Source organism: Molossus molossus, unplaced genomic scaffold, assembly GCF_014108415.1.
Source record: "Molossus molossus isolate mMolMol1 unplaced genomic scaffold, mMolMol1.p scaffold_m16_p_12, whole genome shotgun sequence".
Classification (NCBI taxonomy): Eukaryota; Metazoa; Chordata; class Mammalia; order Chiroptera; family Molossidae; genus Molossus; species Molossus molossus.
The window spans coordinates 69,827,496-69,890,615 of record NW_023425347.1 but is presented as its reverse complement, the minus strand read 5'-3'; the positions used below and the strand labels follow the sequence as shown (position 1 = coordinate 69,890,615).

The 63,120-nt window shown below is 37.3% G+C and overlaps 1 protein-coding gene across 1 annotated transcript; it reads right to left on the bottom strand.

Annotated features, from left to right (window-relative positions):
• Positions 1-4,969: 4,969 nt before the first annotated feature.
• On the bottom strand, positions 4,970-52,654 carry STIL (STIL centriolar assembly protein). The gene is made up of 16 exons (XM_036256802.1): positions 52,546-52,654; positions 48,222-48,329; positions 46,145-46,257; positions 45,635-45,822; positions 43,411-43,658; positions 40,502-40,585; positions 38,809-38,895; positions 35,425-35,575; positions 32,908-33,017; positions 25,795-25,909; positions 23,025-23,978; positions 21,996-22,161; positions 15,235-15,466; positions 11,182-11,392; positions 8,921-9,171; positions 4,970-5,759 (listed from the first exon to the last, which is right to left on the bottom strand). The coding sequence occupies exons 1-16, from the start codon at positions 52,587-52,589 to the stop codon at positions 4,970-4,972; spliced, it is 3,852 nt and encodes a 1,283-aa protein (XP_036112695.1). The 5' UTR covers positions 52,590-52,654.
• Between the last annotated feature and the right edge of the window lie 10,466 nt (positions 52,655-63,120).

The following is a 63,120-nucleotide window of genomic DNA, read 5'->3' as shown; positions in this document are numbered from 1 at the left end:
ATTTTGGTGGGGGAAAAGGAATTCTCTTTTTCTTTTTAAATTGTGAGATACATTAAGCATTATAAAAAGTAGGAAAATCCCCTTTTGCTCATCTATACCCGTGGAAATCTTTCAAGGCCCGACTCTAATGATATTTCACAGAAGCCTTTCCCTCCTCTGGACTCGTAAACCACTCCTCACACCCTATTTCTGAATCATTGTTTTTATAATCACAGTATGTCAGATCCATGGCTAACCCTTCACCTAAAACACGGGGGAACTAAAGCCTAGTGATATGTGGTGACATGCCCGATGTCACAGAATTCAGGGCAGAACCCAATTGTTGCTGACTTCTAATTCAGTGTTCTTCCCGCTTGTATATTTCCCTCCTTTATCTACCTTTGGCCTCCTGTCCCCAACCCCCTCCTCCAATGCTGTACCTATTCATATCTCCATGCATTCCAACAAGCTGTTCCCTCTATCAGAACTGTCGCCTCTTCCCTTTGTCTTCCCTATTGCTCCCGCAAGATTCTGGAAAAATCTAGAATGTTGTCAGAATAACCCTCCTCCTTCAAGCTTCTCTTAATCTAGTCTCCTATGTTATCTAGTTTTATTATAAGTACTGACCGCTCTGCATTGCTAACGTTTGTATGTCTTACCCCCACTAGAGTTCCTACAGGGCAAATCTGTCTTGTTCATCACCTTATGCTCAGCAGAACCAACATTAGATCCCTGTTGAATGATTGGGAGTAAAAAAGGTGCTGGTGGGGCCCGGCCGGTGTGGCTCACTGGTTGAGCATCGACCCATGAACCAAGAGGTCACTGGTTCGATTCCCAGTTAGGGCACATGCCCAGGTTGTGGGCCCAATCCCCAGTCGGGGGGCATGCAGGAGGCGGCCAATCATTCTCTCTCATTGATGTCTCTCTCTCTCTAAAATCAATAAAGAAAAAAAATTTTTAAAAAAGGTGTTGGTGGGGACCAGAAGCATGGAGGGAGTGGCTGCTGCTGGGCTAGATGCTGTGGAAGGACGCTAGCTTGTGAACGAAATGTGTGACCTTGGCTTAGTTATACCTTATTTGTGTCTCTCTCAGCATCTGCAAAAAGGGGTTAATGTTGCTGCCATATGTCCTTCAGTCAGGTTCTGTATGTAGTAATATGAGGAAATATGTGGGAAAGCACACTTTAAAAAGTGTGAAGCAGTCTGCCAACCTAAGGCACTATCATTACATTTATTTTGCAGGCATACAGGTCTCTCTCATCTAGGAGGCTAGCAAAGGTTCTGCCCTTCTGAGTAATGTCTAGACAACAAGGGCACAGAAAAATCTTTTGTTCCTCCAATTTCCTAGAGCCCTTACAGAAGACTCAGGAGGAGGTTACCATGATGCAAATCATTGACATTAACTTAGATAGCTGGGTCGCCTCCTTCAGGGCTCTTGGGTAAAACAGTCATTTCTGGCCTTGGCTAAATGGCAAGGGGACTCTTTCTTGGGGGGAAATACAGCATGGCAGCTCGGAGGACAGTGATTATTTAAAGACAATATTGACTGTAGTATTCAAAATCATTCATTCAGCTCAAGGTCTGTTTTTTTTGTAGGAAGCTCTTCTTGAATTCCTCAGGCCTGAGTTGTTTTCCCAGTGGCTTAATAAGAGCTGGAGCTCTGGAGTTACCTTTGAGCTTGAAACTCTCTTAGCAACTTCCTTGGGTGTTATTTCCCTAAGGCTGTTCCTCAACTATGAGGATGGTAATCACCAGTTGGGGCCAGGCAGGTTTAAATGAACTAATGCAGCCTAAGTGCTCTGCACAGCCGCGTTAGCACATAGTGAGTCCCAAAGACGGAAGTCCCCTCAAATGGGAGTTACACTGCTGTGGCTCCTCAGTCTGGATCACTCGTTTCTGCTTTTCATTGGATACTGTTATGTGACTGTTTCCAGGGTGTTTCAGTTTTCCCTAGTCTTTTTTTTTCTTTTTTTTTAATCCTCACCCAAGGACATTTTTCCATTTTTTGTTCAGACAGAGTGGGAGGGAGAGAGAGGAAGAGAGAGCAAGAGAAACATCGACGTGAAAGGGACACATAGAGTGGCTGCCACCCGCACGACCAACCAGGGCCGGGGACAAACTGCAACCAAGGTACGTGCCCTTAGCGGGAACTGAACCCGGGTCTCTCTGAACCACAGGCTGACGCTCTAACCGCTGAGCCAAACCGGCCAGGGCAGTTTTCCCTAGTCTTTACAGCTGGCAAAGGGCAAGGCTCATGTCTCACATATCTACACCCACATCTGCAGGGCTCCAGCACAGGCAGGGCAGAGCAGAGGACAAGTGAGCATGGAGTACTTAGCACCAAGGGACTCAGAGGCGACATTAGGTGTATGTGTGTGGCGGGGGGGATGGTGCTAGTTGGCCAGGATGCAGACTAGTGGGTATGCTTCTGGATGACAGAAGTTCCATCGTTTTCTTATCTCATTTGAAGTAGCACACCCATATCTATCAACAGTGTGCCGGGGACTGGATGAAAGACAAAAATTCAGAGAAATGTCACTTGAGAAGCAATCATCTCCAAAGTCTTTTACTCCAATGTTCCCAGTACTAATGCTTTTTCCAAAGATGCCTAAACGTTATCATGGCAATTAGTTTGCCAAGTAACTCCCCATAGTAAAACACTCTTCTTACAGAACTTTCTAGAGTAGCCTTCAGTGATGGTCCCTCTTCTCTGGACATGTATTTAGTAGAGAGATGTTTTGTTGAAGTAATTAATCTGCAGTCTATCTAAATTCATTCTCCACACTGCTTTAAGCAATATATCAGAGGCCTAAATTAGATGTGGTAAGAGAAGTGATGGAATTTGATTTTGCCTAAAAAGCCTAAGGTTCAGTTTTTATTGTTCAGATAGAGAGCTTCTTATTTGGTGTGGGCTCCCAGTGATAATGGCACAGTTAATGAGGCTGTCAGTTAATTCACTAACATTCCCTTTTTTTTTTTTCAATAATGTGCAATATAAATTGTACCTACACTCTCTTGGGTGAAATACTGCGGGCTAAAGTTAAACAGTGGCATTGACAATTCCATTAAAATTTTACTCCAATGAAGTCCGTAAATGGACTTTTACGCTACTTATTAAAATAACTAAAGCCTCAAACAATGCCTGTGGAAACAAAGGGAAACACAGAATCATCACTGCCATTGACTCATCTCAATTTTAACCTGAAAGAGCAATACTGAAGGGAAAGATGCAGCTGGGTCCCTGGCTCCAGTGGGGCGCAGCAGAGAGCCACCATGTGGCTATGCTTGGACTTGCTAACTGTAGATGGATTTATCAGATTATTACTTCAGAAAGCACCAGCTGGGTGGGAAAGTAGAGATCCAGTCTATTTCTTTCCAGTTTATATATCAAGCTTTGATATAAGGCAGTGACATTTTAATTTAACTTCAGTAGAAGAGCTTTCTCTCTCAAATGAATGAGGATTTTTTCATTTATATTCAGAAATAACAATTTAAAACAGTATTTTAAAAGGTGTGGGGGGGGAAGCAACGATTGATACAGTCGACAGCTTGGATAGATCTCAGCGACATTATGCTGAGTGAAAACCAACTTCAAAAAGTTATATACTACAATTCCATTTCCATTAACATTCTCAAAATGACAAAATTCCAGTGATGGAGAACAGACCATTGGTTGTTAGGGGTTAGGATTGGAAGGAGGGTAGAACTAGTTTCTTTGGGGTGAGGAAACAGTTCTTTCTGTATGTTGATTGTAGTGGCCATTATGCAAATCTGTAATAGTGATAACATTTCATAGAGTTATATACCAAAAGGTAAATCCATGAGTGTGTGTAGAAACTTGTAAAACCTGAAAGATCTGTTTTAGTTACCAATGTCAATTTCTTGATTTTAATAATTTACCATGGTTATGTAAGATATTACCATTGGGGGTTGTTGGGTGAAGGGTACCCCCAAACTCTACTATTTTTATAAATTTCTGGGGTCTAGAAGTTTTTGTTTAAAAAAAATTTTTTTTCTTTATTGATCCCAGAGAGAGAGAAAGAGAGATAGAAACATCGATGAGAGAGAACATTGATTGGCCGCCTCCTGCATGCCCCCCAGTGGGGATGAGGCCCACAACCTGGGCATGTGCCCTGACTGGGAATTGAACTGGTGACCTCTTAGTGTATGGGTCAATGCTCAACCACTGAGCCACACTGGCCGGGCAAGTTTTTTTTTTTAAGTGGAGAATGATATGCTATAACAGAGGCCAAATGAAAACAGTCAATCTAGACATTTTTATTAACTTTAATAGATATTTTAGTTCTATTAAAAAATTAAAACATTTGAAAAACTCACAAAGTTTATAAAACATACTCATAACCAATAATTCTCTTATTCTGTGATAGTTAATGCTATATGTTAAACATGTAACATTACGTCAACCCATTATATTGCAAAAGTTTTACTTCCACAGTATTGAACAAATATGCATCTTAAGAGGACATATATGCTCTTGAATAAAAAAGATCTTAAATTGTTTTTTAAAAACAAAACTTTCCCCTTAAATTCAGTAAGGGTTGATTTAGCTAATTTAGTCAGGGTCATGATAACTTTATTTTACATTCTTTAGGTGATACTGGGTGGATGCATAGATGCAACATGCTGGGAAAACAGACTTAATTTTCAAAGAGTACAGTATAAAGAACAGTTCAGATCCAGAGTTGGATAGTGTCTGTTTACCTCAATTTGTTGAAACAACTGATCTCAAGGTTTACTTTTTTAAAAGGTTTCAGTGCCACTGAAAGCTCTCTAACAAGAGAACCTAGCCCCCTACTAGCTAGCCATTCTTACAGCAATCAGGTCACTTGTCAGCTCTCTGCAATCAGCTGTTACTAAAGAAAACCAGGGTCACCCTTAGAATAATTAGGAATCCCCAAACTACCAAAAGGCTCTGGCTTCTCTAAGTATCTTCAGAAGACATCTTGTCCTCATATCAGGAGGGCAGGGAGTTAAAATAATTTTGGCAACTGTCTGAGACGCTTTACATCTAAGAAGGTGCCTACAGAATTCATACTATTCATTTGCTTTAAAGTCTCAGAAGGTTTCAAACTTTCAGGGAAAAATGGAGTGTCCCTTTCATTTTCTTTCTCAGGATGTTGGGTAAACTCTGCTTTTCCAGTTCGGAGGTTCACTGCAGGACTTGATTTAAGGTTCTTTAATAAGAAAGCTGGGTTTTCATTCAACTGCTGTGCTGCTTTTGGCCGAACAACCTCATTTGTAATATTTCTCAATACTGGCATATCTATGTGGGTACCCAAGGATTCACAGTTATTACAATTAATTATTTCACGGGCATTCCTAGAAGGCTCCTTCTGACCATCAAGTTGCTCAGGTATGGATGTGAGGTTTTGATTCAATAAATGTTCACTCTTGGTATCTGCATTCTTCGGAGGCTCCTCTTCATCTTCACTATTGTCACTGCTTTGTATGAGTCCATATCTCTTCATATATTTTTTGGTGGCAAATGACATGTTGTTTGGTGAAATTAAACTAAGCCCGACTGTACTTCTGTCTGTATTAATATGTAGAAGGCTAAAAGATGAGTCACAGTTATTTTGGTTTGATCGAGTGAGAGACAGTTGTGACAACTGATTTTCATTTAAATATTTCAGAGCTATGGCATTTGCCTCCATGCTCAAATCCACACTGTTAGGGCTTACACCACTCATGCCAACATTAGCAAATGACATGTAGTTTAATCCAGAGATCACTGCTTCAGGGCTGATGCATGCCAACACACTGAAAGACACAATGGAGCAGGCCATCATTTATCTTATTCTGAGTACCAAATAGTGCTATTCTAAATATGTTCCATTCTATGAAAGTAACAAAAGGTCTTTGGCTTTAAGCCTCATGGTGCTTTTTATCTGAGTGCTCAGACATCTAAGTCTTGATCCAGATACATTCAAGGGATAAATATGATAACCTAGAAGGTAATCCATGATTCACAGGCTAAAAGTGGAACACAAATTAATTTTCCTAAATTTAAACATCAGTCATGGTTTTAAGACAAAATACAGGCCCCAAAATGTAAAAGTCATTGGTAAAGTATAAAACAAAAACAAAATAGAAAACACATTTAATAATATAACATTACAAACTCTGGTGAGTAGCTCAGAACATTAAATTTTTCATAGTTGAAGAGATTCTATTTGTAATGAATAAAAAACATCAACCAGTCTCTGGATATGAACTATTGTATGTGTGTATACACTGATTTTCTTTTGTTAGATATAACCTTCAACTCACTTTGGCTGGCAGGTGTTATCTCGTTAATGTTAACTAACTGACTTGCCTTTCCCTTTATATCATATATACAATAATAGCTGCTAAGTTTTATGGATGCCTTATCATGTGCCAGGCACTCTGCTGAACATTCATTATCTTATTTAACCCTCAAAGAAACCTTTTATCAGAGAGGTCATCCATATTATCTCAACTTTACTGACCACTCCAATACCTCACATTTCCCTTCCCCTACTTTTCTGTTTTCTCCTTAGCACTTTGGCTATCTATATATACTTAACTCACATTTCTTATTTATTGTCTAACTGCCTCATTAAAGCCCATGAATTTTTGTCTGTTTCTGTCCCCTACTGTAGTATCTCTTGGTGCCTAGTAGCAGGCACTTAATAAATATTTACCAAAAAAATAAAGTAGGTACTATTATTATATTTATTTTACAGTTGAGAAAACTGAGAAATAAAGATTTTTAACTAATTTCCTTAAGTTGAACAGCTAGTAATTGGCAAGCTAAGATCAGGTCTACCTTACTTTCTGGGGCTCTATAACCACTGTTTCATTATACTGTATTCAGCAACTTGTATTTTGCTATCAATTTTTCTGTTCCCTAAAATTAGAGTCCTTTGTATACTCTTTGTTGTGGTCAACAGAATATTCTAGTCAAAGAATAGCTATGACTTTCCATATCAGCTATTTTATATGTGCCAGCTACTGTGCGTCCTTATCCCTACAAAACCCAAATAACTATCAGGTATTTTCATTCTCATCATTAGTATTCCCTGAAGCCAGTGATGTTATCACCAAGCAATGGGAAAGCATGCTTAATAGTTCTGGTCTTTATAAGGAATTCTTCCTTAACTTTCTTGATACTTAATGCTTTGGAGACTGTCTGAATAAGTTGAAAGAGATACTACCGATTTATCTAGACATTATTCTTTTATGATGTATTATAGTGATAATATCTTCTGAATATACAGTCCTTTTCTACTTTCTTTGCTTTTTTCCTAAAATTATAAGCAATTTTCATATTAAATCAGAAAACTTGCACATACTAAAAAATGTCTGTAGATAATGTAAATCATTTGAAAAAGCAAATAAAACCTTCTAATTCAATAAGTCCATTATATACTAAAATGTGTTAATTTCAATGTTTAACACTCGAGACATTAAAATAGGATGGCCACTGTGAAGAAATATGTTACCTAAAAACTACTCCCCAAAGGCAACCATACCAAAATGTAAGGGTTCCACACAGACAGCAGGGTGATCTGTGCATTCCAACAAATGTTATATAGCCTCTACCTCACAAATGCTAGCCTCACTTTCCTACACCATTGGAATATAAATCGTTACAACCATTTGGTGGGCAATGACAACATCTACCAAAACCTCATGTGCACATATCCTTTGGTCCTGCCTACCTGTAGGAAATTTATCCTTTGAAGATACATGTAAAACTACCTGTAGAATAATGTTCACTTAGCATTGTTTGAGATAAGAATAAGAGATTCAGACTAAAAGGCCATTAATAGAGGACTAGGGCTCACTACATTATAGTACATGAGTCCCACAGAATATTATGCAGCTGTTTAAATGCATGAGAAAGAACTGTACGTGCCTATAAAGAAAAGAAAGCTATAAATGTTAAGCAAGAAAACCGAAATCACACCACCTATCACACATGTATATACTTGAAAATTTCTAGAAGAATATAAAACAGGCAAGAGAAGTAATCTTGGAGGAGTCAGACTGAGAAGTTTGGGGAGTGGGGGACTTTTGTATTTTGATATTCTTGTGTATTATTTGATATATTTTTAAAAATCATAAGATTGTTACTTTTGTAACTAAAATAGAGCAACAAAAATAATTAACAGGAAACATGCTAACCTTAACAATATAATTTCCAGCCCTGGCCGGTTTGGTCCAGCGGTTAGAGAGACCCGGGTTCGGTTCCGCTAAGGGCATGTACCTCGGTTGCAGTTTCTCCCCGGCCCTGGTTGGGTCAAGCGGGTGGCAGCCACTTGATGTGTACCTTTCACGTCGATGTTTCTCTCTCTCTCTCTCTCTCTCTCTCTCTCTCTCTCTCTCTCTCTCTTCCTTTCTCTCCCTCCTACTCTATCTGAATGGAAAAATGTCCTCAGGTAAGGATAAAAAACAAACAAAAAAATACAATTTCCAGATTTTATCCTCTTTAAAAACAAATATGTGCTAAGGTCACCTTTGATGAAGAGAAATCTGAACAGAAGAACATAAAAGTTGGAACTGGTGAGCAAAAGGTAAGGCTCATGTGACTACACTCTTTTTGCCTTTTAGGTGGCACAACTGCCTACTATTCAGAAGCTGGCACAGGCGCTATCCCTCCAGAAGAATTTTCAGACACCAGACTGAATAAAAGCTCATTCCTTTCCCCAAGACTCCCAGAGCATTTCATTGGCATCTTTACCTAGGAGACCCCCCACAATATCTCTGTAATTACTTATATAACCCTCTCTCGTACCAAAATGAAGAATATGATTTCTTATTCATCACACATTAGCAGGCCCTGAGTAAATGATAAATCAATCGAACTGAGTGGCAAGCTTATACCTGTCTCACGAGACTGCTGCAATACATCTAAAATGTATTCATCCTTTATTTAAAACAAATTTTAAAATTACCTGGCATGATCCACTTTATGTGCATTTTTCTTCACTTTAGTGGGAGAATCAATTTTCACACCAAGGCTTCTTAGTTGCTTAAGGGTTGCATTAAAAACACAATCTTTGTCCACCAGTCCTGAGTCATGCTTTTTTTCCTTTGCATGGTAAACATTTTGTGTTCTGGTGTGTTCATGGCTAATAATTACTGCTTTGGTAGATGGTTGCTCAGTTTCTTTGGAGGAGTTATGTAACAGGTGGTTCACTTGACCCTGATGAAAAGAAAAAGGACATACTTGAAAAATCACTATTAACAATCTTACGAAACAAAAATGTAAATAATAGCATAAGGCCACGGAAAAGCAAAATAATTATCTTTCCAAATTCTAAAGTATCAAGTACATCTGCATTTCGGTGTTTTTTTTAAACAAAAGCACCCCAGCCCTGGCTGGTTTGGCAAGCGGTTAGAGCATCGGCCCGTGGACCAGAAAGGCCCGGGTTCGGTTTCCGCTAAGGGCATATACCTCGGTTGCAATTTGTCCTCAGCCCCGGTTGAGGTCATGTGGGAGGCAGCCACTTGATGTGTCTGTCTCTCACGTCAATGTTTCTCTCTCTCTCTTCATCCCTCTTTCCCTCCTGCTCTATCTGAAGATAAGTATAAAAAAAGTCCTCTGGTGAGGATTAAAAACAAACAAACAAACAAACAAACAAAAGCAGCCCATCCTAATGAATGATTTCATCAGACTCTAGAGGAAACTTAGAATGTCTATTCCTGGGTGGTGAGCAAACAATACAATATACAGATCACGTATCATAGGAATGTACATTTGAAACCTATATAACCTTACTAACCAATGTTACCCCAATAAATTTAATTAAAAAATAAAATAAAAATAAAATTTATTCAAAGGGAAGGAAATAATAATAAACTTTCATTTCCTTTCACCAGTATATCTCAAAACTAAATTCTCAACATTTGTGAACAGTTTCTGTCCTGATTTAAAAAAACAAAGGACTGTCTGTTCAGAACTTCATTCTAAAACAACAGATTTAAAAATGTTTTCAGGATTTATAGTGAATTCTTTATAAACAGAAGTTTTAAACCATGCTTTCATTTGAAAAAAGGGTAATGTTTCTGTTATACATTTCATAGATCTTTGTTACTTTCAGAATTTGACTCTTTCCTTTTCTTATTTTAAGTGAGAATGAATATCTCTGTCCTCTGACATTAAAGCCTATTTTATTCCCCGAGCACACAGTTGCTCACATCGGTCTAGGACCTAGCAGGCAAATAATAAATGTGTGTTTATTGGGGAAATATTAGGGCCTGTGAAGTAAACTTAATTAAACTTCAATTTTAAATGAAGAAATCAAATGTTCCAAAGTCTACAATCTGGATGGAAGTGATAGCCAGGGATATGTGACCTTCATGTTCCAGTTCACATTCTAACTTTTCCAAGACAACTATTTCCTCCAACTAAAATTACCCCCTTTAGTCTGTGCTGCCTTCGCTCACAGCACTTCTCCACCTGCCCTATTATTGTTGTTACTGGTATCCGTGTGTTAACTTCCCCCAGGCTGTCAAGAGCAAAGACTGTCATATTCATCTTTTATATTACTTTACTTCGTTCACTTGATTAGACTAGGCTAAGTATTCAATAAAATGCTACTTACCCAAAATGAAATCAGTAAATATTATCATAAATATTTTACTTTCCAATGTGCAAACTCTTGCTTTTTTTTTTTTATCCTCATCCGAGGACATTTTTTCCATTTTTTGTTCAGATAGAGTGGGAGGGAGAGAGAGAGAGGGAAACATTGATGTGAAAGGGACACATTGAGTGATTGCCACCCGCACGACCCCAACCAGGGCCGGGGACAAACTGCAACTGAGGTACGTGCCTTTAGTGGGAACCAAACCCGGGTCTCTCTGGACTGCAAGCCGACGCTCTAACCGCTGAGCCAAACAGGCTAGGGCCCTTGCTTGTTTTTTATGGTACTAACTTCAGTTTGAATTTGGCCTAATACTAACATTTATATTTTTAAAATAAGGCTTTATTTCCTAGCTAAGTTCCTGACAACTTGCAAACTTACAGTAAATAACTGAATTCAGATTATCATAATTTATGAAAAGCTAAAAGAAATAACTGATACATTACTAATTTGCAGAAAATCTTTTTATATCAAGGTCCTAATCAGTTTAAAGATAGGAAAGGCTTGACTAGTATATCGTACATTAAATAAGCGTCTCATAAGAGATGAAATGTTTTACATTTTCTTACCAATAAATCCTGGTATATTTTCTGGTTATCTGATGTTTGATGAGGCAAGGGTTGCATCACTTGCTCAATTTTTGGTTCCCCTGAAGTTACAGAGTTGTTACTAGCACCCTCTGTTGGTCCGCTCTGTAAGCACATGCTTACACTCTCTGCCAGCAGGGAATTCGGAAAGAACACAGGCACATCAGGTTCTTTTCTCACAACTGGAGAAGAGCTGCTTGAAAGGATATATATAATGTAAGTGTTAGTTCACAAGGTACCTTTAACCTATATTTGAAGTGCAGTAACTCTGGGAGAAAGGGGTAAGACTCAAGCAGCATTCTGTTTTCCATTTTTAGCTCTTAGTGATAAGAATCATATATAATATATGATGAGGCTACATATGAGCTGGATCATGATACCTTTTTGAGTTGTTATTTATAACATATTCAGACGTTTCTTGGGAAGTTGAAAAATCTGTTCATTTCTCCTGAACCTGATGCAATAAAAATTTTTAGAATTTATTGATTGATTGATTGATTGATTGATTGATTTTAGAGAGAGAGGAAGTGAGAGGGAGAGGGAGAGAGAAACATCGATGAGAAAGAACATAGATTGGCTGCCTCCTGCATGCCCCCTATTGGGGATTGGGCCCACAACCTGGGCATGTGTCCTGATCAGGAATTAAACTGGCAACCTCTTGGTGTAGGGTCAATGCCCAACCACTGAGCCACACGGGCCAGACCATTTACTTCAAGTTTTAAAATAGTTAAGATCCTTGTCAAATGAGAGTTCCTGAGATTACATTTACAAATGAGATTACATTTATAATTACATTACATACTTGATGGTACTGTTCTTTATGCTTTTATGTATTTTTCAAATTTTATACAATGAGTATTTATTACTTTCAAAATTAGAATACATATTTTAAGAATAACCATGGAAAGCATCATTTAAAAACATTTCTTGTAAGAATAATCTGTGGTTATTGTAGAAAATAGAGAATAATAATAATAAATATTAACTAGCAGAAAGAGTCAGGTACTGTTTCAAATGCAACACCTCATATAATCCTTACCACACGGCCTGAGGACCAAAGTGTCTCGGGTTCAATCCCTGGTCAAGGGCACGTACCTGGGTTGCAGGTTTGATCACGGGCCCATGTTGGTGCAATATGTAACCAACTGATGTCTCTCTCTCTCTCTCTCACATCAATGTTTCTTTCTTTCTTCTCCCTCTTTCCCTCCCTCCCTCCCTCCCTCCCACTCTATCTAAAAATCAACTGAAAAATATCCTCAGGTGAGGATTAACAACAACAAAAAATTCTTTCCTAAAAGACCTATAGGATTGATACTATATTTTATCCTTATTTGACAGATGAGAAAACTCAGGCACAGAGGTTAGGTAGGTAACTGCTTAAAATTACACCAAGTATAAAGAAAATAAAAGTCACAGGTAATTTAATACCTAGAGATAACCACTGTTAACATTTCAGAGTATTTCCATCTATGCTTTTGCTATAGATATGTATTTTCTCTGAAAAACTGTACCATATTAAAGCTTTGGAAGCTGCTTTAAAAAATGTAATATTATATCATGAGTATCTTCTCATTTCATTAAATATTCTTTAAAAGTTTTAATCTTTACAAAATATTTTATTTTATAGATATGGTACTTAACCATGCCTCTTCTTTAAAACTCAGCTTATTTTCAATTTTTTCAAAATCCTAACCCGAGAATATTTTTCCATTTATCTTCAGATGAGTGGTAGAAAAGGGGAGAGAGAGAGAGAGAGAGAGAGAGAGAGAGAGAGAGAGAGAGAGAGAAACACATTTGTGTGAGAGAGACATTGACTGGCTGCCTCGCACACCCCCAACCAGAGCCAGGGACCAAACCGCAACCGAGGTACACGCCCCCAAATGGAATCGAACCCGAGACTATCTGGTCTGTGGGCCAACGCTCTAACTGCTGAGCCAAACTGGCCAGGGCCATATTGTCTCATTTTAACTTGATTTGAAGTACCAAGCACTCATTTGGTTCATGATAATCTCAATAAATATTAGCTGAAATGAATCTTTGTGAAATACTAGTCAAGATATAATTCTAAAAAAAAGTCAATAAATTTGACTATTTAAAGTAAAAAATCATTTTATGGCAAAAAACATCAAACAAGGTCAAAAGGCAACTGACAAATGAAGAAAATATTCACAACGTATACCACAATCAGCTAACATTTCTAATATATAAAAAAACACTTAAAAGCCCTGGCCGATTTGGCTCAGCGGTTAGAGCGCCAGCCTGCAGACCAGAGAGACCTGGGTTCAATTCCAGCTAAGGGCATGTACCTCAGTTGCAGTTTGTCCCGGCCCTGGTTGGGGTTGTGTGGGTGGCAGCCGCTCAATGTGTCTCTCTCAGATCGCTGTTTCTCTCTCTCTCTTTCTGCCTTTATCCCTCCCACTCTATCTGAAGATAAATGCAAAAATGTCCTCCGGTGAGGATAAAAAATAAAAAATATATAAATAAATAAAATAAAAACAAAAAACACTTAAAAACTGAGGGGTCACCCTGGCCAGTTTGGCTCAGCAGTTAGAGCGTCGGCCCATGGACCGAAGGGTTACGGGTTCAATTTCCAGCCAAGGGCACATACCTGGGTAGTAGCTTTGATCCATGGTCCTGGTTGGGGTCATGTGGGAGGCAACCAACCAGTATGTCTCTTTCACACTGATGTTTCTTTCTGTTTCTCTCTCTCCCTCCCTCCCTCCTTCCCTTCCACTCTATCTAAAAATCAATGAAAAAATATCCTCAAGTGAGAATTAAAAAAAAAAAAAGACAAGCAGATAATTCACAAATGTATCAAAATGACCCTCAACATGAAAAAATGATCCAACTCATTTATAAGTTTGAAAATGAAAATTAAAACAATATCAAGATATCATTTATCACTTATCAGACCAGTAAAAGAATTTTTTTTTAATACGGTAACATATTTTTTGGCATAACTATAGGAAAAGATAATGTCATACACTGTTAGTGAGAATGCAAACTGATACAACCCTTCTGCAGGGAAATTTGGTAATACTTAACAAAACTACATACACAGTTAACTTTGCAGGAATTCCACTTCTAAAACAATTAAAAAATACACATCAACAAAGTAACTCATTGTAGCTGAAAAATATTGGAAACAGTCTAAATGCTCATAAATAGGCGAGTGTTTTATTAAACTTTGGTACATCCACACAATGGGATATTATATAGCTATTAAAAATGAAGATGATCTCTAGGAACTGATTTGGAGTGATTTCCAGTATACACTACCAAGTGAAAAAAGAAAAATTTAGGATAGTACCTATGACATGCTACTTTTCTATACTTCATGTAAGAAAGAAATAACATAAAATACAGATATATATGCTCATTTGTACAAAAGAAATACAGGAAGGATAAGGCAGTAACTAAAGAGATTGGGTGGAAAAGGAGAATTTGGGAATAAGGTAGCAGGGATGAGAAGAAAACAATTCTTTGAGTGCATATTTTTTTAACATAGTTTGGTCTGTTAGAACCATAGTGATGCTTCACACACTGGGGAAAAAAATCAACCAGAATATGGAGAAACCTCAAAATGGAATACAAACAGCAGCACATAACCATATAAGGGAATGGGGGAAACATAACCTAAATAACTATGAAAACAGTATTGTCATTGGATATTGTAAGACTAAAGATAAAAACTGTAAACGAATCAAGTAAATTTGTTTCATAATTCTTAATAATTCTGAAACTACTTTAAGTGTACACTAGGAACAAACAACTAAGTAAGTATAGTGTACATAACGAGAGTCAGGTTTCTCACTGTTGGGAAAGAAGTCTTAAATAAGAAAAAGGGGTGTTGAATTGGAATCAGAGGATTGATAAGAAGTCAAGAATTTTCAAATACAGATAGATACATAAAGAAATGAATGTAGATGTAGATGTAAGCATGGATTAGCATGCACCTATGAGTTAGATCACCAAAAGAATCTTAGAATTTAATATGAAAGAAGTAGGATGAATATTGAATCAACGAGACCTTACTTGGATACAGAAGGTGGCTGATTAAATTCTTCTTCCACAGCAATGTTGCTCTCTTCAAAACTTGGAATATCAACTGCTTTTATGGAAGATGCACTACCTGGAGGACTTGTAACTTCATTATTAATATCAACAGAAAAATTCATGTCCTCACTAGAAATCTTGGTATCATCTTGCTTCAGTTGAGAGTCAGGTTCTTGATGATCATCTGCTGCATTCCAGAACAAACTAGCACCTAGAGATTAAATGTTTGAACACATATTAAAACAAATATTCCACTATAAAAATAATTCTCTGATAAACCTTTGTTAAGTAAGACTATCTAGATTATTTTAACACAATTATATAGAATTGTTTTCAGGTTACATTTCCTCAGAAATGTTACAAAGAGTTAAGTGGAAAGTGGGGTAACAAAGGGAAAAAGGATATTCTGGGCCCTATTTCTTCAAGAGGTATGGCTCTCAAATGATATGTGTGTGTGTGTGTGTGTGTGTGCGCGCGCGCGTGTTTTTATCCTCACCCGAGGACATTTTTGCATTTATCTTCAGATAGAGCGTGAGGGAGAGGGAGAGAGAGAAACATTGACATGAGAGAGACACATAGACTGGTTGCCACCCACACGACCCCAACCAGGGCCGGGGACAAACTGCAACCGAGGTACGTGCCCTTAGCAGGAATCGAACCCAGGTCTCTCTGGTCCGTGGGCCAATGCTCTAACTGCTGAGCCAAACCAGCCAGGGCTCAAATAATGTGTTTTACATATTAAGGTTTGAATACAATTTGGTGTGTGTGTGTGTTGATAACCGCTGTTCTAAAAAAACAGAAAATATATAAAATACCAATCTCTAGGCTCTAATTTTTATACCTAAGCACAATATTTATAAGGCTATATTAGGGATATATTAGACATATGTAATATCAGGCACGTATTTAAAAATAAAATGTTACTCAAACTTTATGGATCAGTTGTACAAGTATTTGCAGAACAATTTGCATGTATTATTATTTAAATACTTGCTATTTTTCTTTAACTCACTTTATTTTTACCTAGCTTCATTATTTACAAGAAATCATTGATTTGAAGTGTTATAGTTTTTCCAGTACTCCTAAGTATAAATATATCTACAAAGTATAAGATATTCATCTGTATACCACCCTAAGACATCTTTTGAACCTCAGGAGAATTCATTCTACAATTCAGGAAATACTGCTTTATAAAAAGATTTAAAGAAATAGTTAAAAACAAACAGTAAATCCAAGTCAAAATGGATTCTACTTTTAGGGCCCATTTGGATAATGATATAAAAATAAATTAATAAAAGCATGAGTTAATCTTGTATTCAACTAAACATTAAAAAAATTTTTAAGGACAATTTTGAAAAAGTTATGTAAGTACTGCTACTCTTCCTGAATACATATAAGTATATATACTTTTGAGAATTAAGTATTATTATAGAATAAATGTGCTTCTAAGAACCACTTAATTCAAATGATTAATAATTCATTTTTCTGCATATAAGTAATATCTCTGAATATGAATCCATAAGGTTTTAAAATATTTACATTCTATATATCATGCTTGAAAACATTTCAAATAATTTTAGAATATCAGTTCAAACATCAATAACTTCATTCGATTATCACTTATTCAGCACACATTCTTTTAGGCATCGTTAGGTAATGAAGATACAACACTGAGTAAGACAGTGTTCCAGATCCCAAAAGCTTACAGTCTAGTGACATATATAGACGATGAGCAACTGTAATACAATTATGTACAGAACTTTACAAGAGGACATAGGAAGAAACTGCACTTTCTGGTATGTTTATTTAGCTCACTATACCCACAGCTTCTATACCACCATCCCTCTGTAGCGCACACGCGCGCGCACACACACACACACACACACTTTCCCTGGGAACTGTCACCTCTGCAATGAACTGAGATGGCACTCCAGAAGGTATGTCTCTATTATGTGATTCTCAACACCCTTACCATTAAACCAGGGAATAAAACCTAAACCAAACTTGGGCATTCAGGTTCTCTGCAATTTGATGCTGGGACTGAAGTATAGTACCCTGGTTTGTGCATGTGGCTAGAACTGTGCAACACTTAAACTTTGGAACTCTGAGTGAGCTATATTTTGAAATGTAAAGTAGTGAAGACTACAGACAGAGTAAAGTGAAACAGCCATGAAGAATAACTGGATAGACCTTAGTACTCCAGCTTCTAGTACTAGTTTTTCCCTAAAGTCTGGCCCCATTCTTGGCCTTGGCTTTCATGAAACATCCCCATATTCTTCCAGTAAATTCCTTCCTTGCTTAATTAGTTCAAAGTGGTTTATGTTGTAGCCAAGAAATCTTCCTATTATTATTTTTTTTAATCCTCACCTGAGGATATTTTTCTATTTATCTTCTGATTGAGTGGCAGAGAAGGAGAGAACATCGACGTGAGAGGGACACATTGACTGATTGCCTCCAGCACAATCCTGACCAGGGCTGGGGACAAACCACCACTGAGATACGTGCCCTTGACCAGAATCGAACCTGTGACTCATTGGTCTGTGGACCGACGCTCTAACCACTGAGCAAAACTGGCCAGGGCTAGCCAAAGATCTTAACTGAGTAATACCTGAATTTGATTTATAAATGTGCATGAAGTTCTTGCTACCCTCACTGTTTGTTCCCCTCTACATGGATAGTTCAGAAAAAGAATACAGAAATCTATTTTTCTTATTATCCCTCTTAAATTTTTATTCTTCAGGCTGAATTCTTCACCTGTTACTTTTGCAAGGCTTATATTATCAACCCACCTACACTTTGACATTTGAGCATCACTGTCTTCATTTCCAAAAGTAGCTCAATCTCAACAGACTAGAGTGAACTCATCCTTTCTTCTTTCCTTCTCTAACTTGCCTACTTCTGTTCAATATTACCACCATTCCTTCTATTATCCAGGCTTAAAATCCTGAAGTAGCTTTTATTTTGATATTGGAATAATTCTAGATTTATAGAGAATATAATATATAGAGTTCCCATATACTTATCATCTAGTTTCTCTTAATGTTAACATCTTACATTACCATGATACATTTGTCAAAATCGAGAAACTAATATTGGTACAGTACTATTAACTAAAACTATAAATTTCATTTGGATTTCAGCAATTTTTTTCACTAATGTTCTTTTTCTGTTCCAGGATCCAATCTAAGATATCACATTGCATTTATTTATTTTATTTTTTAATAATCTTTATTGTTGAATGTATTACAGATGTTCCTCTTTTTTCCCCCATTGACCCCATCCTGCCATTTCCCACACTGTTGTCTGTGTCCATTGGTTATGCATATAAGTTCTTTGGTTTATTTCTTCCCACCTCCTAACCCCTTCCCTTTGAGATTTGTCAGTCTAGTAACCCATTTGTACTTCTAAATCCCTTCACCTTTCACCCATTCCCCCAATCCCCCTCTCCCATCTGGCAACCAACAAAATGTTCTCTGTATCTATGAGAATGTTTCTGTTCTGCCTGTTCATTTTGTTTGTTCATATTTTTTATCTTTTTCTTCAAGAAGAACCTTCAACATTCCATATAATAACGGTTTGGTGGTGATGAACTCCTTTAGCTTTTCCTTGTTTGGGAAACTCTTTATATGGCCATTGATTCTAAATGACGGCTTTTCAGGATAGAGTGATCTTGGTTGTAGGTTCTTGCTTTTCATCACTGAATATTTCTTGCCACTCCCTTCTGGCCTGCAAAGTTTATTTTGAGAAATCAGCTGATAGTCTAATGGGAACTCTCTTAACAGGTAACTGTTTTTCTCTTGCTGCTTTTAACATTCTCTTTTTGTCTTGAACTTTTTGCATTTTGATGATGATGTGTCTTGGTGTGGGCCTCTCAGGGTTCATCTTGTTTGGGACTTCTATGCTTCCTGGATGTATATGTCTGTTTCCTTCACCAAGTTAGGGAAGTTTTCTGCCATTATTGTTTCAAATAGGTTTTCAATTTCTTGTTCTCTCTCTTCCCCTTCTGGCACCCCCAAGATGCGAATGTTGGCACGCTTGAAGTTGTCCCAGAGGCTCCTTACACTATCCTCATTTTCTGGGATTCTTTTTTCTTTTTGCTGTTCAGATTGGGTGTTTTTTTACTTCCTTATATTCCAAATCAATTGTTTGCTTCTTGGCTTTACCTACTCTACTATGGAATCTGTGTAAATTATTCTTTATTTCATTTAGTGCCTCCTTCATTTCTGACTGTGTATTCTTCATTTCTGACTGGTCCTTTTTTATGCTCTTGAGGCCCTCACTAAGTTCATTTAAGTTCTCACTAAGTTCACTGAGCATCCTTATAAGCAGTGTTTTGAACTCTGTATCTGTTAGGTTGCTTATCTCCATTTAGCTTAGTTCTTTTCTTGGAGATTTTTTCTGTTCTTTCATTTGGGGCCTGTTTGTCTCATTTTGGCTGCCTCCCTGTGTTTGTTTCTGTGTATTACTTAACGAGAGGTATGGGGCTAGCTGAGACCAGATGCTGCTTGTTTGAAAGAATTTAGGAAAACCTGAAGCAGGATCTAAGACAGGCCAATCCTAAGCAACTGGCAACAGCTTGGGTGGGCCTGAAAGTTGGGTGGGGCGGGGCCTTGGGGAATCACCAGGGCGGGGCAACCAGTGTGAGCCAGGTTGCTGGAGTCCCAGATATCGTGGCTGTCTGCCGCTCCAGGGAAGGGCTCACCAAAGGAACAAAGGCCTCTGACAGTATGTTTGTCCCGGAGAAAACCCCTCTCCAGCCCTCGCTCCAATGCCAAACAGCTCAGTTCTTCCCTGTATGTCTCTGGTGCCCCTCGAGCTGCCTCCCCTCCGAGCTTAGAGGGAGTAAGTCTGATAAGTCCGTGTGCGGGCCCTTTAAGAGGAGCTGCCTGAGGCTCCAGCCGCCTCAGCCTCCCTGAGCCTCAGTTCCTGCTAGTTTTTCCAGCCAGAAGTTATGGGGACTTCTCTTCCTGGCACTGGAACCCTGAGTGGGCGACTGGTATGGGACGGGGACCCCTCAGTCCTCAGGGAGGACCTTCCCAGCCGAGGTATCTTCCTGATTCTTATCCGCCACACGTGGGTGTGGGACCAGTCCGTCCGCCTCCACCCCTCCTACCAGTCTCAATGCGGCTGTTTCTTTAATTCAGTAGTTGTAGGACTTCCATTCAGCTTGATTTCAGGCAGTTTTGAATGATGGTTGTTCTGTAGTTTAGTTGTAACTTTGATGTGGTTGTGGGAGGACGCGATACCGGGTTTACCTACGCTGCCATCCTGACCGGAAGTCTCTCACATTGCATTTAGCTAGAGTAACTTTTTTTTTTTTTAATCCTCACCCGAGGACATTTTTGCATTTTTTGTTCAGACAGAGCGGGAGGTAGAGAGAGGAAGAGAGAGAGAGAAACATCGATGTGAAGGGACACATCGAGTGGTTGCCACCCGCACGACCAACCAGGGCCGGGGACAAACTGCAACCAAGGTATGTGCCCTTAGCGGGAACCGAACGCGGGTCTCTCTGTACCGCAGGCCGACGCTCTAACCACTGAGCTAAACCGGCCAAGGCTAGCTAGAGTAACTTTTGAATCCTCCCTCTTCCTCAACTGCTATATCAAATTAATTATCAAATTATCAACATTTTATATGACTCTTCCTCTTCATTCTTATCACCACTACTCTATGTACTATACATCTTGCTAGACTCTGAGGACACAATGTTGTTCTCGAAGATTTCAAGGCCTTCAATGTTGCTTACCAAATAAAGTACATAGTCTTTTGTAAAAGATGTAAAAAAGGTTCTCCGTAACATTATAATGTATGGTACTGAACAAACAACTCAGAGCCCTGTATTTCTTCACTGAGCTCACACTATTTTCTCTACCCAAACTGTTCTAGTATCTCTGAATTTCACCTACTAAAATCCTACATATCTTTCAAGGCCCTGATTCAATAACAGTGCATAGATGAAACCTTCCTTGACCCCTCAAATCACAGATGATTTCTCTTATTAGAATTGAGTCCAGCCTGGGAAAGTAGAAAAAACAATGTACTATGTTATGTAGTTTCATTTCTGTTTTCAGGTATAGTTTTATTTCACAAATAGTAAAATTAGCCCAGCCACTGTGGCTCAGTGGTTGAGCGTTGACCCATGCACCTATAGGTCACCAGTTCGGTTCTTGGTCAGGGCACATGCCCAGGTTGTGGGCCAAATCCCCAGTGGGGGGCATGCAGGAGGTGGCCAATCGATGTCCTCTCTCATCGATGTTTCTCTTTCTACCTGTCCCTTCCTCTCTTTCTCTAAAATCAATAAAGAAAAAAGAAATTTTAAAGAGTAAAATTACACCAAGACTTTAAGAAGTGCCCTGGACAGTTTGGCTCAACAGTTAGAGTGCTGGCCTGTGAACCAGAGAGGTGCTGTTTCGGTTCCCGCTAAGGGCACGTACCTCGGTTGCAGTTTGTCCCCGGCCCCGTTTGGGGTCCTGTGGGTGGCAGCCACTCGATTTGTCTCTCTCACATGGATGTTTCACTCTCTCTTCCTCCCTCTCTCCTTCCCGCTCTATCTCAAGATAAATGCAAAAATGTCCTCGAGTGAGGATTAAAAAAAAAAAAAAAGACTTTAAAATGATATACTCTCATTACTTTGGTTTTGATACCATGCACCAATGTCAATGTAAAAACATTTTAAAGTAGACATAAAAAGTACTTTTTAAAATTCCTTATAAAAAAATGAAAAAAGAAAAAGAAATTACCTGTGCTCACAGCAATGCTTACACTTTTCCTCATGTGTAAACCAGGGGACGACTGTGCTTCCATGGAAACCAACTCCACTTGTCTTGCAGCCTGCCCCGCATCTTCAACAGTGGTAGTTTTAGGGGAACAGGACTGAAGAGACTGTGCTTCCAATAAACGCTGAATCTATATTAATTAAAAACATACTTTAAACTGACAGTGAAGTAATCAACAAAACTGGCAGCTGAGTTTAAATATAAATTACATAGTGCCCCAGTTATAAATAACTAAATTTTAACTATATTTTCTCATATTTCAACTAGACGATACCATAAAACTTACTCAATGTAGAAAATCATTATCATTCATTATTAAGAAAACTTTGGGCTAAGTGTAAAAGTGAAAACAGCCCAGCCAGTGTGGCTCAGTGGATTGAACGTAATCCCATGGACTGAGAGGACCTGGTTCGATTCTGGTCAGGACACATGCCTGGGTTGCAGGCTTGATCCCCAGTGGGGGCGTGCAGGAGGCAGCCAATCAATGTTTCTCTCTCACATCTATGTTTCTATATCTCTCTCTCCCTTCCTCTTTCTCTAAAAAAGCAATAAAAACATTTTTAAAAAAATGAAAATGTAAGAGTTTAGATTAGCATTCATAAATTGACACTCATGTAAAAAAACCTAAATGTTAACAACTCAATCCTACATCTTATTCCTATTTCACTTAAAAATCAAAAGTATGGTAGGAGGTATATCCTGACTCTATGTATCAAATATTAGACATTTTTACACAAGATTCTTCTTATAAAGGTTAATCAGAATTGCCTGTGTTTGGCCACGCTGAAACTGGAAATATTAATAATAGCTAACGGTTACTGAGTGCTTCCTGTTTATGACACTATACGAAGAGCTTTATGTATACTTTTATAACCCCACAAAGAACATACTACATAAGATATATTTTACAGATAAGAAAACTTCAGGCATTAAAAATTAAGTTACTATTTTAATACCAGGAATTTAATAGAACTAAGAAAGCTCCCAGCAAACCTGTGCCTGAAGTAGCCTCAGCTGTCTGTCTTGTTCTGTGAGGAACCTATATGCATCCGGAGATAGTCCCATCATTCCATTATCTGACCCAGTCTTGGGTGTGTGCATGCACACTGCACACGGCTGCGGGTTACATGAGTCCACATGTGAAGGGAGTCTTGCCACAGGTGATGGTTCTATATTGCCGTGGGGAGAACAACCACCCATGCTTCCCTGAGGTCTCAAGGCTATAGGACTACTTGAAGAATAGAATGCATTATGGTACAGAGCTGGAAATAATGAATGTTTCTGAAGAGCTTCAGATTGGAGGTCTTGAACAGATCCTACTGTATTCATTCCTTGCCAAGAGTTTATTGGACTATACTGAATATGGCCATGATGCTGACAACAACTGCAAACATTTGTGGAATAGTAAGATGGTGATGGGGGAGTAGGCATTTGAAATTCCATTGGTTTCCCTGAATTATGAGGTGAAAAAATAAAATTGTGCGGGTGGGACTGTGGAGTAAGAGAAGACTGCCTAGAATTAAATGAGGAAGATCTTATAGGATACTCTTCTTTGTGTACATTTCCAGAAGAAACTGTCTGAAGCTTTTCAGATGCATCAGGAGAAGGCCCATTAAGAGAAGATGGCTTAACAATGTTCCGTATATGGGGGTTCTCATTCTTACAGGTAGATAGCTGTCTTACTATGCAGTGTCTCAAAGGAATAGTGTCCTGGTTTAATTGATTTGGAAGCTCTTTGAAGGAAGGCTCTCCAGCTTCAGCTTCTCGGCTATGTTTCTCATCATAATGCTGGGGTTGCAGTGGTTCCAAGAGTTCAGAGTGGTTAATTGACAAAGGAGGATTTTCATTATTCACCATTTCCAAAGAATTAGGCAGAGCATTTGATTCTATGAAATTGCTATCCAACACAAGTGAAAGTTCTGGAACTAATGGTTGAATCTTAGAAACCTAAAATGGGGAAAAAGTGAAAGAGAAAAAGTATTTTTTAGGAGAAAGATATATGCTTCACTTTTCATAGGCCAATACTTCCCAAATTATATCGTTATTCATTAAAAAAGGGTTTATTCTTTATCTACACAGTTGATACATATTTTCTGGGCATCTTCTATGTAGTAGGCACTAGGAATACAATTGTGAGCAAAATAAACAAGGTCCTGCCCTGGCCAGTTTGGCTCAGCGGTTAGAGCGTCGGCCTGCGGTCCGGAGAGACCCGGGTTCGGTTCCCGCTAAGGGCACGTACTTTGGTTGCAGTTTGTCCCCGGCCCTGGTTGGTCGTGTGGGTGGCAGCCACTCGATGTGTCCCTTCACGTCGATGTTTCTCTCTCTCTCTCCCTTCCACTCTATCTGTACAAAAAATGGAAAAATATCCTCGGGTGAGGATTAAAAAAAAATAAAAAATAAAAAAAAAAATAAACAAGGTCCTCACCCTCAAAGAATGAAACTAAGCATCTCATAAACTTATATAATGATGTAACTCCTTTTACTGGACCACTGATCATTGCTTAGATCACAGATCACATTATGAGAAACTGTTTTACAACAGACTTTTTTATACTCTGAAAAAAAATTGTCATAGGCAAAATGCTTCAACAGATTCAGTAGCAAATAATGTTTCTGAATCTGAAATAACAAGGAATCTTCCAATTAATATTTCATAATATTTTTCCACTAAATGAAAGTATTCAGTTATTCTTTATACTGGTACCAACTAAAAGAGTTGCAAGAGCACAAAGAGGAGTAAACAAAATACTTGTTGTGGTAAATTTGGTTATAATTTGATATTAATTTTTTAAAATCTTTCCCATTCCCACCCTGGCTTGTTTGGCACAGCGGTTAGAGCATCAGCTCGTGGACCAGAGAGTCCCGGGTTCAGTTCCCGCTAAGGGCACGTACCTTGGTTGCAGTTTTCCCTGGCCCCAGTTGGGGTCGTGTGGGTGGCAACCAGTCAATGTGTCTCTCTCACATCGATGTTTCTCTCTCTCTCCCTTCCTCTCTCCCTCCAGCTCTGTCTGAAGATAAATGCAAAAATGTCCTTGGGTGAGGATTTAAAAAAAATAATCTTTCCCAATCCCTTTTCTTCTAAGAAACAGTTAATTCAATTAAGGTGCACTAATTCTAAAATGACCCATGGTTGGCTGCAATAAAAAATTATGGCAAGATTTATAAGACCCAATGTCGAGCTTTGGTGATGAGTTTACATGGGTTAAAAACACCAGATTCTGAAACCAAACCTCCTGAATCAGAATTCTAGCTTTACTACTTAGTAGCTGTGTAATCCTGGGAAAGAAACTTAACTGTGTCTCAGTTTTCTCTGGGAATAATAATTATACGTACTTATGACACATGTATATATATTACTACATAAAATAACTATATATACCTGTGAGGAATATATATATGTAGACAGCCATATACATATAGATAGCTAGAATAAAACTTCAGTAAGTTTTAGGTTGCATTATTGAGTGCCACCAAGGTTTCTAGCCACCAAGGTGAGTACTTTTTTTGTTTGTTTGTTTATCCTCACCCGAGGACACTTTTCCATTTTTTGTACAGATAGAGTGGGAGGGAGAGAGAGGAAGGGAGAGAGAGAGAGAAACATCGACGTGAAGGGACACATCGAGTGGCTGCCACCCGCACGACCAACCAGGGCCGGGGACAAACTGCAACCGAAGTACGTGCCCTTAGCGGGAACCGAACCCGGGTCTCTCCGCTGAGCCAAACTGGCCAGGGCAAGGTGAGTACTTTTTAAGATCAGTGATACCTTCTGACTCACTGGATGAGGACTAGGAATTGGTCTTGGAGAAAAATCTTCATCTTCAACACCAGAGTCATGATCATTTATTGGCATTTTCCCTGGAGATAACTTTTGGGAAGACCTAAAGAGCAGAGGGGGAGACAAGAAAAAGTATACAGTAATCCAGTGTTTGTTTGTTCTTTCTTTTTGAAGTTGAAGAAAGTCCTTTAATAAGCCACAGTAGTATTTGGATCACTTAACTTAGTATCTGACAACCACAAATTATTTTCTTTTTCAGGTCAATGTTAGTTGCCCAGTACAACTGGCCCAATCAGACTCACGCTTAATAAAATACCCCTTTGTCTGATCATGACACGTTAACTTAGTTATTCTTAATGTAACAAGAAACCAACAGTCACTGAGCATCTTTTGTTTAAGCACTCTGAGGAATGTAGAAATAAATAAGACATAGCACCTGCCATCAAAAATTTTATAATCTGGTGATAAATATCTATTCACTATCTTAGACACTGTTAAAAAGGAAAATCAGCCTGGCCAGTGTGGCTCAGTGGATTGAGTGTTGTTCCATGGATTGAGAGCTCTCAGTTCGATTCTGGTCAGGGCACATGCCCGGGTTTTGGGCTCAGTCCCCAGTGGGGGGTGTGCAGGAGGCAGCTGGTCAACATTTCTCTCTCACACAGATGTTTCTCTCTCTCTCTCTCCATTCCTCTCTCTTTAAAAAAATTAATAAAATAAAAAAATATTAAACAAACAAAAAAAAGGAAAATCAAAGAGGAATTATTTTTCCCATGCACTTATTTAAATATCTGTGATAAGAAAATACTTTGAGACATTAATTGAGGTAGCACCTCCCATTTAGTCAGTTGCACACATTGTATCGCAGGTAGCATGCCCCAGCAGAGACATAGAGCTAGTACTGAGTTTCAAAAGCTGAAATTAGAGTTTAAGACTAAATTTTGGAAGATTATATGAATCAGGTTTTTTTCCGCATCCTAAACTAGATAAAGTCTCAATAGGATGGGTTAGGGAAGAGGAAACAAAAGCCAGAAGGAAGCTAAGAGAGCTTAGACCTTAATGGATTCCCTAAGAAAGGGTCCTGCATCCTACCTGACCAGCAGGAAGAACAACAGAAACGGAAGATCTGAAACAATGAATGGGCTACCAATGAGATCAGGAAAGAAATCACAAACTTCCTGGTAACTAATGAAAATGAACATGCAACAATCTAAAATCTATGGGACATAGCAAAAGCAGTCCTGAGAAGTTCATAGCAGTACAGGCCTACCTCAAGAAAAAAGAAAATTTTCTAATACACTATCTAACCCAACAACTTAAATATTTAGAAAGAGAACAACAACAAAAAAATCCAGAGTTAGTAGAAGGAAGGAAATAATAAAAATCAGAGCAGAAATAAATGATATAGAGACTAAAAAAACAATACAAATGATCAATGAAACCAAGAGCTGGTTCTTCAAAAAGATAAACAAGATTGATCAATCTTTAGCCAAACTCACCAGCAAACAAAGAGAGAAAACCCAAATTAATAAAATCAGAACTGCAATAGGTGAAGTAAAAATGGACACCACAAAAATACAAAGGATTGTAAGAAAATACTATGAATAATTATATGCCAACAAATTCGACAACCTAGGTGAAATGGACAAATTCTTAGAATCATATACTATTCCAAAATTCAACTGGGAAGAGTCAGAAAACCTAAATAGATCAATAACAATTAAGGAAATAGAAGACGTAATCAATAAAATCCCAGCAAACAAAAGCCCTGGTTCGGACGGCTACACAGGGGAGTTTTACCAAATATTCAAAGAACTATCACCTATTCTCCTCAAACTATTCCAAAAAATTCAAGAGGAAGAAAGATTTCCAAGCTCTTTTTATGAGGCCAGCATAATCCTAATCCCAAAACCAGATAAAGACACTACAAAGAAAATTATAAACCAATATCCCTGATGAACACAGATGCCCAAATCCTAGACAAAATCTTAGCAAATTGAATCCAGCAATATATTTAAAAAATTATACACCGCCCTGGCCAGTCTGGCTCAGCGGTTGGAGCGTCAGCCTGTGGACCAGAGAGTCCCAGGTTTGGTTCCCACTAGGTGCACGTACCACAAAAAAAACAAAAAAAAAACAAAAAATACACCATGACCAAGTGGGATTTATCCCAGGGATGCAAGGCTGGTACAATATTCATAAATTAATAAATGCGATATACCACATAAACAAAATGAAAGATAAAAATCGTGTGATCATAGCAATAGAGGCTGAGAAATCATTTGACAAAATCCAGCGTCTATTTTTGATAAAAACTCTCAGCAAAGGGGGAATAGAAGGATCATATCTCAACATAATAAAGGCCATTTATGACAAACCTACAGCCAACATCATACTAAATGGGCAAAAACTAAAAGCATTTCCCTTAAGGACAGGAACAAGACAGGGATGGTCCACTTTCACCATTCTTATTTAACATAGTACTAGAAGTCTTAGACACAGCAATAAGACAAGAATAAAAAATAAAAGGGATCTAAATTGGAAAGGAAGCGAAAATGTCATTATTCTCAGATGACATGAAAATCCTAAGAACTCCATCAAAAAGACTTAATAAATGAATTTGGCAAAGTAGCAGGATACAAAATCAACATCCAGAAATTATTGGCATTTTCATACACTAATAATGAACACATAGAAAGAGAAACTAAAAAAACAATCCATTTACCATTACAACAAAAAAATTAAGATTCCTAATAATAAACTTAACCAAAGAAGTAAAGGACTGATTGCAGAAAACTACAGGACATTGAAAAAAAGAAATAAAGATATAAAAAAGTGAAAACATATACCTTGTTCATGGATTGGAAGAATTAACATCATTAAAATGTCCATACAACCCAAAGAAATCTATAGATTCAATGCAATCCCCATTAAAATACCAACAACATATTTCACAGACCTAGAACAAACACTCCAAAGGTTTATATTATATGGAACCAAAAAAGACCCCAAATCGCCACAGCAATCTTGAAAAAGAAGAACAAAGTAGGAGGGATCACAATACCGAATACTAGGTTATACTACAAAGTGACTGTAATCAAAACAGCCTGTTGTTGGCACAAGAACAGAGAACCCGGAAATTGAGAACCCGGACATTATGTCAAATTAATATTTGACAAAGGTAGCAAGAGCATACAATGGAGTAAAGACAGCCTCCTTAATAAATGGTGCTGGGAAAATTGGACAGCTACATGCAAAAAAAATTAAGTTAGACCACCAACTTATACCATACACAAGAAATAAACTCAAAATGGATAAGACTTAAGTATGATTTGTGAGTCCATAAAAATCCTAGAAGAAAATGTAGGCAACAAAATTTCAGACATCACATGCAGCAGAATTTTCACTGATACAATACCTCAGGCAAGAGAATCAAAGGAAAAAAATAAATAAATGGGACTACATCAAACTAAAATGCTCTGCACAGCAAAAGAAACAACCAGCAAAATGGAAAGGGAACCCACTATATGGAAGAGCATAATTGCCAACAATATATCAGATAAGAGGTTAATTTCCAAAATATATAGAGTATTCATACAACTCAATAAAAGGAAGAAAAATAATCCAGGTAATAAATGGGCAGAGGACCTAAATAGACACCTCTCCAAACAGGACATACATATGGCCAGAGACATGAAAAATGTTCAACATCACTAATCATCAGAGAGATGCAAATTAAGACAACTATGAAGTATCACCTCACACCTGCCAGAATGGCTGCCATCAACAAATCATCAAACAAGTGCTGGTGAGGGTGTGGAGAAAAGGGGACTCTAGTACACTGCTGGTGGGAATGCAGACTGGTACAGCCATTATGGCAAACAATAATGGTCTTTACTCAATAAATTAAAAATTGAACTGCCATTGGACCCAGTGATCCCACTTCTAGGAATATATCCTAAGAAGCCTGAAACACCAATCAGAAAGAATATATGTACCCCTATGTTCATAGCAGCACTATTTACAATTGCTAAGATCTGGAAACAGCCCAAGTATCCATCAGCAGATGAGTGGATAAAAAAGCTGTGGTACATATGCACAATGGAATACTATGCAGCTATAAGAAAAAGATCTCTTATGCTTTGAGACGAAGGACCTTGAGAGTATTATGCTAAGGGAAATAAGCCAGTCAGAGAAAGACAAGTACCACATGATCTCACTTATTTTGGAATATAATGAACAAAATAGACCCACAGACATGGAAGAAAGGTTCAGAATAACCAACTTTAGAGGAGATGGTGGGGAGGAGGGAAGAGAACTTATGCATATAAGCATAACCAATTGACACAGAAAACAATGCGGGGGGAGGGGGAAGAAAGGGAGGAGGGTGTCAATGGGGGAGAAAAGGAGAAACATCTGTAACAAAAATAAGTTAAATAATAAAAATAATAAAGTAAATATAAAATATAAAAATAAAAGAAATAGCAGATCTGAAAGATCTGACAGCAAGAGAGACCTTTGTCCCAAGCCCTGGTAGTCTAGAGAGGGAAAAATGAAGTTCTTTCTGTGCCAAGGTGCCACAAAGAAACAATGACAATGTCTGATGGAGCATTTAAGCAGAAGAGTCTGTACCAGTGCCATAAAGCTCTCCGCCTGCACCCAGGAATGACATGGAGAATACATAATGCTATCTCATGCACCTCAGTACAGCATGGACATGTCAGAGAGCCAATGACCTGAACAGGGTAAAGAGGGTGCAGCAGGAAACTGAACAAACCTACTGCCAAAGACCAGATGCAAATGGAAACACCTCAGAAGATGGCAACATGGATGAGTGATAATCATGTCACCCACTAGCGCAACATTAGTCCCCTCTAAATTACATATAACCCCAGAGAAAAGAGGATAAACAGAACTTGAATTGACTGAAATTTGGTTTCTATAACCTAGCATACTAAATAAGGGCTCCAAATGGAAATTAAGTTCAATTACTTTTAAACAGAAAGTAAGTCGCTTTTTTTTTCTTTTGTTAGAGAGGAAAGGAGAGAGAGAGAGAGAGAAACATCTATTGGCTTCCTCCTGCATGTCCCCTACTGGGGATCAAGCCCAAAACCCAAGCATGTGCCTTGACCGGGAATTGAACCGGCATCTCTCAGTCCTTGGGACTGGCACTCAGTCCACTGAGCCACACTGGCTGGGCAACTGACATTGTTTTATACACCTGAGTTTGTGGGAAGGATTTAGTATCTGCTGCTACATACTTACGATAAACACACACATATAAACACACACATAATTAATGACACTAAGTAATAAATGCATTCTTGAGCTTTTTTTTTAGCACCCAAGGCAAAAAGAAACTTTAGGTTGTATAGTTGTAACATCAGCTCTTCAGGCAAGACAAACATTTCACTAAAACCTAAAAATGACGGATCTTATTACAGCCTTGGTCAGAGCTGAAAATAAACAAGGTTTTTCAACAACAATGTTAAAGAAATGCAAGCATCTCCTTAATTTGGCATTTTCTTCCATTAATTAGTCAACAGAATTTTGAAGAAAGCCTTAAAAATAGTATAAGTTTTCTTACAAAGCTGTAAGAATAGAGTTTTCTGCTGATCTAACCTGTTTCAAGGATACTTAAAATGCCCCCAAATGGAAAGAGTATACCTCAAACATCTTTCTAATCCTCAGAACCTATGACTATGTTATAGTATATGGTTAAAGGAAGTTTGCAGATGTGATTAAGGATCTAGAGATGTAATTATCCTGCATTATCCAGGTAAGACCAATGTAATCACAAGGGTCCGAAGAAAATCTGAGAATAGAAGACGTCAGAGAGAAAGAGAGAGAGAGAGAGGAAGATACAAACTGCTAACTTTGGAGATGGTGTAGGAAGGGGTCCAGCCAAGAAATGCAGGTGACTTCTAGAAGCTGGAAAAGAGAATAAAATAGATTTTCCAGTAAAGCTTTCAGAAGGAACACAGCCTGCCAATCACCTTCTTTTTTGCCATCACTTTGATGTTAGGCCCAAACTGTTTTAAGTCACCAAGTTTGTGGTAATTTGTTACATCAGTAACAGGAAACTAACAGAGATACAATCACAATTCCCATTTTACAGATGAAATGGAAAGCGAATGTTTAGAATCAGGACTTGAACACAGATATGTCTGATACCATAACTAGAGCTCATAACTATTATGTTATGCTACCTTTATAAACAGTTGGCACAGTTGCATCCACTTAAAGATTGTATCATAGTTAATTTCCACCTATAGAATCAAGTGTTAAGGACAGATAAATGAATGCTATAAAAAAAGGTCAAGCCATTTTCTCAAATGCACTCATCTATAATGAACCATATAAATGCTTGTTTCTCATGTAAGGTACTAAATAGATAGTACTGAAGAGGCCTAAAGAGAGGTTAAGATTAGGGTCAAAAAGTTGAGAAGAGGCCCTGGCCAGTTTGGCTCAGCCGTTAAACACATCGGCCCACGGACCAAAGGGTCATAGGTTTGATTCCTAGTAAAGGACATGTACCTGGTTAGCAGGTTCGATCCCCAGGCCTGTTCGGGATGAGTGCAGGAGGCATTCTCATACTGATGTTTCTCTTTCTCCCCACCTACCCCCCCTTCCACTCTCTCTTAAAAAAAAAAAAAAAAAAAAAATCAATGGAAAAAAGTGAGGATTAACAATAAGTAAATAAATAAATAAAACTATTTCTTTTTTAGGTACAGGAATTATATTTGTGTAGTAGTATGTCTGATAGGCCCAGGTTTAAAACTACAAGGAAGGAAAGAAACAAGCAAAAGCCAAAATAACCAAAAACAGTATACTTCTTCCTAAGCAAGATAATCACTTGACAAATACCTCTTCCCCCTATGTAAAAAATCAACTCAGATAAGAACTCTATTAGAGCTGTCATTTCATTAAAATAACCATCTAACTCCTGAGTATGAAGGAATGCATTTAAAGCAAAGACATCTATAGTACATAAAGATACACAAACAGGTTCATCAGAAATAATTGGGGACTTAATTTAATTACTCATTAAAAACTAAGGAAAATAAGTTAAAAGTACAAAGATAATAAAAATTTATCTTTTACCTTGTAATTGAAAGATTCTTAGAAACTTTGTTGAAAAACTCTGCTTCTGCATTTTGGCTTTCAGCACGCAGTTCAAAATTTATTGGATTCTTGTCAGAAGGTTCAACATTCTGAAACAAAGTAGGTCATATTTTGAAATGTGACTTAAAACACCAAGAGAATTCTATTTAGATGAAAAATAGCTCTGAAATACAGTGATTTCTGTAACTGTAACCTTTAAAAAATTGTTTTATTGAAATATAATTGACATATAACATTAGTTTCAGGTGTACAACATAGTGACTCAATATTTGTATATATTGTGAAATGATCACTACAGTAAGTATAGTTAAAACGTATTACCGCCCTGGCAGGTTTGGCTTAGCGGTTATAGCGTCAGCCCATGGACCAATGAGACCCGGGTTCGATTCCAGCCAAGGGCACATACTGCTGTTGCGGTTCATCCCTGGCCCTGTTCGGGGTCACTCAGGAGACAACCAATTGATGTGTCTCTCTTGCATTGATGTTTCTCTCTCTCTCTCTCTCTCTCTCTCTCTCTCCCTCCCTCCCTCCTTCCTAATCTGTCTAAAAATAAATGAAAAAATATCCTCAGGTGAGGATAAAAAACAAAAATGTATTACCATACAGAGTAACAGTTTTTTATCTTATGAGAACTTTTAAGATCTACTCTCTTAGCAATTTTCAAATACAAATGACTCTCCATCAACATGGGGGTTAGGGGTGCTGTTGAAAATACACATATAACGATAGTTGGCCCTCTGGCATACACAGATTCCCAACCTTAGAGTTGACCCTTGAACAGTGTGGGTTTGAACTGGATGGTCAACTAAAAAAAAAAAAAAAAAATCTGCATATAAGTGGACCTGAGCAGTTTAAACTCACATTGTTCAAGGGGCAGTTGTATACAGTGCAGTAACTATAGTCACCATACTGTACATTACATCTCCAGGACCTATTTATTTTATAGCTGGAAGTTTGTACCTTTATAATACCTTCACCATTTCCCTCACCTCCCAAACCTCACCTCTGACAACTACCAATCTATTCTCTGTATTTATGTTTTGTTTTGTTTTACATATTCCACATATAAATAAGATGATATGCTATTTGTCTGTCTCTTTCTGACTATTTCACTTAGCATATGCCTTCAAGGTCCATCCATGTTGTGGCAAATGGCAAGATTTCCTTATTTTTTATGGCTGAATAATATTCCACTGTGCATATATGTACCACTTTTTCTTTATTCATTCATTTATTGATGGACACTTAGGGTTGCTTCCATGTCTTGGCTACTGTAAATAATGCTGCAATGAACATGAGGGTGAAGATTTCCTTTTGAATTGGTGCTTTCATTTCCTTCAGATGAATATCCAGCAGTGAAACTGCAGGATCACATGGTAGTTCTATTTTACTGTCTATGTCCCTGCTATAATAGTAAAGTATTAATCATGTGTATTATGTAGCTTACTCAATAACCAGTGATTCAGTTAAAATGGTAACTTTGAACTGAAAATACAACCTAAAGAATAAAATGGGGCCCTGGCCAGTTTGGCTCAGCGGTTGGAGTGTTGGCCTATGGACCAGAGAGTCCCGGGTTCGGTTCCCGCTAGGGGCACGTACCTCGGGTGCAGTTTGTTCCTGGCCCTGGTTGGGTTGTGAGGGTGGCGACCACTTGATGTGTCCCTTTCTCTCTCTCTCTCTCTCCCTCCCACTCTATCTGAACAAAAAATGGAAAAATGTCATCGGGTGAGGATTAAAAAAAGAGAAAAGAATAAAATGGGTAAATGACATATGTCTCTAAAATAGAAATAAATTACACTTCATTTAAGATTATTATACTTATAATTAAAGTGCAAAAACTTGATTCGTGAACTGATACAATCTATAAATAAAATCAAAGGCACAAAATAAGATCTGAGTGAAAACACATGGTTATCCAGTTACTCAATATCTTTTCAATAAAATGCAGATTTTTTTAAAATTATTGGTCTGAAACATAGGACAATTAACCATTTTCCTAAAGAGTGGTCTTTAAATGTTTTTATTCAATGGCACTTATGTGTTTTTGTGTTTTATTAGATATAGCAACAATCTATTCTGCTTCCTGGGATTACATATGATTAATATTGGCTTTTAAGTGTGAGAAACCATTTGTTACACCCCTACATTTAAAAAATAACAATTAGAGTAAAGAAAACACTAATATTACAAATTAACTCTCAATATCATAAAATGATACAACATATACATTCTTGATATATTCTTCAAAGGTTTTAGAAAAAACATTAGCAAGCTATTCTGTGGATAACCTCCGATCCTGTATTATAATTTGGTTCTAGAGATATGACCTAAAGTTAATGAAAACAAAATTAACCATAAATAAATAAAGTAATATTCAGTAAGATTGATTATAAATACACAAAGCCTAATAGTTACCGTTTTGAAAGGTAAAGGCCATTAGGCTTAAACTGATAGCATGCAATTCTAAATAGTCATTAATCAAGTCAAATTACTTACTTTGAAAAGATGTAATGTTTCTTTGCTGGTCAGTAGCTGGAATCGAAGGTTAGGCAACCCGCCCTCGCAAGGGAGACATTCATAAAACTCAGGATCCTTGTGTGTCACAGAATATAGAACTATAATAAAATTTCCAGATTCTGAAAAAACCCTGTATAAAAAAATGCCACTTAATTAAAATTTACTGAGGATAACAAGAGTATACTCTACTCAAAGAACTCTATGTGAGTCTCTGAATCTAGTTAATAGACGGACTAAACAATCCATTTTTGGAAGAAAAATGGGGAACAAATTACTTTTTAATGTTATTTTTTATTAATTTTTTTTAAGAGAGAGAGAGAGAGCAAGAGAAACACTAATTTGTTGTTTCACTTATTTATGCATTCACTGGTTGACTCTTTTTTTTTATTGTTCTTTCACAGAGAACAGTGAGGCATACAGTAGTCAAATAACAGGAGGGGGGATGTCGGGGGGGTGGGGGGCGGACAAAGGAGGAGACTGGATTCAGGCAGGGCCCAGAGGGAAGGCTGCTGAGTTGAAAGGGAAGAAGAGGTGATCTCGGAGGGGCAGAGAGGAAAGGAGTCACTGGTTGATTCTTGTATGGGCCCTCACCAGAGATCAAACCCATAACCTTGGCATATTGGGATGATGCTCTAACCAACTGAGCTACAAGGCCAGGGCAATTTTCAATTTTTCAATACATTTTATTATGAAAAAAATATTCCTTGTAAAAACCTCAAACAATACAAGAATGGAAAATGAAACCCACCCCACTCCACTCTCTAGTTTAGTATACATACTTCCAGATTTTCTCCTAGGCACACAAAAACATTTTATATGATTTAACAAAAACAAGGTCTTACTATACATGTGACTTGCAATTGCTATTTCTTATTTAACTATCCTGGATTTCCTTCCATATCACTGTTCTATATTATACCTTAGACATCCTTCTTTTTTATGATTTATATATATGCCATTATTAATTCTCCTAGACTTGTTTTTTTTTAATCCTCACCTGAGGACATTTTTCTATTTTTTGTTCAGATAGAGTAGGAGGGAGGGAGAGAGGAACATCGATGTAAAAGGGACACATCAAGTGGCTGCCACCCACACAACCCAACCAGGGCTGGGGACAAACTGCAACCAAGGTGCATGCCCTTAGTGGGAACCGAACCCGGGTCTCTCGGGACTGCAGGCCAATGTTCTAACTACTGAGCCAAACCGGCCAGGGCTAAGTCTCCTAGACTTTTAAAAATGTATATTAAAATTACAGTGTTTACAATGTTTTACTATTACAAACACTAATACAATGAATATTTATTTTATTATTCACTACATAACAAAAAGTCATCAAGAGTCTTTAATATATATATTAAAACCAACTATTTAAAAATACTTTCAGTAGTTGTCCCTACTTTGTAAAATGTTGATTGAAAAAATAACTTGGGTATATATTACACTACTACCAGAACAAAGTGGTGAAGGCAGGAGAGGCAAGGTGAGCCCTGTGATCAGTTGGTTAGAGAGTCGTCCCATACACCAAAGTGTTGTGAGTTCGATTTCTAGTCAGGGTAGATACCTAGGTTGCAGGTTCGATCCCCAGTTAGGGAGTCAACCAATCAATGTTTCTTTCTCTTGCATTCTCTCTTTCTCCCTTCCTCTCTAACTAAAATCAATACAATCATATTCTTGGGTGAGGATTAAAAAGAAAAAGAAAAAAAAAGATGCAGGGTGATGTTTTGCCTTTGGACTTAATGTATTCCCTGTTTGGGACTGTACCAGACACCCACATGGCCTATTCCCTTACCTCAAGTCTTTGCCTGCCTGATTACCCTATTAAGATTGTTATTCTTTACCTGCCATTACCATCCAGAAACACAACATCCTCTTCCCCTGCTTATTTTCTCCATAACATTCATTACTTATTTTTTTTAATCTAAGCATACTCTTATAATTTAAAATTTTTAAATTTTTTATTGGTTTTTAGAGAGACAGAGAGAAGCATCAATTTGTTGTTCTACTTATTTATGCATTCATTGCTAGCTTCTTGCATGTGCCCTGACCAGAGATCGAACCCACAACCTTGACATATAGGGATGATGCTCTAACCAACTGGGCTACCCAGCGGGGCAACACTCACCTTTTAAATATTGTTTACTTTACTTATTTGTTCTATTTATGCCTATATCTGCAGGGTCTTCATTTTGCTTCCTGCTTATCCCCAATATCATGAATAGTACTTGGTACATAGTAGGTGTTCAATAAATATTTGTTCCACAGTATTAGTGAGGAGATAGAGAAAACATGCACTCTCAAACACTGCTGGAAGGATTATAAATTGACAGTTTTTTTGAGGGCAATTTAGCATTGTCTGACAAAATTTAAAATTATGCTCTGACCAGAAAGACCACTTTTAGGAATTTATTCTATAAATATACTAGGATATACACACAATGATATATACAAAAAAAGGACTAGTTTTTAAAATACAGCATAAATTATTTACTATCCAGTTGTAAAATATGTGTTAAATCTGTATATGCTGAGATGTAATGATATAGAGAAAAAACATACAGAAAAGGAAGAATGGTATGCTCCCATGTGTGACTTAATTTTTACAGGCCAGGGGAGGGCGATATTTATCTATGCATTGCATATTGCAGGAAGAAAGCATAGGACAGTGATTTTCTCTGGGGATAGGGTCTGGGGAAATGGGGTAGGAAAGAGACTTATTCATTGTGTATCTTTATTATGTCTGGTTTATTACTATGTATTTGCACTGTCTTGTCAATAGTTTTTTTCTAAATTGTATTACAGCCACCCAACTAGACAGAAACAGACCTTGGAATTTTCATTTAATAGATGAAGAAGGTGAGGGGCAAATAGTGGTATCATGTACAAAGTAACACAATTAAATGAGTTGAGGTTATAAATAAAGTTTCTAATGCTTGTGCTTTAGTTTCTAAACATCCCCTCTTAAATGTTTCTTACAGTTGCTAGTAGTATCACTATGTAACTTAATAAAAACACTTGTAACAAATTCAAACTCATTTCAGCCATTTCACCGAAAAGAAATCTCTTTAGTTATAAAATAGAATGCTTGAGTAGATGATCTCTAGGGTTTCCGCCACTCCTAAAAAGTATCTTTGTGTTACAGTTCTGTGGTTAGATAAGTAAATTTCTTCATCTTTCCAAAAATCATGCAACCTCACTTTTGTCTGCTGTTATTCCCATTTAACATAAGGTTTGTTTTTCTAATGCGCTTTTTCTCCTGGTTTATAAGTATTATAAAAGATAAAAGCATCACATGAATTTTAAAGATCAAAATATGAGTGCAGGAAAAGATCGAAATAAAATACTACAAGAGAAAATACCACTTGCCTTTCTTGAATAGAAGAACTGAACATGTATCGCAAGCAGCAAGCCCATACCTGAGGACTATAGATATGTATAATGCCAGAGAGCCATCTAAAAAAAAAATTAGAAATAAAAAACTATAGTTATTTACAAATGGATACTTAATATACCCTAGATTACATTCTTCTTAGGGTAATATGGCAGAGATTCTTGGCATTTACTAGCAATGAATTAAAGGCTTTATAAATAAGAAATCTATGAACACTAGACCATGATAATAGTTAAGAGGGAGAGCAGATACAGATATATAGAGAGCCACTTTCTCTCTGTTCTCTCCCACCTGAGATGAAGGTAAAATAGTGGGAGAGAAAATGGGTAACAATAGAGGTGAAAAAGCCTGGACTAGAAAGAATAGACTAAATTCAGGAAGATTAAAGCCAGCGACCCAAAACTATAGTTATTGAGAGGATTAAATACTGTAACATACATAGGTAGCCTGAAACATAGGATCTAAATAGATATTCACTTAGCAAGAAAGACAAGTACCATATGATTTCACTCATGTGTGGAATGTAATGAACAAAATAAACTAACAAAACAAAATAGAAACAGACTCATAGATACAGAGAACAGGCTGATAGCTTTCAGAGGAGAGGGGAGTTGGAGGGCTGGGTGAAAAACATGAATAGATTAAGCAAAAATAAACAAACTTATAGATACAGACAAAAGTATGGTAAGAGGGGAATGGGAAGGGGATATAAGAGGGTAAACGGAAAGAGATTTGACTTGGGGTGGTGAACACAATATAATATACAGATGATGTACTACAGAATTGTATACCTGTAATTTATATAATTTTATTAACTGTCACCCCAATAAATTAAAAAAAATTGACGTAGCCAATACCCCATAGCCAATACCAGAAACATAGCAACAGAATTAAGTAGATTTCATGACCCACAGAACATGCGTTCTCATTTTTTGATTTTGCACATACTACTCCCTCCCCACGAATACTCCTTTCTATGATCTAAACACAAAAGGTCCAGTTCAATAGTGCTTTCTCTAAGAAAATATCCCCACCATCTCTCTTACAAGTACTAATAGTGCTCGTTATCAATATTGCTCATTTCATAGCAAATCACATATTTCCTTATTATTTTTCTATGTGTGAATATTGGAATATTTTATCACCTTACCTTGATTATAAATTTCTTGAGGAGCTTTAAATCCCAACACAGTACCAAACATAATACTATGCATATGGTAAGCACTTGATAAATATGGAATGAATATAAATTTATGACTGAATAATCTGTCTAAATGGCATTAACCACTAACTCAAAAGAGAAAGCCATTAACATTTAGGGGAATTTCTGCAAAATTGCCCGACAGTGAATTTTAAAGTGTTATTCTGTGTTCTTCAAGGTGCCTTAAGGACAAGTAGTGAAGACAGTTAAGAAACAGGGTTCTAACGCTTCTACTTCAACCAATAGAGCTCAACTTTCTCTGTTTTATACATTGAAGTTCTTCCAAAGACTGGGCAAAATCTTGTTTTAGCCGATTCTGCTATTAAAATAAGAAAGATTAAGAATCATTGGCCGTTGTGGCTTTATAAGGTGATCTAAGTTTTAATTACATATTCATAGTATGTTTATCATATATATTTGAATACATTTATGGTTGAAAAGGTTGTAACAAATAATGTGACACTTACATTCCTACTAATGGTAGAGAATAAATCTTGGGATCAGATTCCAACAAAAGTAATAATTTGCGTGTTTCATCCATGGTAAGATATCTAAACAGAAAACATTCATGTAAAAACAATTGGAAATATGTACTTTTTACTATTAAGAGATGATCTGAGTGCTGAAGCACATTTTAAGCAGGGGAGATAATTCAAATGAATATTTTCTCTCTCACACACATGTTCACAAAGAAAACAGTTCAAGGTGTGACAAAGAACTCCAGTAAAAGAAGGAGATTAAAGAGATTCAATATATTAAAATTAAATGTATTAAAATGGTCATTGAAAATTACACACCCTTTAAAAAAGTTTTGCTCTAAAAGTTCAACTTATTTTAATCAAAAGTATTAAAATTAAGGCTAACAATTTCAGGACCATACAGGCTTCTGTGGGTGAAGTGAACTTCCTTTTACTGTAAGTGTTCAAGCATCCAGGCGACGTGACTTCTCACTGAAGGAGGCTGAAATAGGTGAGATATATTCAACCTTCATGTACTACGTTATAGTCCTCCAACCATTATCACAGAACTTTGGAACCATCGTGATAGAACTTAAAAGCTACTAGTCCCTAAAAGGATATTGTGCTATATTTATACTTTGTTATTATGTTTATTACTGACAGTAACTTTTAAGGATATGAAAAACTACAGGAGAATTGTAGAGAGTTAATTTTATTGTTATGGCTTTAAGATACAAAAATTAAAACAATGCCATTTGTGATACAAAGTCTTGATAGTTCCACCGAGGGTATATTTCATTGCTATAATAACCGTAAAACACAAAGATAATGAATTTATCAGGCCATGTGACAAGATGATTAAGCCTGAGTTGGCAGGGGATTTATCAATGACACTTATACCAGTTTTGAAAACTCTTCTGCTTTGCCTACCTGATAAATTCTCTAAAATAACCAGCTTGGGCTGTCCATGATTTTCCCAGGCAATTAAGACACATCTTCCTGCTTTCCCTGACTGTATATAAACCCTTATTATCTTTATTCAAATGTTTACACATTAACTTAATGAACAGTAAGTATGCCTTTTTAAAATCTATTTAATTCCAGTGTCCATAATATCTAATCCATAATGAATCCAAATAAATGTTAGGTTAAACAAATGAATGTGGTCAAGGAAAAGAGCAAATTTCACAAATTTAATACATAATTATATATAATAAGGGGTAAGAGGAATGGATAATTAGAATACTGAACATCCTGGGTTATTGGTAGCATGCCAAGGGGTCACAGAAGGACAATTTAGAGAAAGGTAAATTCATACTTCACTAGTAGATGGTTACTAAGGATAATAAATTAATATTTTGGTTAATTTTAACACAAATTCCCATGTTCGAATTGAGAATCACTTTACTATTCCAAGGGAATTAAATGTTACACTTAATTCAAACATTTTAATCACCATCATGTTTAACCATTCCACGATTCTAAAATTTACCAACACTTAAAAAAAAAATTTTTTTTTCTTTATTGATTTTAGAGAGAGGAAGGGAGAGGAAGAGAGAGATAGAAACATGAATAAGAGAGAACATTGACTGGCTGCCTCCTGCATGCCCCCCTCCTGGGACTGGGCCCACAACCCGGGCATGTGCCCTGACCAGGAATTGAACTGGCGACCTCTTGGTGCATGAGTCAACGCTCAACCACTGAGCCACACAGGCCGGGCCAACACTTTTTTTTTATGCCCCTCCAATCAGAAAGGTCAGTATGTGGGACTCAAAATGGGATCTTTCTTGCTATTCCAGATACCCTCTGAAAAGAAAATCCTCCCTCTCCTTATCCTCTTTTGAAGAGGCATTTTTTTTAAAAGAATAAGACTTGGAGCTGAGTGCACCTTGGCAAACATTTCTGCCTCTAGAGACCTAAAAGGAACTAGGGTGGAGTCTAGTGGGAAAGGAAACCAGAAGTGAACTACTTATGCTTTAAAACAGAGGGTGCCTACATTGTCTAACCTAGCTCAGAAGACAATGGATAAAGAAAGTAGATGAGGATTCAGGGAAGCAGCCCTGCTGTGGAGCAGAAAGCATGCAATTTGGCTTACATTTCCTAAGAAACCAACAGTGGTGATAGGAAGCTGGAGAGGATGCTGCTCTAGCTATGTGAGGAAACTCCACCCTCAAGTGGTTGACAATTTGGTAAGCAAGAGTACTATAAATTATTATTTATCTCCTTTCTCTATCTGCAATGCTCATTATTCATAATTAAATAATTAAATAATAATGAAATTCTAAAGCCTCTTTTAGGCTCATAATCAGTCACTTATAGTGGGGGGAAAAAAAGACAAAGTAAAAAAATAATGACCTAAAACCTAGACAAAATAAAAGGGACAAAATGACATAGAGAATAATTTCTCTTTGTATTTTCAAATCACAAAATACAACCAATTTAATATCATTTTTACCACTAATTTTTCTTGGGGTGGTGGGACACAACTCTTTGAAAGAAAACTATATTCAGGCCCTGGCTGGTTTGGCTCAGCAGTTAGAGCATTGGCCCGCGGACCGGAGAGTCCCGGGTTCGGTTCCCGCTAAGGGCACGTACCTCGGTTGCAGTTTGTCCCCGGCCCCAGGTGGGGTCATGTGGGTGGCAACCAGTCAATGTATCTCTCTCACATCAATGTTTCTCTCTCTCTCTCTTTCACCCTCTCCCGCTCTGTCTGAAGACAAATGCAAAAAAAGAAAAGAAAACTATATTCAGCAAAAAATTAACAACTTCACTTTTCCTCTTCCTTGGTTATTTATCTAGCATTGCAGATCTCTGGCATGTAAACTGGCTATACAATTATTTCATATTATATGGTAATAATGATAATATACTATTGTGACCAATATTTAAAATTTCGGATTAATAGATCTTTTACTTACCCATATTTATAGGTACCTTGAACTTTAGAAATGTTCAGATTACTGCTCAAGTTTCTTGCCAAAGCTGTTGGAATAATGGGGATGGGCTTCACCGGTGTGCATTTAAAGGTATTTGCTAAAGTTACTGCTGCCCAATGTAAGTCAAAATCCACACTGTCCAAATTCTCCCTGGAAGTGATATGAGCTCTTAGGGAAAGCAGTTTACCACAATCCAAGGAATCTTTGCTACATACATGGTGCTGCAGAGCCTGAGGAATCAACATTATACAATTATTTTAAAACTTTGTAATCAGTCCACATCTTCAAAAGTTTTATTTGATATTGGTACATATATATATACATATATATCTTGCACTAACAAAATTAAACAATTTCTGATTTACATTTCAATTATCCCATTTTCTTCTTGTGACCAGAGGTTACATGAATAATTTTGTCAAAGCAAATAAGATTGACTGTATCAAGCTCCATCACATATTTCCAACTTAGATGTTTCAGTAATGTTTCAAATTCCTATTGGACAATGTCACTTCTAATAAATATTTATTATGTGGGGGAAAATGGATGTAAATTAACTCTGATTCAGTTCCAGAGAATCTAAAGTCCATTCCTCTTTTTTTTGTTAATCCTTACCCAAGGATATTTTTCCACTGATTTTCAGACAGAGTGGAAGAGAGGGAGGCTGGGAGAGAGAGAGAGGAAAACAATCAATGAGAGAGAAAGCCCTGGCCGGATTGGCTCAGCGGTTAGAGAGTCAGCCTGCAGACCAGAGTCCTGGATTTGGATTAAGTTAAGGGCATGTACCTAGGTTGCAGTTTGTCTCTGGCCCTGGTTGGGGTCCTGTCGGTGGCAACCACTTCATGTGTCTCTCTCACCTCGATGTTTCTCTCTCTCTCTCTCTTTCTCCCTCCCATCCTATCTGAAGATAAATGCAAAAAAAAAAATGTCCTCAGCCCTGGCCGGTTTGGCTCAGCGGTTAGAGCGTCGGCCTGCGGTCCTGAGAGACCCGGGTTCGGTTCCCGCTAAGGGCATGTACCTCGGTTGCAGTTTGTCCCCGGCCCTGGTTGGGTCATGTGGGTGGCAGCCATTCGACGTGTCCCTTTCGCGTCGATGTTTCTCTCTCTCTCTCTCCCTCCCACACTCTATCTGAACAACAACAACAAAAATGTCCTCAGATGAGGATAAAAAAGAGAGAGAGAAACAATCAATGTGAGAGAGACACATTGATTGGTTGCCTCCTACAGAACTCCGACCAGGGCCAGGGATTGAACCTGCAACCCAGGCTCATGCCCCTGACCAGAATCAAGCCCGCAACCCCTTTGGTCCTCAGGCCACCACTCTAACCACTGAGTCAAATTGGCCAGGGGCAAAAGTCCATTTCTCTTTTATTCTTTTCTTATTATCCCAAATTGTCAAGTAGGCTTTTCCCCTGTAGTTGCTTTTGTTCACTGTGTCCTTTCTAATCTGCCACCGCTCTACTACAGGCTAATACACCCTTCTTTAACACACACCTGACTACTGCAATGGCCTGACTATTCTCTGCCTTCATAGGTCAGCCTGCCCTATCAAATTAACTGTTCCTGATTTAACAGTATTTCCTCTTTTCAGAAACTTTCAATGACTCTAAATGACCCATATGACAAAGTTCAAATTTATTAACTTGGCAGATAAGGCTCTCTATAATCTGGTCAAAGTAATACTCCAATCTGACTACACACAAATCCAGCAAAAATCCATACCATTAAAGTCAGCCAGAGCACACATTGTGCACTTCGCCATCCTGGTTACACTGCTTCCTCTTCTGGAATGCTACCCATATTACCTATCTAGGATTTTGGCCCTCAGAAACCACATGTTTTTTGTTTTTTTGTTTTATTTTATCCTCACCCGAGGACATTTTTGCATTTATCTTCAGATAGAGCGGGAGGGGGTGGGGGGAAAGAGACACATTGAGTGGTTGCCACCCACATGATCCCAACCAGGGCGGGGACAAATTGCAACCGAAGTACGTGCCCTTAGTGGGAACCAAACCTGGGACTCTCTGGTCCGCAGGCCGACGCTGTAACCACTGAGAAACCGGCCAGGGCAGAAACCACATTTAATTGCACTGTAGGGTAACAAATTATTATGAATACTTAGTAAATGTGGATTTATTAAAATACAACATAGTACAGTTTGATTCTTGTGTTGAATTAAGAATAATAGAGTTATCAACAAATCTTACCTTAAAAGCTGAACTGAAGTCATCTGCATTATGAACTATTATTTCTCTTGAACAAAGTCCATGAGTATGAACTTTGCATGGAATCACAAAGTCCCCAGGAAGAAAAGCAGTAGGGCATCTTTCAGAGCATTCAGGCACTTCTCGACCAGGATCAAAGCGATCTATTGTCAATATCACACTTTCTTCATCTAAAGAACAAAAATAGCAATTATTATACAGACTGCCAACTAAAAATGTGAAACCAATCAAGCGAGCATATGTTATAGTGCAACACTGTATTTATACTAATAGTAACACTAAACTTATTTTTAATAATGACCTGCACATACATATATTCTTTCACCTGACCAGATTGTGAAATCTGTGATGAGAAGTGTCAAGTTTTACTCTTTTTCATAATCTTGGTATACAGCAAAGAACATCAGCACAAAGTACATTACAATAATTGGCTGAATTAGTAAACATAAACTCTATTATAGTAATAAAAATATATTTTTAAAAGTATATTACCTTCATCTACTGTGAGAGAACCAAGTAAAAAGCATGGCAAGTTCTTTTTATTCTGCTTAGCATGTCGACAAGCAAGTCGGATGGTCTTTTCAGTTACCACAAGCTTTGGATTTCTGAAAAATAACAAGTCTTTTATAAAGGTAGTGGATCTGATATCCTAAAAAAAACCCTCCTGCCATGAAGTGTTGCCTAAAATATAACTCACATCTTTAAAAATGTACAGAAAGACCACTGTCGGGACATCCTAGCGTCAAAGGCAGGGCATAGGGAGAGTTGCCTGGAAATTAGAACTGTAATAAGCACACACTGAAGTTATAGTTGTTCTCCAGGCATTTGCTTAATTTTTATAAATCAGAATAGGGACTGATAAACTATGAGGCCAGCTTCCTGTTTTTGTAAAGTTTGACTGAAATAGTCACATCCATTTGTTTACTTATTATCTAGCATTAATGAATATAGAATATAAATAAATATGATCCATATGTTTAAAGAAATATAAAAGGGACTCTAAAATATGAGCAAGGAACAAGATACTATTAAAACTACTAGCCAATTTGAAAGACAACAACAAACTTGTAGAATTCAAAATACAATCAATTAAAAACTCAATGGATTATATATAATCAACTGGGGATAAGTTGACTATAAAAACTGTTTATTATTCTATAAACCGTGCATATGTATTATAAAGTATATACAGTATACTTCCACATTTAAAAAACCTAAATGAACAGGTTAGATGGCAACTAAACACAGCTAAAAAGAAAATTAGTAGAATTGAAGAACAAAAGAAATTACTCAAAATGTAGCATAAAAAGATAACAGAAAATATAAAAGATAAGTTAAGAGATGTGGAGAGCCTTGGCCGGTTTGGCTCAGGGATTAGAGCATCAGGCCTCGGACCAAAGGGTTGTGGGTTCGATTTCAGGTCAAGGGTGTGTACCTGGGTTGCAGGTTCAATCCCTGGTCCTGCTTGAGGTTGTGTGGGAGGCAACCAATCAATGTGTCTCTCTCACATAGGGAAAAAATATCCTCAGGTGAGGATTAACCAAAAAAAAGAGAGAGAGAGAGAGAGAGACATGGAGAATGAACAAATCTAACAAATATTTAATTGAACTTCTACAAGCCTGTTTCTGTCAATGATATCACCCTTCTCTTAAATACTCTTTGACTTGTATCTTCCCTTCAGTACCTCTATTCAGTAGATCATCAAATGCTATAAACTGTTTCTTCAAAACATTTCATTTCAGTCTTTCCTTATGATCTCAATACTGTTTTAAACCCTTATAATTGTTACCATTGATTGAATACTTCCTATAATCCAGGCACTGTGCTAACTGATCCTTTACAGAGTGTATTACTTAATCCTTACAAGAGTACTATGAAATAAGTATCATTATCCCCATTTTATAAATAAGGAAACTGCTCTTTGGCTACTTGACTGAGATCACATAAATAAGAAATGGTAGAATCTGGATTTGACACTCTAAGCAGTCTGACTCCAGTTATAGCACCTAATCCATCATGGCATAAATCCACGTTTTTTATATTACAGAAAGCCATCCCCCAGATAGGCTGACTCTAGGCTTTCCCTACTATGATCCATCCTTAGAATTCTATTTTCCTAAGTAACTCCTTTATATAAAAAAAAATCTCAATGGATTCCTAATTTCTATTACTTTAAGCCTAAGTTTCTGTGTCTTTCTTTCAAGATCCTGGCCATAATCATAATATTATATATTCCTTCTAATATGGTCTACTCACTCAAAATCAGTTCAGTCTTTTTAATGCTCTACAAAGACATCATGCTGAAGCATTATGATAAACCCTTTCAGTTTTTATTATTTAGTCTCTTTTGAATTCTTATAATATTTAGAACTTTAGGTTTGCAGACTATTTTAACTGTGAAATTATTTCTAAAAAATATGAAGAACATATTTGATAAGAAGCAGAAGGGAGGAAATATCCTGAATAAAAAGGTAAAAAAAAATAAATTAGTTACAATAATCAATTTTGCCTTATACATCCTTTTGACTCGTTTTTACTGGTTTGATTTGAAAAGAGAAACATCTTATACCTGTAGTAATTAAGATGTAAGTAGATGAAATCTCCAATTGGCATTGGGTTCCAAAGTGCACATTTTGATGGAGGAAAGTAAAATGGTACCATCTTGCTTGAAGAAAACCTTTAAAATAATTTCAAATAATAAAAAAAAGAAAAGCAAATTTAGTAGACACTTTATAAGAAATAGTTTAATTTTAAATGATGAGGGTTTGCAGATTATTTATTTTAGAAGAGTTAAAAATATTTTTATAAGTAAAAGAAGCCCTGGCTGGTTTTGCTCAGCGGTTAGAGCATCGGCCCGCGAACCAGAGAGTCCCAAGTTTGGTTCCCGCTGGGGGCATGTACCTCGGTTGCATTTTGTCCCCAGCCCCAGCTGGGGTCATGTGGGTGACAACCACTCGATATGTCTCTTTCACATCGATCTCTCTCTCTCTCTCTCTCTACCTTCCTCTCTCCCTCCCGCTCTATCTGAAGATAAATACAAAAATGTCCTCGGGTGAGGATAAAAAAAAAAAAAAAGTAAAAGAATCACTTGTAACTCTACTATCAAAAAAATAAACACTCAAAATTGAGGTATAGTTTTTTTCTGTCCTTTTTTCTAATGTATACATAAATTTATATACACACAAGCTTTTAAAAAAGAACAGGAGTACTAATCTTATAAAATCCTCTTTAAATAACAGGAAAACAATATAAGACATGAATTTACACTTAAATTTAAAATTAAAATTTGTCTTTCAGAACCAATTTCTAGATAATTGTTAGATAATTATCTAATAAAATTATGAAACACACAAAAACTTAATAGCGTCTTTACTTTCAGTGTTTCCAACTTTGGTATCTTGGGCCCTATCACATAATTACTGAAGCATCAAAAGGACATTATAAATAATTCCTCAAAACAATTATCTTAGGGGTTGTATAAAGCAAGGTTTCAATATTAGATCATATAGGGTACCATCACATCATATAGGGTACCATCACAAAGTTTTTATTTATGTAAGTGAGCAACATAAGAAAACCACAAGAAAAGGAAAATGGAAAAAAAAGACTGGGGAGAAAATATCAGCCAGAGTCACATGTAATTAAACCAAGAAAACTCTGCCAGTGAGCTTACCCACAACAGTGCATTTGCCTGGTAGTAAACTGTTAAGTAGTTGAACTGAAAGAATATTTATCATACCATTCACTAAAAATACCTTCTTACTTTCATGTATCATCTGATGAAGCTTCTGGACTAAAATACTAGCTCCAGTTTACTGATCACCTACTATGTACCAGGCATCCTGCTGGACAGATACACAATATTTCTCACTGAAACTATCCCAGAAACACTTCACTGTCCATTTTATTGATAACAAACTTAACTTCCCTAGCTTCAAGCAACAATTAAGTAGCAAAGCTGGGATTTGAATGTTAAGTGTAGCTGATTTCAAAGCTTATACTTCTTAGAAGCTCAATGGTGTAGTATTTGAGAGCCTGGGTTCAAATTCTGGCTTCACCACATTCCTAGCTATGTGCTATCAAATCCTTATTTGAGTTCATAATATCCACAGGAAGAATGTTCAATCTCCCTGTTTTGAAATGAGGACATAATCTGAAATTAAGAAATTTGTTCATGGTTCTAAAGCTAATAAGTGACAAACTGTCAATTTAGCTACGTCTCTATAGCTAATATATTTTATCATTTACCTGTTGATGAAAGGCAGTATGATGTAGTGGTTAAGAGAAAAAAAGTCTGGAGAGTGCCCTGGCCAGGTAGCTCCGTTGGTTAGAACGTCAACCCAGAAATCAGAAGGTTGTGGATTTGATCCCCAGTCGGGGCACGTAGAGGAGGCAACTGATTGACGTTTCTCTCTCACATCCATGTTTCTCTCTCTCTCAAATCAAATAAATATATCCTCAGGTGAGGATTAAAAAATAAAGTCTGGAGATCAAATGCTTAGGTCTGAAACCTGGCTTCAAAATGTGCTGTGTGAACTTCATCAAGTTATTTAATGTCTCTGTGCCTCTGTTTCCTCACCTGTTAAACAGGATAGTATCAGTATCTCTTGGCAGTTGTGATGAATATTAAATAAATTCCTGGCTTATTGTAAGTACTAGTGTTAGGTATTTCTTTTTGCTCCTCAGTAGTTCATAGTACCTTTAAATCCCAAGCTGCACTACTTTGAGTTTACTTAATTGTATTATAGAATAAATGAATATTAAATTTATGACCGCCCAGCCAGTGTGGCTCAGTGGTTGAACATTGACCATGCACCAAGAGGACAGGGCACACGCCCAGGTTGTGGGCCAAATCCCCAGTGGGGGGCATGCAGAAGGCGGCTAATCGATGTTCTCTCTCATTGATGTTTCTAGCTCTCTCTTCTTCTCTAAAATCAATAAAGGAAAAATAATAATAATAAATAAATCCCTGGCTTATCATAAGTACTAGTGTTAGGTATTTCTTTTGATCTAGGTAGTCCATAGTACCTTTAAAGCCCAACCTACTTCATTGTATTACAGAGCAGAAGTCACATCGGTTTTAAATCCTGGCTATACCACTTACCAATTACCTAACTTTGGCTTGGTTAACCTCTCTAGGCTACAGTTTCCTCATTTAAGAAAAACAAGAAGGGGGTAATAATTGTATTTACAACTCTTAGGATTCTTGTGCAAATTAAGAATAATGCATGCAGTCTGGCCGGCATGGCTCAGTGGTTGAGCGTTGACCCGTGCACCAAGGGGTTGCCGGTTCGATTCTGGTCAGGACACATGTCCAGATTGTGGGCCCAATACCCAGTGGGGGGCATGCAGGAGACAGCCAGTCAATGTTCTCTCTCATCAATGTTTCTATCTCTCTCTCCCCTTCACTTCCTTTCTCTCTAAAATCAATAAGGGTGGGAAAATAAAATAATGCATGCAAAGCACTTGGCATAGCAATTTTAATAAATGTTTCTCTTAATCTAAGGTATACACATAGACTTTGGAGGCAGGGGAGACAAAAACACTCTTAAATTGGGCGCAAAATTTTGCGTGTATGTGTATAAGAACTTTTTCTTAGGAAATGAAATTCATGGCTACCAGATATTCAAAGCAGTCTGTAATCGCAAAATAATTCAAAATTGCTGCCCTAAAATCCATAGATTACTGGAAAACAGAGGTCTCAGTAAAACAAAACAAAAAACCCCCAGAAAACCAGAGTTGTATATGATTGAAAAACTCAAAAAGAGTGGGGTGGGAGTGGGGAGGAGGAGGTCAATGGGGGAAAAAAGGTGGGACATCTAAAATATTTTCAACAATAAAGATAAAAAGATATGTGAGTGTATCAAATAAACACTGTGTATCTTAAATTTACACAATGTAATATGTCAATGATAGAAATTAAAAATGAAAAAACTAGAGGTGAATATGCTGGAATAATCCATTTAAATCACATGGGTAAATTATTTTACCTAGAATATAAGGCATAAATTTGACCCAATAATAAGTTAACAAAGAGAAGAACTTCTGTTGACAAATTTTCAAAGACTAAGAGGTGGCAGAAGAACAGAAGGGCCAAAATTATGTGAAAGAAATAAGATAGCCTTGTTGTGTCATGTTACCCATTGTCTTGATCAAGAACATCTGGCACAAAGAAAAGCAATACAGAGAATAAAGGTAACTCATGGATGCAATTCTAGTTTAGAAGAAAAAAAAATTCACGTCAGCACTAACTGTTCTTCTCTAGAGGAAAAAAAGAACAATAAACTCTTCAAAGAGGTGATTCAAAGAGGCAAATAACATAGCCAATTTGCATGGTCCCCTTAGTATTGACAGACTGAGAAATCAGGAGACAGGTGGCAAGCTCCTCCTTTCTACTCCACATGAATGGGAAAAAGCTTAGGGATATTTAAGGAAACTAGGTATACCCAATGTGAAATTTTTCCTATCAAGGAATTAGGGTTCAGAAGAAGGAAGGAACTCAACCACTTTCCCACTTGTCTAGGATATAAATAAATTTTTTGCCTTAGAGTTTAGTACTATGTTCCATCAATAAAAAGATCCTGTGAAATTAAAATAAGGAGGGAATGAGACTAAAATTAACAAGTGCCTACTCTGTGCCAGATCCTTTAGTAATCTTATATAATCCTTCACAAACATCTTCTGTTAAAAAGAAATTACTATCTTTAATTTACAGTTGAGGAAATGGAAGCTTAGAGAAGTTAATTAACCGGACCAAGTCATCTACCTAATAAGTGGCAGAGCTGGGATATGGACCCAGATATTTCTGATTCTAAAGTTTTTTCCCCTTGTATTCCAACCTACCTTCTGAAGTTATGTGGGGAAAAAAAAAAACTATAAAAATATTTCTATACCTGGTATGCATCTGGGACCCTGCAAGAGGATATGGAGGCTCCATGATAGTTCGTGAATGATTTATTCAATTTCAAGTGCTCAGTATCCTAAAGAAGAGAATATCACTAATGAGTGATAAAAATAAGAAACATGATTTAACCACTTATTAACAAATTACAGACAAAATTAGGTTACTTATATAAAGTGCCTTCATCTATAGATTAATAAGATAAAATGCTTGTGGCTTCTGATCATAGTCATTCTGCCTATAAATTAATGTTAATATTTATTCTAGGCAGCAAAACCTACCAATATATTTATTCATTAAGGAAAGCACAGATTCTGTCTCAACATCATTGTATCAACTAAGTGAGCTGGGTAGGGCAGGTAATATTTAATATTATGAGATTTTGACCAAAAGCTCCAAATATTAAAACAAACAAACAAACAAATAAACAAAAAAACCCCACAAAGCAGCAGATAAGAATAATTTGGGCTAGATATTTATTGGGTCTATAATGAAGTAAATGAACCTTCAATCTTGTGGAGATAAAAGATAAAAACTGACTTGTGTCAGTGGTATCTTTTGGCTCTCCCCACCCTCTCTGAGTACTCTAACCACTCCCATTGCTTCCACACTCAACTGTATACAGCAAACTTCAAGCTTCCACTTCTCTTCTGAGTGTTAAACCCTTATTTCTGATTGGGTATCTCCATCTAAATATTACCAAAGCAAAATACAGACCCCCCCCCCCAAGTCCTTTCTTTGCAGTTCAATATTTCCTATATTCTTTTATTTTTGTCTTAGAGTTCTTTAGGACCTATACCTTCCATTTCAATTCTAGCAAAAAGAAACTGTCTGAAGTAAGATAAGAAAGGAAAGAGTTATTAATGCAGGTGTAGATGTCATTTAGAAGAGATTTTTTTTAGATAAACTCAGACGCTGAAAGTATTTGCAAGAACAAAATCCTACTGCAAGTGCTCTTGTAAGGTTGACTAAAAAGTCCTTCTTGGAAGCCTCTGGACTTCATGAAGAGCTTCTATGGATGCAGGTTTTAAACTTTAAAGCCCTGCCCTGGCCGGTTTGGCTCAGCGGTTAGAGCGTCCACCTGCGGTCCGGAGAGGCCCGGGTTCGGTTCCCACTAAGGGCATGGACCTCGGTTGCAGTTTGTCCCCGGCCCTGGTTGGTCGAGCGGGTGGCAGCCACTCGATGTGTCCCTTTCACGTCGATGTTTCCCTCTCTCTCTCTTCCTCTCTCTCCCTCCCACTCTGTCTGTACAAAAAATGGAAAAATGTCCTCGGATGAGGATAAAAAAACAAAAACAAATAAACTTTAAAGCCCTTCCATGATGCTTGGTTGTCATGGATAACAGTATTTAGCTTCTTGATCATTGTAACTCTAGGAAGTATATAAAGTGCAATTTTTCTTCATTCAACAGAAGATGTTTAAAACTCCATATATGACTCTTCTTCTTTATGACTTAGGGTAAAAAGATAATGTTGATCCATTTCTCATTTTAAAACAATACACGAGACCGTTTATTCTGACAGTATCATGCAAGCAATTAAAGCTAGTGAAACTAAAACCAGGTAACAACTATACCTAGCAAAACATATTCTCCTTGGACAAATAGAAATCATCAAGTCATCCTTACCTCTCCTTTATCTTCCCTATAAAATTTGTCTTTCCATCTCCACTTAGTTCCTGACCTCATCAACTCACCAGATTTACTGTAAAGTCCTCACAGTGCTGCTAGGTTACGTATTTCTATATAAATCTGATCTAATTAGTCTCCTGCTTTAAAAGTTGATGGCTCTTCGTTACATACAGAATTTAAAACCCATCACAATCTGGCCCACCCTATTACTCCAACTTTATCCCTTATCCACTCACCCTACATCCCGGTCAAAATGAACTACTTGGAGTTCCCCGAGTCTGAGTGTCTGCACAGGCTGTCCCCTTTACTTGGAGTGTCCTGGTAAACCTCCACCATCCTTCACGATTCGACTCATAACACTTGCACTGAGAAACCACCTCCTAGACACCACGGTGATGCTATCTCCGCCCGTGTTCACACACACAGCATTCCCACACTTGTTTATACAGTAATTGCAGCAGCCCACGAACTTCAAGCATGAACCGATCCCTTACTACCTCGCTGTCTGAGCTACAAGTGAGGAAACGAAAGAACGAGCCTGGAGGCTTTCAGTCCTCAAGAAATGTTCACAGTGAAAACCCCTATAAACGGCACATGAGCGACTGGAAACCTCGTTCACATACCTAAGCAAAAATGATTCCCAAGGAATTCGTGGTCCGCTAGTTTCTCCCACCAGTTCCCCTTCACGTCACCAGCCCAGGCTCCTGGAGGAATGAACCCACCACAGGGTCTTGAACGCTGCCCACCGTTTTTTCCCGGTCCCCGCTGCGGCCTCTCAGGGGAAGTCGAAGCATGAAGGCCAACTCACAGCTACCTCCGCCGAGCCCGGGTCTGTTTGTTGAGCCCGAACAGAAGTCGGCTCCAAGAAACGCCTCCACCAACTCCTCCCTGGGACGTTGGGGTCGCGGGAAGTGAGGCGGCAAACACAAGCTCGTCAAACCGAAGCCCGCGCCGTGCCTCCTAACTGGTCAGAAATCCGACCCATCAGCATGCAGGGGCGGTGCCGGAGGCCTTGCGCTTGGTCACCGCGGCTCGCTGGTACGCCAGCCAATCAGCGCCCCGCACTGGAGAGCGTTCGCCCAATCCCAAACCTCGTTGGAGAAATGAGGGTGAAACCGGTGTTACAGGATGAGGTTCCGGAGGATTTAAACACTTGATTTTTCGTCAACCGTTAAGTTCCGGGGTGGGGCGCACGTTGCACACGCGCAATGGAAAACCCAGCCAGGTTGAAGTGAGCAAGGAAGAGGAAGCAAGTGCTCGCTGCCCTGATTGTTTCTTCGCGACCAGAACTGGGTGAAACCCTTTAGTTGAATGTGCAAAAGAGAATATTTAGATTTAGAAATAGATTTCTTCTAATTTCTTTGCTAAGAAGCGTCCTCTCTTCTTCAAAACAAACATTTTTTTAAAAATGTCTTCATATATAAATGGCAAACGGTATTAATATGTATGGCACATATGTGTATGTAAATGTCATATGGCGTTAATATTGGTGCGATAATTTATAGTTATCTCCACAACTGATGTTGGTAATTGAGCCTTCTCTACCATAATCTTATATACTTGTCCTAACCGTCAAAGTAGAAACATATTATTCCTATTCAACAAGGGAGGAAACTTAGATTGCTAGCTAGTGAGTGCAGAGTCAGGATTATAAATGCCATTTATTTTCGTCTAGTTTTCTTTAGAACTACTTTAAGATATCTGAAACAGAAATGTAAGATGATATGAATTAGACAAAAAAAAGAAGGGGAGAGCATAACATAATTCCTTACTCCTTAGGTGTGGATTGGACATAGTGACACCCTTCCAAGTGTACAGTATGAAAGGGGGAGAGGAGAGTGACTTTACAGTGGAGAATCTGACCAAAATACTTCAGCCATGTAATCAAGGCTAACATTAATAGTCATGAGTCATGTTGATAGTATGTACACTCATGCTGTGATGAAAATGGCACTTAATCTCTGTAATCTTCCTTCCAAAAACCTATAACCTCAGTCCTGAGAAGAACATCAGACCAATTCCAATTGTGGGGAACCCTTTAAAGTCCCTGACCTGTACTCCTCAAAATTGTCAAGGTTATCAAAAACAAGGGAAGTCTGAGAAACCAACCAAGAGGTGCCTAAAGTGATAATGACAAATAAATGAAATGTGGTATCCTGAATGGGATCAAGGAACAGAAAAATACCACTAGATTAAAAACTAAGAAAACCTAAATAAATCAAGGACTTTAATTAATAATATTATACCAGTATTGGTTTGTTAACTTTGTACTACATTCTCATTTTTTCTGTAAATCTAAAACTGTTCTAAAAAATAAAGTCTATTAAAAAGATAAAAGGGAAGGTACAAGCGGAGAGTTGAAGCATATGCTATTTTTTGAAAAATAAAATATATCATTGTTGATTATTAATAACTCAAATACCAAAAAGAACTTCAATTAAACATTACTATTGGACTTCTAAGCAGGATACACATTTAATGCTATGCATAGAGTAGATGCTTTTTTAATTGAAGAGAAAAGTAATCTTTATTTTAGGATTGGAATGACTTAGCCTTATATTTAGCTTGGAGGTGCCTAAAGGGATTATTTTCTAGACATTAAAAAATTTTTTAGCCCTGGCTGGTTTCACTCAGTGGTTAGAGCATTGGCTGCAGACCTGCGAACCAAAGGGTGTCAGGTTCAATTCCATGTCCAGGGCACCTACCTGGGGTTCAGGTTCCATCCCTGGTCCCAGTTGGGGTCTTGCGGGAGGCAACCAATCAATGTGTGTCTCTCACATAGATGTTTCTCTCTCTCCCTCCCTCCCTCCCTCTCTCCTTTCCACTCTCTCCAAAAATCAATGGAAAAATATCCTTGGGTGAGGATTAACAACAAAAAAATTGTTTAAATTATGCTATAATATAACTAACTGGCTTTGGGGATCTGGCCCCAATTCTGCCATTTACTCTCTCTAAGATTGATTTTCCTCTTTTACGTTTTATACATTATCATAAAAAAGATTGAGTACATAAAGAATGTAAAAGTTAATTAAAAGCTACTCATATATTATTATTCCAAGTGTATTAACAATTGACAGTGTTAATAAATGAGCAACACATTGTTCTAGATTTAGAGATAAAGAGAACTGATTTGTTAAATTACGAAGAGAATAAGTTTAGTAAAATAAAATCTACAGATACTATAACAAGGATCTACTACACACTAAGCTTCATGCTAGATGGGATAGAAAACTGGATGTGACAAGCACAGAACAACGAAGGTACAGTTTATAGACAGGGTAATGAGAGGTAATTATCCAAAGAAAATATTAATTACTGTTAGATTGCAGGCCAGTTTAAATAGACTGAATATATGTTATGCTATTCTTTGATCCCTGTTTATATATATTAATGTCATTTCAGGACACTAGGAAATTGCTATAGCTATTGGCCCTAACAGAGAAAAGCTACCAGTCTTAATTTACAAATTTGCAAGTACTTTGACTTTCTTCACAGTGAACCATTTCCAGTATGTTACATTTTTCAATGTATGAATTTGTTATACAAACAATACTATGAAAAAAAAAATTGCAAATGGGAAAAAAATCATCCAAAACTCTACATCCTAACACATCAATTGTTTTTATTTCTTTCCTTTTCCTTTTTAGTCACTGTTTATGTGACATGATCTTTATGATTAGACCAGGTAAATGTTCAGTGTTATAAATGCTGACATGCCTGAAAATAGGTCAGCTGTGGGAATTAAAGAGCTATTGTTATCACCAGGAACAGGGAAGTTGGAATCAGTTATCAGTTCTGCTACTCATTTACTAAATTTCTCCAACACCCAACCTTCCCTTCCTCTATTTACACTTCTGAGCTAAACTGACTGCTTTTAAAAAATAACCACAGTTTCACTTTTAAGGAACATCATATTTTTAAGGGAGATTGCTAATCTGTCAATTTATGCAGAATTCCTTTGAGATTCTTAAACTTCTCCTTAGAGATGACAATAACAATTTATGTGTTAAGTCATGTTGACTTATTTTTAAAGCTTGGATTGTTTGGAATAAGTAAGTAACACATGATAGTAAATTCTCTGAAAGTATTTGCTAACCTGAGTTAATGTGACATCATCCTGATTTTGCATTCAAGGAAACTAGCTCCTTTGTCATAAATTAATTGATTATATATGCATGGGTTTATTTCTGGGCTCTCTACTCTGTTTCACTGATCTGTCTTTTTATGACAATATCATACTGTTTTAATTACCGTAGTTCTATAATATAGTTTGAAATTAGGGAGTGTGATCCCTCCAGCTTTGTTCTTTCTTAGATTATTTAGGCTATTTGAGGTCTTTTGTGGTTCCATACAAATTTTAGGACTCTTTGTTCTATTTCTGTAAAAAATACTGTTGGGATTTTGATAGGGATTGCAGTGAATCTGTATATTGCCTTGGGTGGTATGGACATTTTAATAATATTAAAATTATTCCAGTGTATGAGAACAGAATAGCTTTACATTTATTTGTTTATTCTTCAATTTCTTTCGTTAATGTCTTATGGTTTTCAATATATAGGTCTTTCAATTCCTTGGTGAAATTTACTCCTAAGTATTTTATTCTTTTTGATACAATTGTAAATAGGATTGTTCTCTTTCTGATAGTTTGCAACAGATTTTTATGTATTGATTTTGTATCCTTCAACTTTATTTACTGAATTTGCCAATTAGTTGTAACAGTTTTTTGATGGAGTCTTTAGGGTTTTCTATATGTAATAACATGTCTTATGCAAATAGTGACAGTTTTACTTTTTCCTTTCCAGTTTGGATGCCTATTTATTTTTCTTGTCTAATTGCTCTAAGACTTCCAGTACTATGCTGAATAAAAGTAGATCATAGTATAGGATCCTTTTAATGTATTGTTGAATTCGGTTGGCTAATATTAAGGATTTTTGCATCTATGTTCATTAGGAATATTGGCTTATAACTTTCTTTTTCTTTTCTTTTCTTTCTTTCTTTTTTTGTGGCATCCTTGTCTGGTTTTGGTATCAGGGTAATGCTGGCTTCATAAAATATGTTTGGAATAGTTCCAGTTTTTCTATTATTTGGATAAAGATTGGTATTAATTCTTTTTTGAATTCACCAGTGAAGATGTCAGTTCATGGACTTTTGTTTGTTGGGAGGTTTTAATTACTGATTCCATCTCCTTGCTAGTGATCTATCTGTTCAGATTTTTTTATTTCATCATAATTCAGTCTTAGTAGGTTGTACGCTTCTAGGAATGTGTCAATTTCTTTCAGGTTGACCACTTTGTTGGTATATAATTGTTCATAGTAATCTCTTATGATCTTATGATCTTTTATATTCCTGTGGGATTAGCTGTAATATCTCTTTAGTTTATAGTCTAAATCTTCCAGGAACATTGGAGTTCCCTTAAAAGAGTGAATCATGTTACAATAATAAATACATTGTAATGCTGTATAAACAGTAATGAGACATAGTCCCTTCCTTCAAGGAACTCTAAATCTAGTGTAGAGATACACAATACACCACAGTGCTATAACAGAAATAAACAGGGGACAGAGTAAGTGGGGAGGTGCTGTGTGTAGAAGCACAAAAGAAGGGCACCTAACCTAATCTTGGGAATTTAGAGAGAGCGTCCCGGAAGAGGTAAAATCTGACTTGAATCCTGAAAAATGAATAGCATATACCAGAAAAGAAGTGTGGTGAGGAATGGGAAAGTGAAAGTATGGGAACAGATGATCTATCTTTAAAGGGCAATTATGATCAACAAGACAAATAAATGGTGACAAGGTCCTATTTCTGAAGTCTCTAAAGACGTCACTAGGAACTTAACTATATCCCAGGAATAGTGTGTATGTACTGAAAATATGCCCCAAAGACCTAATGTACTTAATGATGAATAAAGACATATGGGTAGGAGTAGGTTTTGAGGATACCTCCTGTTACACATCTTTTTGAGATCAGTCTTTTCATCTGTAATAAAAATCACTTTAAAGGGATTTTGTGAGTATGGAACTTTTTAACTCATAAGGTTTCAGTATTATAGAGAAAGAATGCAGATTTTGAAGCCATACATGCTGAGTTTGAAATTCACTTTGCTATCTACTGGTTATGTGGTTTTGAATAAAGTATTTCCACTTCCTGGCTTTGTTTCTCCATGTGCAAAATTACAGTACTAACTTCATAGCATTATGAGAATTTTATAAGGCAAGGCTGATGTTTAGCCAACACACAATTGGTAAGACTCTATTGGTGGTTAAAATATTAAATTATTTTTATATGAGTTAGTATATAGCTACTTTCCTGAGCACTCTGTGTACTGTTCACCCCTCTCCTGGGACACCAAGGACCTCCCCATGATCCAACTATTAGAGTGTTGATGTTCAGCACAGCAAGTCCTGGTCTAGAAATCTCTATAGATATTCTGATTGTATAGATTATTAAAAAGTTTGAATATCATCACAAAAAATAGGTAATATAAGTGAAATGCCTGGTACATAGTAGATATTCAATAGATATTTTTCCAGTGTATTTAATCTATTGATTTAATCTATGGGTTTAGATAAGGAATGGCCCTCTATTGGGTAACATCCACTTATTCAATATATATTTATTGAGGCATATTATTATTGAAAGTATGTTGTTTGCATTTAGGTGGAACTCCTTGCTTGCTTCTCTGCCACCTCCAAGGAGTAGGAACACTATTATAAGGCTAAGAAGACAAAATGATTTGGGGGCGGAGGGACAGAATCAAGGTGCTAAGAGTTAGACCTTCCACTGTGGATAAGCAAGGGGGCTAAATTTCCAAGCATCAGAGCAGCATGGTGTCTTTTATGAATCCTAACCTCCTTGGCTTGGGTCCAGGTGACTACCTGGTGAGGTAAGATAGGTGTTTTGGAAAAACTCTTCCATGTGTCTTCTTTCTCTACTCACAACACTATTCATACTAAACACTTCTGGTTACCAAACATATGTGTATTGGGGGAGGGGACAAGATTCCCACACAGAGCATTTCTTGTTGATATAAGTCATTAAGTTTTGGGGTTGGGTTGTTATTTTATTTATTTATTTTATTTATTTATTTATTATTTTAAATCCTCACCCAAGGATATTTTTCCATTGATTTTCAGATAGAGTGGGAGGAAGGGAGAGAGAGGGAGAAAAACATTGATGTGAGAGAGACACATCGATTGGTTGCCTCCTGCATGGCCCCAACCAGGGTTAGGGATCAAACTGCAACCGAGGTACGTGCCCTTGACTGGAATTGGACCTGTGACTCTTTGGTGTCCGGGCTGTTACTCTAACCGCTGAGCCAAACTGGCCAGGGTGGGGTTGGGTTGTTACTTAGCAATAGATAACCAGAATAGGCCTAAAGAGCCAATAAATAAGAAACTGTTCTTTTGCCTAACATTGTTCTTCCTGGAAATTACTACCTGGAAAACCCTAGGCACATAGGTATCTGTGTTTCACTTTTAAAAAAATATATTTTCACATTAGTAATTTCCTTAGTTGCCTAGCATGGTTGTCAGAAAGAGATGGACAAGGTACAGGACTATAAATACTCAACCTACTGTGGTCATAGTTCTCCACAGAGGCATAGAGAGAAAAGTCACTACAAATTGCTGTATTAGGCATACAGTGAAGTTTGGGACCCAAATTCGTGTCTGGAATCCTTAATTCTGGTGGACTGTATCATGAGAGCAAGAAAGACTTTTTACTTATGGCCTATGGCCTTCAATAAAAGAGTGTGAACAGGGCATAAGGCCTTCATTAAAAGCATGTGAATACCTTCTTGGACCCTTTCCCCACAGACTCCATACCCTTAACATCTTTCAAGTCTAATTGCCAGCAGAACTACAGAAAAGTTGCTTAAGAGAATGTGCACAAAGGAAAAGAAGGCACATTTGCTCTAATCTGGCTTTTTTAGTACTACTACTACCACCCGTAGTAATATGACTGACCGTTCTTGTTTTCAACTGAGCTATGTCCTACCTCCTTCTCCCCAGAAGGTGGAGGGTTTGGAGCCTTCCTCTGAGCTTGGATTGGACTTCTCACACTAGGGATTATGCCAGGTCAGCAAACTATAATCTGTGGGCTCCCGTTTTAGTATAGCCTGGAAGCTAAAATGGTTTTTGCATTTTTAAATAGATGAAAAAATAAAAGAAAGTATATTTTGGGACACATGCAAACTATATGAAATTCAAATATCAGTGTCCATATAAAAAATTTTATATAACCACACTTATTCATTTATGTATTGTCTAGGTCTGCTTTTGCACCTACAGTTGAATAGTTGCAACAGAAATGTGGCCCACAAAACCTAAAATATTTATTATCTAGCTCCTTACAAAAAAAGTTTGCAAATCCATGTGCTAGTTACCAGGGACATGCCCTCAAGAGGTTTAGCATCAGGAATTGAATAACTGTCCCTTTTCTCATCAAAGAACATGAAGATGGTAGGACCCTAGAAATCATTTAGACTGAGGCTTTCATTTTACCTTTCTCTTAATTTCCCAGTTTGAAGATGAAAAACTGAAGTTTAAAAATTCTTAGGAGTTTCCTAAGTTTAGATTGAGTTATTGGCAGCATAGGGACTTACACATAATTCTCCCTACTCTTGGTAGGATGTTCCTGCCTATTCATCCTTCCTGAGTCCTATTATCTGTACTAAAGTGTGGCAAGATCTTAGACAAATTACTTGCTTTCTCTGTATCCCTGTTTCCCTGTTGTAACGTGAAGATTCTGGACTTAGTTTAACTCCTTTCAACTCTGATGTACACTGCTTTTCAAATAAGATGATGCCTAGTTCTATAACTAACAACAAGAACACGAGACAGGAATTCAGAAACCCTGAATTCCTGAATACTAGCTCCTGCTGGTTAATGTCTGCATGCCCTTGGACAATGTTTAGCTTCAGGTTTCATTCACAAAATA

What these genes read in the sequence shown, in the direction of transcription:
- STIL (XM_036256802.1), bottom strand. Translation starts at nt 52,589, where the DNA reads ATGGAGCCTCCATATCCTCTTGCAGGGTCCCAGATGCATACCAG. An exon ending in CAAGGTACCTATAAATATGG is followed by an intron (nt 40,586 to 43,410) that starts GTAAGTAAAAGA and finishes TTTTCTGTTTAG; the next exon opens with ATATCTTACCATGGATGAAA. An exon ending in CATAAAGTGGATCATGCCAG is followed by an intron (nt 5,760 to 8,920) that starts GTAATTTTAAAA and finishes TGTGTCTTTCAG; the next exon opens with TGTGTTGGCATGCATCAGCC.